The sequence below is a fragment of the Medicago sativa genome, chromosome 1, assembly GCF_051527215.1.
Source record: "Medicago sativa cultivar Bolivia chromosome 1, Bolivia_mono, whole genome shotgun sequence".
Classification (NCBI taxonomy): domain Eukaryota; kingdom Viridiplantae; phylum Streptophyta; class Magnoliopsida; order Fabales; family Fabaceae; genus Medicago; species Medicago sativa.
In genome coordinates, this window is record NC_140749.1 from 71,691,573 (window position 1) to 71,749,367 (window position 57,795).

Below are 57,795 nucleotides of genomic sequence, written 5' to 3' on the forward strand. Positions count from 1 at the left end.
TGAGAGGTGATAGGTTTGAGTCTCTATAAATTGAGTCTTAAAAGTTCAGCTTAAATAAAAAATAAAGTGTTAGGTTTGTTTCTGTCTTGTTGTTTTCCCACTCTCATTTATTGCTAAGGTTGATCCCGTACTGAATTGGTAGCTTCCACCATAGTCAATAATGGATGCAACTTTTTTAATTGTGAGGAATAAAAATTTCAAAAATGTAAGGAGAAAAATGGGAATGGTACATTATTGAATATTTTGCTTGGTTTTGGTGATTGAAAGTGGAAACTAAATAAACCAATCTTTCTTTCAAATTTCCTTTACTTTATTAATAACTTCAAATTTTCGATCTCTTTTTATGATGTGTGTGGTATTACCATTAGCAGATTCTTTTTGGTCTTTGAAGGGATGGAGGAATAAACCATTTAAAGAGATATAAATTTTTACCGCATAGTCAAAGCAAATCAGTTTGCATCTTTTATTATGATGAAAAATTGTTGTTGTTGTTGTTGTCTTATGATGTAGGGAGGTCAATGACTGAGATTGTATAAAAGCTCAATATAAAATGCAAGTCACCCTTAAATGGAAGTAAAAAAATAAAAGTCTGATATTTGCCTCCATGTGCGTATGAAATTCAGGTATTTTGTCATCTTTGTGGAGCAAAAATCTGATATGTTACATTGGATAATATTGTTGATTATCATATACAACTTAGAAATTGCACTGAAGTCCCACACCTTAAAACATTGATTTTCTTTGTATATATGTATTTTGTGATTTTGGGTCTCTATAAATGGCTGCATGCATTGTTTGCATCCTCTGTGTTGTTTGACTCCATTCTAGAATTGATTTTTTGCACTGCAGTAAGTTCAATCATGTATAACATATATATATATATATATATATATATGTTTTTACATTGATGGTCCTTACAATAATTGTTAGTTGCAAATATATATGTGCAAATTGTATTGAAAAATTGCTCTTTACAATGGCACTGTGTTGTCTCTAGTCAAAATTTGTTTTTCTACTATTCAGTTCTCAAAATCCACATTGGTTCCTGGGTGAAATTTATCTTGTGTCATGATGTCACACGCTCTGAATCAAATCACTTCTTATAATCTAAGTTGACGGTTGAGTAAATCTTATTCCTTGTGAATGCAGTAATTTCTACCCCCATTTCACCGCCCAAGCTCATGTTCAATTGAGTTTTTTTTTTTTTGGTGCTATAAATATGTTGTTCCATGTCTTGTTGCTTTTTGAATTTGACCATGAAGTATTGCAACAAATTATTTGACACTATCTAACTTAATTGATCTTTATTTTGATGCAAGAAAATGATAAAAAATATACAATCTATCAATTACGCAAGCTTTAGTAATAATCGGGTAATGGATTTAATGTAATGACATGCTGCTTTGTTAAAATATTTTTCTTTAATAAAATGTTTTCTTTATTTATTGAACAGATTGCATAAAGATTGTTTTGAAGGAGGAGAAAAGAGAAGGATCAAGAAGAGATGAAATAATTCATACCTCAAAATAATTGCAGGATCTCGTTATAAATTAAATTGTACATGTATACAAAAAGTGAAAGCTAAAGGAAAGGGATGTCAATATGAACTTGCAATTATGCTTACCTTTTGATCAGTGATGAATCTTACCAGAAGGAAAAAAAAAACATTGGATGAGAAGACAGAAAAATACTGTTATAAATGGAGAATAGGATTGAGAAAAAACGACTGGTTTTTGGAATGGAATTGAGAATCCACACCACAAATGCAGATGAAAAGTCAGTGTTCAATGCAATGCTTTTATCCGGTATTTATAGCCAATTTTGCAGTGATGAAAAAAGGATAGATCCCACAAAATCTGGAAAAAAAGCAAAAAGTTGAATAGTGTTATGGTTTTTTGTCCTTCATAATTCAATGGCAGTCGTAAAGGAATTCAAAGCCATTAAATGAAATTTAACTTTCTCAGCACAAACACTATTAGCACATGTGATATTATTTCCAAATTCCTAATAAATCGGCTTTTCTTTTAGCTTAATAATATAATATTCTTTTCTTTCCTCATCATACGTTACACCCACGTGAGTTGAAAAATCCGTTAAAAATAAATCAAAAAATCAAAACATAAAAAAGTTGAGTTTCTACAGTGGTCGATTTTTCACCTCTTGATAAGATTATGGATTAGTAATATCGTCACTTTCTTACAATCTTTATTTTTGTTATGTGCTAAATTAAATTAAATAATTATTTAAAATAAAGTATAAATCTACATACATGAAAAAAGTCATACAAATTAATCACACGAAAAAAAAGTGATAACAACCCAAAAAATATTTATGTAAAAAATATTAGAATAATAAATTGAAAACCACTTAAAACTAATAGTGAAATTGATGCAACATACTTTAAGTTAAATTTAAGATGAAGTAATCAATTATATGTTAGATAACCTCCCTGCTACAAAAGAACATATGACCTGGTAGAGGAGGAACTAACATTGACATATTTGTTGGAATAGGAGGAAATCGTTCTCTGTCTTGCGCCAACAAAATCAAAATCTTAAAATTATCATATGCAACTCGTATTAGATGCAACTTGTATTAGTTTCTAATTTTTAGGAGACAACGGTTAACTTGTAGCATAAGTTAACCCAAGTTAACAGTAACACTAGTCAGTTCAAAGTTGATTATGCTTCCTATTGTATAAACACATTATGTGTTAGTTGCCTATATCACGAGAATAATATTAAATCAATAAAGTTTTCAGTGTTCTCTCATTCTCTCTAATTCTCTCAAATACTTCTCAGCATTCCTAAATTTTTTAGTTTGTTATATCAGCTTGCTAGGTAGATAACCCATATTGATCAGTAGCAAAGTCCTTTTTTCAAACTAGATTTTTGCCCCCACAAAAGATGTCACTTCAGTGCTGACTCGAAGAGAGTCTCATAACAGATGCTGGTTACGAGTTTTGGTCGGATTCAGCTTCTTAACTATCTCTTTAGACTTCAGACCAAATTTTTCAGTTATGCCTTGAAGTAGATTCAACAATTCTCTCTGAAATTTGTGTATGTCTTGACGACAGATCATCTTGTTGGTCAATATGGCAAGGTAATACGCACTAGAGAGGGTGAATAGCGTTTAAAAAATTATCGCGTTTATAGCGAAAACGTTTTGAAGAAAAGCGATTTACGACTTGTTGGATTTATGCAAGGTTCAATGGTTATTACAAACTTATTAAAACTATGCACAAATGATAAGATTCACTTTGAATTGAGAGATTCTAAGTAATCTTAACAAAGCCTAATATTAATGAAATTCACACAAGTTACAAAACAAGTACAATCTCAAGTATATTAATGAACACAATTGTGTAAGTGTTTGATAAATTGACGATGGATTCAAACTAAGTGCGATCTAGAGTAAAGTAAGATGAACCAGATTCAAAGAACGAAATCAAGTTTAATGATTTAAACCTATATCACACTCAATCTCTACACTAGCAATTTATCAAGCTGCAAATACGTAATTAATCAAAATTAAAGAGGATAGAGAAGAGAGAAGACACCAAGATTTATATTAGTTTGTCCTTTCTTCCTCGCTTCGTGCTACATCTACTCTTCTCGATGGAAAACATCTCCACCGAGGACTTCCAATAGAATGATAATGTTTGATTACAATGTGATTAAAAGAATTCCTTGAAACTACCCTAGTTCTTCAATTCATATGCAATCACTCCCCCAATCTTCAAATAACCTTTGAAATTGGTGCTTCTTGATGTCTTTGAATCTTCAATCACGCGTACAACCCTTGAAGTTCTTCACTCGAACTCCTCGATGCTCCGTCCGGCAATTAGATCCTCTTGAACACGAGAAATTTAGAAAGAACCCCAAGACCTTTGAAGGTGGAATGAGATTATTAACTTCGCTTTAGAACCTTGATTTATCCAATCAATTTCCTTGAATGAACCAACTTACAATCCCTATAACACTCTAGCAATCTTATGACTCAAAGATCAAAATGATTATAAGAAAAAGTGCTTAATCTTGAAGAATGTATGAAGATTGAGGTTTGGAGACTCTAGAGAGAATATATGCAAATGATTCAATCTTTTGGGTGTTATGAGGAAGTGACTATATATAGAAAAGGGTGGCAAGTGCAAATTTTCGGCCAAAAACAGCATAGTGAATCGATTCACTAAATGTGTGAATCAATTCAGACAGCTGAATAACAAGCCAGATGAACTATGAAGATGCTATGAAGGTTGATACATATCACACCAATTTTGAATCGATTCAGAAAGCCCAGGATGAAGAATGAAACGATTCAAACTATTTTGAATCGATTCAACACAAGTCGGAAAGATTCCATGCTACGATTCAAACGATTTTGAATCGATTCATGAGTGATAAGATTCAAAATTTCATGAAACGATTCACCCAAAGCTATAGACTTTTGGTGATACGATTCAAGCAAAACTGAATCGATTCAAATGTGCAGAAAATTAGTTTTGGACAACAGAGATGAAGTATCTTGTGACACAATGTATGTATGACACAAAAGAACCATAAAGCATGATGAGGCATGGTTTTGCCAGGTGCTTTAACATAGTCTATGCTAAACTACCAAAATAAAATCAACATCTAAAAATTCCTAATAACATCAAAACATAACCTAAAACTATGCAAACTTCAAATCTTACTTTATTCTTAACATGTTTTTCAATCATTTTTATTTAGTTTTCATCCAAGATAGAGGAGTTTTAGAGCAATTGTCTATGGTTTTTGGGACATTTTGTAATGTCTTCATTTTGAGTCATGTAATTATAGTTTTCTCGAAACATAACAATTTCATGGTGTTTTTTATGTAATTCAAAAAGAAATCATGCAAATCGGCAAAACAAATCATCTTGTGAATAATTGGGAAGACAATGAATGTAGATTTAAGTGGCCTCTGAAGGCATTACAATAAGGAGAAACTATATTTCAAGCCCCAAGACAAGTTATATGGAAGAAAACACCAAAATGACGAAGAAACAGATGATTACACACAAAATAGCATTCATGCGCCCCCGAGTGTCTGCCATGCACTTCGAGTGCACAAAATAACACTCGTGCGCCCCCTGGATGTGTTCAGCATGCGCCCGGGTGTGTTGTTTTGAGAAATAAAAGTTTTTTTTTCTTCTACTTTTTGGTGGAAAAAAAACCCAATTTTAAGGCCCACACCTAGGTGGAAACTTTGCTTGCAAATATAACTCCTCACATTCACATTATTCATTCAGAACGAAGCGGTTAAAGAGGAAGACAAACACTTTAAGGAAGGAATCTTTCTCCTCACTCTAATTATTTCTTTTGTAATTTGTCTTTAGTTACGACGAGTAATTAAACCCTATTAGGGTAGGGTTCTAAGATAAACCTATATTTTATTTGTTGGATCTATTTCATTTAAGTTCTTTATTCAGTTATTTTAGAAATCTTGTTAAATATTATTATGCAAATTCTTAATTTCACCTAAATCGAAACAACCCTGAGATAACAGTAATTAGGGAAGTAACATACCTAATGTTCGGTGAAAACTTCTAAATAAGGAAGTAACTAAGATAATGGTGTAACCACCCAAGTTAGGGAAACGAGTGTAACAACGGTAACTGAACCTAGGAACTAGCACAATAATTTTACTCTTATTTCATCCTTGGTAGGGTAAACGAGACAAAGCTGACTGTTTGTAAAACTACCAAGAGAAAGAGTATGATGATTTACTTCTAAGATTCATAGATTAAGGAGAGCCTTTAGATGACAATTTAGGAATTTTTCTTCTTATTCTTTGTTTCAATTACCTCTAAGAGAGTAAGACCCCACACTAATAATCCTCGCGAAGGTGTACGAGCCCTATAGAATTGATGTCCATGTACCGTAGCGCGTGTATAACCTTAGTGTGATCAGTAGGTGCAACTTGACAGCTGGAGCGACATAAACAATCCATGAATAATGCTTGACCATTATTTAACTCCAACAAATGATTAGAGGGGATTCTAATAATCTCAACCGCCGCTAACATTCTGCAATCAAAACAAGTTACTGATAGGGCCAAACCGCAAGTGCACGGCCTATCGAAGTAATAGTAGTAAGTAGAGTTATCGTTCCGCTAGGGAGTTGGTCAATCCAATTAGCTTTTAGAAATTGATTAGAAGAGAAAGAAATAAGGAGTGGGAGAGTGCAGTTTTTGAAGGTAAATAACAATAATATTAAAAAGCCTTGGGATCATTGGTTCATCGTAATAACGAATCTTTTCACAAGCAAGCCTTAAACTTATAATTAAACGTTAATCCTAATTACTAAGGACAAGTTTCTCTTTAGCATATCACAGCTCTTCTCGAAGTCAGTGAGTACGTGTATCCCTCCAACAACCACACCTATTCTCATGGGTGATTGCCTTTGGGACCCTTGAAGATCGAAACTTTATGTGTCCCAAGGTTTGCTAGACTATTCTCATGTTTCGCAAACCTTGTCTAAATTCACTTGTTCGGATATCAAAGCTCCGCGTTCGCTTTATGAATTGATATCTGTGATGATGAATTAACCATTATCAAACCTTCCGCGTTCGCTTCCACAGTTTGATAATAATTAATTCATGTTAAAACGGTGAATTTAGATTAGGAATTAGGGTAACAATTAATTAGGGTTTAAGACTTGGCTTGATCCGGATTACGTCATTAGACTTATCCAACGATCCCAAGACAAAGAAGTCTACTCACTCATGTTCATTGTAGACATGGGGGAAGAAGAGAGAATGCGATAAAAGTAAATTGCAAAGAAGAAAGTAAAACGAAATAAAGACTTTATTGAAATAGCAATTGAAATAAACAAAAGTAAAGATGATTGTTTATGGTGGAGAGCTACTCTATTTATAGCTTTACAATCGACTTAGAAACTAAGCAACTAAAAAGGTAAAACAGTAAAGCTACAACAGGGTAACTTGGGCCCGAAGAAAAAGCAGCAAAAGGGGCTTCTGGAGGTGGCACGGCCGTGCCACATGTTGGCACTGGCCGTGCCACATGTTGGCACTGGCCGTGCCAAGCTTCTGACTTGGTGGGAACATATTTTTGTTCCGTATCTTCGTATTTTCGTACTGTATTTGCTCCAGTCCTCTTTCTTTTGCTCCAAGACACCTTCCACCATATATTTATTCCTAAAATAAAATAAAACATAATTTGAAGTAAAATATTCTAATATAAAATAAAATGCAATAAAACTAAATCAAATCTAAAATAAAACTAAACTAAATAAGGCAATAAATTATACTATCTATGACTCATCAAACTCCCCCACACTTGAATCTTTGCTTGTCCTCAAGCAAAAGGCAGCAAACATAGCAGCAACAAAGATTGATTTATGGCAATATTAAGAACATAAGTCTCAAAGAAAGGTTTTGTTCCAAGTACACTAATTACAATTTCAAATACTTCTCATGAACCTATTCTACCCAACATCAAGTCTCAAGTGAGTGTGTGTGTGTGCAGTCCAACCCTTTTCTTGCTCCTGTATAAGACAGATATTATGAGGAATAGGTTCTATCCTTAGTGCTAAAGTAACCGAGAAAAGTCCTTTCTTCATTTCATATAAGAGTGATGGGAATTTAAGTTAAAATTAGATTAGATTAACAATTAAGCACAAGGGGCTGCAGATGCTTAGGGGCTATCTATCCTCGTAGGAAGTCTTCTCGGATGTAATTGTCCTTTCCCCCTAGATTCAAAATCACCCTAAGCAGTGCTGCAAAATTATTATTTGTTTCATCTCCGCGTAGGAAGTCTTTTTGGATGTAATTGTCCTTTCCCCCTAGCATTGATGAATTTGTTTCACATTAAGTTCAAATTAGGGAGTCACCACCACAATTAGGAAGTTAGGGATTGTCCTTTCCCCCACATGTTGGTGCCATTCTCCCGCCCCATTTAACATTAACAAATTAAGAAGAATATAACAATTAAGAATCAATTTGATTAATTTTCCCACACAAACTTATACTACTTTTACTCTTAAGACTTTAAAGGGTCTAAGTTAACACTAAAGATAGAACGTGTTCCTTAAAATACCTATTCATACATTTACTCAAGGATTGCAACCGGGTGCTTTTCTCATTGGAGAATTTTCACATTAAAACAAGTTATGGGTATAGCAAGAACACAAGAAGCACTAGAAACTACTTTCATGTACAAGAAGCAACCTAAGGAAAAGACAAAACAAAAATTTTCATGCCATATTTACATTAAAAACAAGCTACTTTAGTTATGCCTCTTGCTATAAAAACAAAACAAAAAAATAAAGTTCAAGGGAGTTTGGGAACACTACGACTCTAGACACTTTATTAGCCCCCCCCCCCCCCCCCCCCACACTTAGGGGAAGCATTGTCCTCAATGATTCAAAAGAAAAAGAAATTAAAAGAGAAGAGGTAGAAGAAAGAAGGAGTAGAAGAAGAGTGGGAGAAAGAGATGAGTAGAAGAAGAATGAGAGAGATAGGAAGAAGAAGAAGGGAAGAGAGGAAGAGGAAAGCTCACATTTGTTTATTGAGGTCCGTAAGGGGGACCTTGAAGTTGTAGGTGTTGCATCATCCGACGGAGCATCTCATTATTTTCATTATTGACACGGTTGCCCCTTTGAACTTCATTGCGAAGGCCGGAGATCTCAACACCTTGCCTTTGTTGCTCGGTGCTCATCCTCTCGATTTCATTATGAATCCATGTCCATCTTTGATTTTCATTAAGCTCACCGGCTTCATGGCCATGGTGCCCCTCTTGGTGCAAGTTAGCACCTTCTTCCACATCATGATGCAAGCTAGCACCCTCTCCTTCATCATCTTGTTGTTCTAGAACCTGTCCCGTTGCTTGTTGTTCTTGAAGCTTATTCCATGATTCTTTACTTGTGCTTGCTTCTTTGGGGGAGGTCCTCCTTGAGAGCTTGCTGGTTCTTTACCACTTCTTCTTAAGCCATTGACCCTTGTTGGAATTGGTTTGGAAGGTTTAGGGTTTGGGAGGATTTGTGGTGGAAAGGATTGGTTTAGGGTTGGGGTTGATGTTTAAGGAAGGTTTGTTGGTTTGGATGTGGAGATTGGTTAAGGTTTTGTGGTGTTTGGGTTAGGTTTTGAAAGATTAGGGTTTTGGTGAATTATGGGTTTGAATGGATGAAGGATGCTTTTGATTGGTGGTCTTTGTTTTGGGTGAAGTTTGTGGTTGATTGGTGAAAGAATGGAGTGATTTGGTTAAGAATTGAGGGAGATATGAGAGTTTGAAGGTTTGAAGGTTATGGAGGTTTAGAGAGAAGTTTGAAAGTAGAGAGAGGTTTGTGGTTTGAGAATGAGGAAGAAGAAGAGAAAAATTTATGTATATAGGCACAAGAGGTCGGGCACGGCCGTGCCACCTATTGGCACGGGCCGTGCCATCTTTCTGACTTCAACATCATTTTTTTTCTTAAAAACTTGGCACGGCCGTGCCACCTCTCTGCTCCTGGGGGCTTCAGAATTCTTCAATTTCTTGATTTTTTTTTTCGAACTACACTTGGACAATTACCTACAAAAATGCTTAAAACAAAGAAAAACAAAACAAAAGCAATTAAATGCGTGGGTTGCCTCCCACGAAGCGCTCTTTTAATGTCATTAGCTTGACGGTTAGAAAGAGTCCTTAGAATGGATCAAAGATATCATATTGTGTAGATGACGCTATAAAACGTTCTTTCACAACATGATCGTTAATCATGCAACAAGAGTAAAGCGCGGGACCTTTCATAACATTTTCCAACTCAAATCCTACCATCTTATCACTCACTTGAAAGACTATCCTACCAAGTTTAACATCAATGAGAGCTCCTGCAGTTGCAAGGAAAGGTCTACCTAGGATTATGGGGACGTCATCGTCCTCTTCAATGTCAACGACCACAAAATCAGTTGGGATGTATATCCCTTCTATCTTAACAGGTATGTCCTCGACAAATCCTACAAGTTTCATGGTAGAACGATCAGCAATTTTCAATTCCATCTTGGTAGGTTTCAATTCTCCTATCCCTATCCTTTTAAGAAGAGACAAAGGCAGCAAACTAACACTAGCTCCTAAGTCACATAAAGCTTTGTTTATGGTTTCATTCCCAATTTCACATGGTATGGCAAAGCTACCTGGATCTCTAAGCTTAGGGGGTGCTTCTTGGATGATTGCACTAGTTTCCTTAGCCAAGGCTATTGTCTCATTATGCTCTATAGCCCTTTTCTTTGAAAAAAATTTCCTTTAAAAACTTGGCATATAGAGGCATCCTAGACAAAGCTTCAGCAAAGGGAAGTTTAATGCAAATCTTCCTAAGTATGTTAACAAATTTTTCAAACTTACCCTCTAGTTTAAGCTTATCAGGATTTAAGGGGGATGGAGTTTTGTTTTCTTCAAGTGGTTTTGCTTCTTCTATCACAACTTTATCACCTAAGGGCTTGACATTTTCTTTCCCAATGTTTTTAACCTTAGCAAAAGTTTCGCCTAACTTACTACCCCCAAAAGATATGACATTAACTTGGCCTTTGGGATTGGCTTCGGTTTGACCAGGAAAGACTCCCGGTGTTTGGGAAGAGGTAGCCACTTGTTGGGCTATTTGAGCGATTTGTGTTTCAAGCATTTTAGAGTGAGTAGCAATAGAATCAACCTTGGTATTGAGCTTGGAAAGAGAATCATTCAGAAACCCAGTTTGGTTTTTAAGTTCTTGAAGTTGTTTGTTTTGGTTGGCAATAGAATTTTCCAACAAAATTTCCAAATTGGATTTCTGAGTGAATCTTTGGTTGTTTGCATAACCGGGTGGTGCTACTTGTCCATAGGGATTTTGGTTTTTATAAAAATTTTGATTTTGTCTCATCCCTTGGTTGTATTGAGCATAATTCATTTGCTCAACACCGTTAATAGCACTACCTAGTTGGCAATCAACACCAGCATGACCAGTTATACCACATATTTCACAAGAAAGAGTAGAAGCAGAATTGATAGCACTAACGTTGAGTTTTTCGAGTTTTTCAGTTAGTGTATCAATTTTAGAAGCAAGGTGGTCATAGTTAGAGACTTCGTGTATACCTGCCTCCTTTTTGGAGGGTGAAGAACTAGTGATGGCTCTCTCGTCGGTCCACTTGTAGTGATTTTGATCCATGTCTTCGATCAAGGCATACGCCTCCGTGTAATTCTTGTTCATAAGTGCTCCACCTGCAGCTGCATCAACAGACATCTTAGTGGTATAAGACAAGCCATTATAAAAAGTGTGGACTATAAGCCACTTCTCTAGGCCATGGTGGGGACAAAGTCTTAGCATTTCTTTGAAACGCTCCCACGCCTCATAGAGAGATTCCCCATCTTTTTGGTTGAACCTCGTGATTTGGTCTCTAAGTTTAGCGGTTTTAGATGGTGGAAAGAAACGGGCAAGGAATGCTTGCCTCATCTGATCCCATGAAGTAATGGAACCGACTTCGAGGGAATGGAACCAAGCGCTAGCTCTATCCCTTAAGGAAAAGGGAAAGAGATGAAGTCTTACGACCTCTTGGTTCTCCTTCATGGTTCCACTAATTCGTAGGAAAACAGAGATGTGAAGATTGGGATCCTCAGTGGGGGATCCCAAGAATTGGTTTTGCTGCACCAAGTTAAGTAGGGCAGGCTTAATTTCAAAATTGTCATCCTCAACCGTTGGGTACACAATAACAGCTTGTGGCTCAGCCGTAGACGGCGTTGCATACTCTTTGAGAGTGCGATTGGCCATGGCAGTGTTATTTCGTGCGTCTCTCTTTCGTCTATGCAAATACCTTTCGATCTCATTGATTATTACAACTCGATTTCTGGTTTTTCGCATAAAAAAAATTGAGAACCCAAGAAGTTAACAATGACAGAAAAATAAAAAGTTAAAAATAAAAAGAAAAGAGAAAGAAGAGAGAATTCTAATCACTAAGGAAAAGCTAATTAAATTAGTTAACTCCCCGGCAACGGCGCCAAAAACTTGATAGGGCCAAACCGCAAGTGCACGGCCTATCGAAGTAATAGTAGTAAGTAGAGTTATCGTTCCGCTAGGGAGTTGGTCAATCCAATTAGCTTTTAGAAATTGATTAGAAGAGAAAGAAATAAGGAGTGGGAGAGTGCAGTTTTTGAAGGTAAATAACAATAATATTAAAAAGCCTTGGGATCATTGGTTCATCGTAATAACGAATCTTTTCACAAGCAAGCCTTAAACTTATAATTAAACGTTAATCCTAATTACTAAGGACAAGTTTCTCTTTAGCATATCACAGCTCCTCTCGAAGTCAGTGAGTGTATCCCTCCAACAACCACACCTATTCTCATGGGTGATTGCCTTTGGGACCCTTGAAGATCGAAACTTTATGTGTCCCAAGGTTTGCTAGACTATTCTCATGTTTCGCAAACCTTGTCTAAATTCACTTGTTCGGATATCAAAGCTCCGCGTTCGCTTTATGAATTGATATCTGTGATGATGAATTAACCATTATCAAACCCTCCGCGTTCGCTTCCACAGTTTGATAATAATTAATTCATGTTAAAACGGTGAATTTAGATTAGGAATTAGGGTAACAATTAATTAGGGTTTAAGACTTGGCTTGATCCGGATTACGTCATTAGACTTATCCAACGATCCCAAGACAAAGAAGTCTACTCACTCATGTTCATTGTAGACATGGGGGAAGAAGAGAGAATGCGATAAAAGTAAATTGCAAAGAAGAAAGTAAAACGAAATAAAGACTTTATTGAAATAGCAATTGAAATAAACAAAAGTAAAGATGATTGTTTATGGTGGAGAGCTACTCTATTTATAGCTTTACAATCGACTTAGAAACTAAGCAACTAAAAGGGTAAAACAGTAAAGCTACAACAGGGTAACTTGGGCCCGAAGAAAAAGCAGCAAAAGGGGCTTCTGGAGGTGGCACGGCCGTGCCACATGTTGGCACTGGCCGTGCCAAGCTTCTGACTTGGTGGGAACATATTTTTGTTCCGTATCTTCGTATTTTCGCACTGTATTTGCTCCAGTCCTCTTTCTTTTGCTCCAAGACACCTTCCACCATATATTTATTCCTAAAATAAAATAAAACATAATTTGAAGTAAAATATTCTAATATAAAATAAAATGCAATAAAACTAAATCAAATCTAAAATAAAACTAAACTAAATAAGGCAATAAATTATACTATCTATGACTCATCAGTTACTTCTAAACTCTTACTCTGAGCGAACAGATCAAATTGCACAATCTTCCCCTTTATCCTTTGTTTTATTGTTTTCTGTCCCTAAATCTTTGTGAATACGATACTCTACTTACACTTTATAACTTGTTACTTGGTAAATAATTTTATACCTCCCTAAATCCAAGCATCTTAGTTTTTATTTCTGATTTTTTTGTTGTAATTTATTATTCCAAAATACCAAAAATATTTCTCTTATCTTTTAGTTATTATTAGGAAGTTTCATTTGCCACGTCAACATTATTTTATCACATACACAATTTTTGTAACAGATGACGACGATAAACGAAAACTAAAATATTTATAACTTTTTTTTTGGAGAGATAACTTTTATTTGTAATTTAGAGGGTTTGTTTTAAGTTGGAATTTAGTCTGGGAAAGGCTAGTTGTTTCCCATCATGGGAAAGCTGTTTTTTAACCCTCAGATCATATCATGAGTATAACTCTATGATAGACCACCCACACTATATTTTTTCTGCAATCATTCATCCTGTTTACGGTTCCACACACCCCATGTTCCAGTAACCATGCTTTGCCATTTTCATGGGGCTTCTTGTTTCTTCAATTAGAAAACCCACCAAAAACTTGTTTTAATTCCTTGTTCCATTCATTAATTCATAATTCTGCTGGGTTATTTTATTTCCTGGATGAATATAAAGAAAAAATCATGACAATAATAACTTGCTCTCTAAATCTCAGAAATAATTGACACTCATGTTTACAATTTGCTTCCTAGAAATTTAAAGAGTTTTCTCCAATTGCAATTTCCATCGTAGCAAATGATGGGTATGAAGTGAGGTAGATGATGAAGAATCATTTGAAGAATTGTTGGAACATGTGTGGAAATTGAGTAAAAAGACTAAACACAAATTCCCATGTTGGGTAAAACTAATGTTGTGTGAATTGAAAAAAGTGGAAGTCCCACATCGGATGGAACACACATTAGTAGTGTTTATATAGTGGGGGTGTACCTCTAATTAATGGGGGTACATAAGCACTAGAGAAAAATATATATTGATATATATTTTATTATTTGGAAATGATAAATTAAATAATTAATATAATCATTATTAGAAAGTGCTTTCTTAGTCCCCAAGTTTTGCTAAAATATTTTGTAACGCAATCTAGAATATTTTGGTGCTTGATCTAATATGTGAATTACTTAATGACAAAGTAATGTATTACTTGTTCCCAAAGTTTCTCACTTATTAGTTGTGAATTTTTTTCTATAAATAGAGAGCTCACACAGTGCATTCCATACACCAAAGAGTTTCATTGAATTGTCGGGAACTCTTTCTCTCTTATCCTTTTCTTGACTTGTGTTGACGAGTCTTTCCTCTCTTCTCCCTCCTTCGACTTGTTTGACAAGTCCTTCTCCTTTTTCTACTCCTTTCTGTCCCTTCGGAATTAAGATTGTTATTAAGACCATAGTCCCTTTTTCGGTTTAATGTCCTTTCGGAATTAAGAATGGTCTTAAAAACATAGTCCCTTCGGTAATATATGTCCCTTTGGAATAAAGAGTACTTTTAAGATCATAGTCCCTATTTGGAATAATAATGTCCCGTCGGAATCAAGAATGATCTTGACGGTATATAAATATTATAACAATATTTTTCTATTTGACGAGAAATGATGGTAACACCATATTTGAGTGGTCATAGTACCATATTGATAGTTTGGAGAACTTAAAAGTTAGAATGGTGGAAACACCATATTTGAGTGGTCTTAGCACCATAATAGAATGGTAATAATACCATATTAAAGTGGTTTGAGTATTAAAGAGTGGTCTTAGTACCATATTTGAAGGTGTAATTCTCGAACGATTTTCTACAGTGCAGTAGTTAATCGAACAGTTGTAGCTGGGCTTGTGGCGGCGTGGTTGATAGTCTACCTTGCACAATTTTGGGTAGTGCCACGAAACGTCTTAAAGAGAGCGACCTGGTCGTGACTCAACCTAGTAACAACTTCGGTATATAATAGAATTTGGAAATCCAAAAACAACAAGAACACATGAAGATGAATAATTAATTTTTAATTAAAAATGTTATATTATGTTGTTTTTTGGAACATGAAGATGATGGCGATTCTTTTGAAGCACACGTGAAGTTTCCTTTGTCAATTTAATATCTTAATAACCTGGGTTTTCTTTTGGCTTAAACACACTTTTTACCCTCTAACTTTGCAAAAGTTGCAATTTTGACCCCCTATTAAAAAAAATGACAAAAGTGACCCCCTATATTTAGCCCCTTTTGCAAAAGATCAATTTTGACCTGGTCAATCCTAGGTGTCACGCCACATAACTTAAAAAGTTGCCAGCTGTGTATTTTTTAAATTATAAAAAAAACGAAAATCCATTCGTGTAATTAGAGAATAAAAAAATGAAAAATGGAAGGAAAATATGGTGAGGCACGTGAGGCATCTTCTTCTCCCTTCATTCTTCATCAATCTCCTTCTTCATCCTCTTAACCCAGCAATTTCCAATTCTCTTTTTAGAAATTAACTAGACTCTAACCCATGCGATGCACGGGTTTAGTATATAAATATTATATTGATTGTACGTACATTCAATACTATCCTATGAAAAGACTGCAAAAAACAACAAAAAATGCAAAAATTACACTAATTTAAATTATTAAATTTATTTTCTTACGTACCAAATAATATTACCAGGTTGTGTTCTTGAATTTCTTTTTTCTCAATCTTCATATTCGATTACATTCATGTTAAAAGAGCAACTAAAATAAACAAATTGAAAATAGTAAACATTTTTGAAAAGTCAGAGGGAGAAATCAAAGTAATGTTATAATCTAGTGTAGTGATTTTTGCAAATAAAAAGTCAGAATAAATAACTTCAAGTAATAATATATGAGAAACAAAGAGGCTGACAAAATTATCATCGGAATCAGTCAAATTATCAACAATTTTAAAAATACAACTTTAATATCGTAACACGTAGTAAGCATACACCAAGAAACTGATCCTAACCGCAAGGGCCGTTAATTCTATAAAAATGAAAAGGAAAATGAACTTTTATGTGGTAACTGAAATAAGAAGAAATATGAAAAGGAACTTTTATGTGGTAAACGACAGAAAATAATAACAACAACAAAAATAATAATAATAATAATAATAATAATAATAATAATAATAAATACTGTCATCAATAAAGGAACCATTAAAAATGGAAAGAAATTGTTATCAGAAAAGGAACCGCTAGGGCGTTTGCATCTTTAAAAAAATGTTTTAGTACTCTGGTATATCAATTTTGGAAGCAACAATATTTCAATCAAAAAGGAAGTGACTTAGTGGGGAGAGTTGTAAAGTGTAGCCAAGAGGTACCCGGTTCAAATCCTTGAAAAACACCTTTTTTTTCATAAAAAATATTCAGACCCGCCAAAAAGGGCGGTATTAGGGTTAGGTCAGACTCTCTAACATTTATATATACTATACCATTGACCCGTGCTAACGCACGGGTCATACGAAAGAAAAAATATAGCGCAAATGTGAAAGTAAACATTTTACTTGAATCGAAAAAATAGTATAATTCAATTCATAAAATTAATTGACAGAAACCTTTGTAATGCACCATATTAAACAATTTCCACGACATCGACCCTGTTACGGTGACATAACATATAAATTTAATTACATAGTTTATTGAAGAAAAGAAAATCCAACGTCCGTCGACATAAAAATAGTACCAAAATGCAATAACAACAATACTACAAAAGCAAAATAGTAGACAAAAGTAAAATGATAACGTACATTCATATGAATACATCAAAAGTTACTACTGTTGCCTCCATGCTTGAAATTGTGGAGATTTTGTGGTATCCTATGCGACAATTGTCCCTTTTTAAATTAAGGACTCATGCACAACTATACATATACCAAATGAATACATCAGAAGTTACTAATCTTGCCTCCATGCTTGAAGTTGTGGAGATTTTGTGGTATCCTATGCGACAGAGAAGAAAAATCTATCCTAACGCAATGATACATGTTGGGAAAAAAATACCATGGTTACTTAGTTTAGCATGTTATTCATATGTCTGCGTGATAAACAATGTTAGGAAGTTCCAATAGTTTGCTTGCACACCAATGTGGTTGATAGCACATTATAATAAACTTCTTCCATGCAAGCTCACGTCTCTGTTAATCAAAGAGGTCAATGATCCTATAAAATTCATACAAAAGTGAACATGAATAATTTGTAAAAGTACTCTACTGATGATTTATTTTGAAAAAAATAACTTCAGATTTTAAATTAAAAAATCTTTTAGATTCTAAAGGTTCTTATTTTGAGAAAATATTAATTTATAGGCACAATTTACTTTTCAGAATTAAAAACAGTCCACGTAAGGAGACATACATAGAGCTTAAAAATTACATTTTGGGAGGTTCATTTGGTTCAATTAGAGCTGCATTTGGATCAATTAGGTTCATCCGATGGCAATTCAGAAGATTCATAACCATCTGTGGAATATAGGTTGACATTAATATCAATGCATTCTTCAAATTTAAGTTGATAACAAATCTCTTTTAAATCCGTTTATACCATATAATCACATTAACAGGTCATGCCTAATTAAATAAAAATGAAAGACATGTGGCAAGGCATACCATAATCGTTATCGGGAACATCTGACTATTCACCATTCTCATTGCACTCTATTTGTGTACTAAGACATTCTTCACCAAAAAAATGGAATAGATATGGTTTCATCAACTTTATTTAGTATATTAGACTATTTTCCCCTGTCAACAAATGTGGTGTAGTCCATGTAAGCTACAGTCAACATGCACCAAAATACTATTTTAAACAATTAGGGTAGAATTCATGCACCAAAGCAACCAACCACTTGAAAATTCAAAATCTGCAAAATTGATATATATGAAATTCAACCAAAGTATGCAAAATTGGTATAGACAGCAAAGAACAAACTTGCACAACAACTATCTGTTTATAATTTTAGAAACAACATTATAAATATTATACATTACAATGAAAAGGAAAGTATACTCACAGTTTCGAAGTAGTGCTCGACGATGTATACTTCACTTGTAGGTTGTTGATTGCCTTGTCATATTCTGAAACTGGTTTTTTGAGTAGAGGACCTATCAAAGAACGAAAGTGAAATTTTTGTTATGTATAAACGGCAACAAAAAAATAATTACATTAAAGGAATATGTGTTCATATGTTTACCAGTTAGGCAGTGATACGACAGAAGAGTTTCAATGTTTCTCATGTTGTTGTCAACAATCAATGATCATGGAATGGACATAAGTTTAAATGTCTCAAAGTTTCCAACAGTCGAAACTTACTAATATTGATATTCAATAATTTCATTATTATTACATATTTTTCTCTATTAATATTAGATGATCTTCATATATTTGACAGCAATAAACAAATTTAATTTCACATTGTTGATAAAATTTCGACATGTATCAAAAGAAGAGTAATAATCTTTAAGTTTCTTTGATTGTACGCATTTCAAGTAGTTCATTGCATTCACAATATTTTATCTACTTACAATTCATACCTGAAAATCCTTATTTCATGTTGACCTTCAACATATCTACAAATGCCCATTCCAAAATTGTTGAAATGGTCCTCCAACTGTCATATCCCAAAATATAAACTTAAGTCTTCTTAATTCAAATACCGATATAACAATTTGAAAATGAGATAAATAACAACACCTGCCAAGACACATTCTCAGCATAAAAGATAATGCTAAATAACTTTTTAAGTTACAGGCTGCTTTAAGATTCAAATGTGACATACATTTTTTGTCAAGGCCTAAAGTTTATATGAAGAATGCTTTCAGAAAATATCAAACAAAGAAAAAAACAAATTATAGTAAAAGACATTGTCATACCACTGTGAGCTCTGCCCCACCATTGCGAGCAAGTTGTCAACGATTCGAAAAGGGATTCAAAATCTAAAAATCTAGAATACCTTGTTGCTTTAGAAGGGCTGAAACAATGAAAAGGAAAGATCAACAATCGCAGAAAAACCATGAGAATAAAAAGAAGTAACGTTAAAAGGAGGAGAGAAAGAAAGATGAGCAAAAATAAGATAGTGAGAAGAATATGAGAATACATGGTGGAATCAGTGTCATCTAGCTATCTCTCAGTTCTTGATGGCTAGTGCTGCTGCAAGTTGTTCTCTCACCCATTGTTTGCAGTTAAACTTTGGGGTACTGAGAGAAGGAGGGATCTATTATAATTGCCGTTGATAATTATCTACCAAATTCAATTAGTGAAATTCTTATTGTGCATAGGAGTAAACATGATGTTTTGGAATCATCAAAACAAATTGCAGATTTAACTATAAAAAATATAAGGAAATAATTAATCATAGAATATGTTAAAGTAATCTAACATAACAATAAACGCAGTGGCATCAAGTAAGACGTCTTCGATTACAAAGACATCTTCATGTCAAACAACACTTGATTCTAAAACTCTTGCTTCATCATATGGTAGTGGTTTTAAATTTTTTTAACATAGAACACCAAACTCTAGGAAAATTCAAAAAGCAAGTGAGTTGTATTGCTCTCATAGCCTCTTTCTATTAGAATTTCAAGCTCACTTTGAAACACTGAACTCAAATTATTTGCCATGATTAGAACAAAAACCTTAATTAACAACCACCATAAGTAACAAAAAAAAAGAAGGGAAATACAGAGTTAAACATATGAACAAACACACCCAAAAAATACATTATCTCATGCTAGAAATTATGATGTTAGAAATTATACATCATCTCGGCTATTAAATCAATCTGCATAATTATTAGTAATCTGAAATATTAATTACTTGTCTCTATTCAAAGCTTAAGATGCCCATATTACTTGTTATCATTTTTAGCATATGAAACTATATATAGTTGTTGGTTGGACATGAAATCCCTAGACACGTAAATGTATATATGAGTCTGTACTACAACAAAACTTAAAAATGAATTCCACATTAGTTTCAAGAAACTAAAGGATAGACAAATAAAAAACTTACTTGATAATAGATAAGGAAAGACCCCAAATAAGGAGTGAAAGAACACAACCATTCAAGCATCAACAGAGGACTCGCCCATTGAAGAACAACCAAAAGCAAAACCAACATATTATTAAAATAAAAATAATTGATATTTGAAACGTAAAACTAAAACTAAAACGATTCCCCTTTGATCAGCAACAACAAAAACTGCTACATTATTTAAAGAACAGAAACTAAAACTGCTTGTTATAACACAATTTAATCCCAAACACAATTTAATCCCAACAACGTAAAACTATTCCCCTTTGATCCAGAACAGAAACTAAAACTGATTGTTATAACACAATTTAAAGAAGGAAAAGGACCAAAAAAAACCATCAACATATGGCTACAGGACTTGCAGCGCAACTGAAAGATCTTGGCCATCTTTAGGTCCTTAATTAAGAATTCTTATTTGACATCATGCTTTTCCAGAGCTGCAACCAAATGAATGTATGATGATTACAAACCCAATGATACCAGAAAATTGACACACACACATGCAAAGAAAATATAGGGATTGGAAATTACGATTGTAATTCAGTAGCTTATCAATAAGTTCAACATGGGTCATAAGCATGCGCCTGCAGCAATATCGAACCAGCCCTAGAGAATCCAGTGAATCTCTGCAATCCATCCACCTCATTAGGTTAGTACTACAGTGCTTAAACTAACATTTGCCATGAAATTAACACTAAATTATGACCTAAAACAGGAATTCAAGATTCAATTGAGAGAAAGAGAACATGTTTAAAAAAGATAACGTGGTAGAAGAAATTTGCAAACGTACTAAATTGAGTGAAAGAAAGATAGAGCTCTAATTCTCACACTCAAATAATTCCAATTTCGCCGAATTCCAATTTCCCCCAAAAATCCTTCGACGACCGTTTCACTAAGAATTCTAGCTTCTTCAAGCTCCTTTCCTATCAAATCGAAAAAATCAATCAAAACAACAGCGGCGATACAAAAACCACTGCTACTACCTGTGACATTCGTCCCGGAATCATTACCACAAAACACACTACTATTAGAACTGACAGGACTGTTTGACGGCGACTCCAAATCACTGTCTTGATGAATCAACACATCAACCTCTCCACCTCTACGCCTCATCTCCACTTTCTCCAATTCATGTTTGCTCTGTTTCCCCACCGGTGACGACAACACGTGGACACCATCGTCCAATCCATCCTTGCAACCCTTCTTCTTCACCGCACCTAAAAAACCACAAAGATAACAAAATTAAGAAACCAATAGATCAAAAGAAAAATCGATGTTCACATCACACATACCTTGAGATAGCCATTGTTCACGACGCGCATCAATCTTATACTGCTTTAATTTCGCGGACCTACTGATCTGAAAATAGAATTCGATAATGCGTGAGTTCGAATTAGAACGGTTAACAAAAAAAATTATATAATCGGAATCGAAATGAAAATCGTTACCCTCTTCTTTTTGCCAGGGTTCTTGGTGTTAGCGGCGGAAGGAATCGGAAAGGCGGCGATTGAATCGGAAACCATGGCTGAACAGTTGGGATTTGATTTTTGGAAGAGATTCGCAAAAACCCTAATTTGTGAAGACGATAGAAAATTCTAGAGAGATAGAAAAGTTAGAATTTGAAGAAAGCAAGAAGCTTTGATCATTAGTTAAACGCGTGTTTGTTTTGGGAAAGAGAAAGGATTTTTGGGTTGGAAACAAAATAGGAAGCAACTATTTTGTTTGATTTGCGGCTTTATTTGTTATAGAAGGAGATAGTTTAGTCTGGAAACAAAATAGGAAACAACTCTCAGCGGAAACAACTATTTTGTTGTTTGCGTTTTTTCTTGTTGTGATGTTTATCCGTTCAATTGTTAGTATGTTTATCCGTCCAATTTGTTTCCGTGATTTCCTTTTATTACGTTTTTATGTTTATCCTGTGAGGCTCTTTTTCTTTTTGTTTTCATAATTAACGATTTAGTTAGGGTAAAACAGGAATTTTAGTCATTAGGGTTTAGGAAAAATTAGGGCTTCAAAATTGGAATGGGTTAACTTTTATATATAGATTAAGATTAAGATTAAGATTAAGATTAAAACAAAGAAAAAATTAAAATTAAAAATATTATGAATATTGCAACTGTACAACACCAACATCACCATTACCAACTTCGAATTCGCTTCCAGATCTCAATGATTCCAATTCAGATTCACAAGTTTCAATCATTGTTCTGGTTGTTCCTTGCGTTTCGGTATTTTTTTTTTCCTTTTAAAATCTTCATAAACTTAGACCAACCCAGATCCACAAATTTGGGGTGGGATTTCTGCAAAATTTTACCAAAATCAAACTTTAATATGTTCAGAACTGTCGCTGCCTTATCATTCACCTTAACCCTAATTATTCACCTTTACCTTCTCTCTGCGATCTTTCACTCATTTCAGCTATAGATGTTATAAACAGTAACCCTTTTCTTTATCAAAATCCTCAAAACCTTCGTGAATTGAATCATGTATACAACGATGGTGGTAGTAGGGGTAGTAGCAGAAGCAACAATGAAGTTATGTTGTTAAAATCTGAACCTTTATCTTTCTCTTTATCAGCAAACAAAAACAACCAGAATCAGATGAGTGTTCATCACCCTTAGAAGGTGCTAATCAGATGAGTGTTCATCACCCTTAGAAGGTGTTAGATATATGATTTATGAGTTTTGCTTGAATTGATGAATTTATGAAGATGATTCTATAAGTTTGAAGAAGAATAAGGATGAAGATGAGAAAGACACTCAAGAGTGAGAGAGATGAAGGTGAGGGAGAGAGAGATGGGTAGTGGGTGTGTTCATATTTTCATTTTTTTTTCTTCTCACGTGCAACTTCCTTTCTTTCTTTTCCTTTTTCGTTTTTTTAATTCAATTGATAAATATGTGGATTTTTTTATTTTTTTAATTCAAAATATACACAGCTGGCGTGACACATATGATTGACCAAGTCAAAATTGATGTTTTGCAAAAAGGGGTAGACATGGGGGGTTATTTTTGTCATTTTTTTTAACAGGGGGCCAAAATTGCAACTTTTGCAAAGTTAGAGGGTAAAAAGTGTGTTTAAGCCTTTTCTTTTTGGGACAAATCATAATGGTTTCAATTTATGAGTTTAAATTGAAAAGGGCAGAGCTTCTTTATGTAAAAGATTTGAGATGAAAAAAAAAATCTCAAATCTCTGTTGCTGCCGTGCCGGTGGTGGTGGGTTGGTTGGTATGAAGGAGAGAGATGGTGATAGAAGATAATGATAAAAAAATTTAGTGTTGAGAATGTATAATAAGATTGTGTTCTCTACCTGATCTAATGGCTAACATTTACTTTTCCATGGTGGGAAAAAACATCACTGTCCCAGGCTAAATTCCACCTTGTTGTAAAACAAAAACGAAAGAAAAAAAACACACTATAAACGATTTACTTATTTGAACGATTTACTTATTCCTGGGTCAGGTATCATGCCCCCAGTCTTTGTATCTTTTTCTTTCTTTTTATTATATTGTCCTTTGCTTAAAAAAATTTTTTTTACTTATTTGAACAAAAAAAAATCTTGTATTTCCTGAAGATAAACAAAAAAAAAAATGGAAGTGAAATATTGAGACGTGCGTTCCTTCCTTCCGTGACCTAATCAAATCAAATCAAATCAAATCAAATCCCCCTTTCATTCCACTGAAACGAAATCCCTTTCCCTTCATCAACAAAAACAAATGAAACCCAAAACAAACTACGAATGCCGAAAATTCTGACTCCGTAAACCTCTAAACGACACCGTTCCTCTCTCAAAACGACGGTGTTTTCCTCCTCCTCGTCTTCATCGTCACAATCATCGTCGTTTTCATTTCGCATGTAATTCTTCACCCACTTCTTCCACTCTTCTTCGATTTTATACCCTTAATTTCAATTATTATCATAATCGTGATTTTCACATCGAAAAACAACAACGTTGACTTTTGTTTGTGTTTTGCAGAGATGGAACAAGCAGTTTTGGATGACATAATCAATCGACTCCTTGAAGTTCGTAGCCGTCCAGGGAAGCAGGTTCAGCTGTCGGAGACGGAGATCCGTCAGCTATGTTCTACTGCTAGAGAGATTTTCTTGCAGCAACCTAATTTATTGGAGCTTGAAGCACCTATTAAGATTTGTGGTAATTTTTTCAACTCAGTATTCTTGTTTTGTTGCTCTGTTTCATGGTTTCGTGTTTCAGCATGGGTTACCATGTTCTGTGTTATAATATGACACATTTTGCTTGGTGTTAATCTTGTATTATTTTGGTATTCTGTGCGTGTTTGGTGTTCATGTTAGAGTCCATGATTTATGGGTTGTGTATGCTTATTAGCGAGTGTCTTAGTGAAGTTTGTTGGAGATGAATTTGAATTGAGTTTGTTTGTTTGTTTGTTGTCTTTCCTTTTCCCTGTATCAGGAGAATAACAGTTGTTAATACTTAATAGTAGTTACTTTGTTAAGTTGCTAGGTTGTTGTTAATTTAGTGTTATATAAACCTCTGTTGTCAATAGCGGCTGTGAGCAGTGGTAGTCCGTCCCCAGACGCGTTGGAGTGTACCGGATGGGTGTAGCGTCTGTAGCGGTTGCCATCACTGGGAGAAACATGTTGGGTTTCGTGGTGGAGGCGGAGCAAAGCGGACGCAAACCCTAAAGCAGAGCTGATACACGAGTTTTTTTTTTCTTTCTTCCAGAGATAACCAAAAGAGTTATCACATTTCTATCAGCACAAATTAGCATCAGATTGTTCTCACATTTTTCAATGAGTTTTGATTGTGGTATTAAGATATCTGTCTCTCTCTCTGTCTGTCTCACAAACACACACACAAACACTTTCTTCCAACCATACTCTTGGGGTATCAAAGCTCCACCCATGGGGCTCACAAATTTCACGCAGCACTGTGCCTTTATCAGTGAGTTTCCTTACGACAACACAAGTGTTTATCGATGGCCCGGACAATAGCTTCCCGCCTAAACCGATTTTTCATGGTTGGAAAGCCTATTTCTTACTTCCTATGTCAAGTGGGTGGCTTCTACAATGAACAAGCTGGGACAAGCCGAATGAATCCACTCTGACATCAGAACCGCTACTGCTGGCTATTTCACTTCAGCAGTACCTTTGCCTCCGTCCCCCTCACTAATCCCCGTCTCTAGAGCTTCCTCCTTTCCAAGAATATCGAGATGAGAGAAATGGAGGAAGGATCAAATTCTGTAAGGTTGAAAAGAGTTATCCGTTTGGAATAACTCTCCTATGTTATTTGACTTGTTCATCACTCATCATCTTCCATGACCTTCCCTCATTTTAACTGCCCCTCAGCACTCAAGACTGCAGAGCCAAGCCATGGAGGTTGTCACCGCCAACACAGATTTTAGCTTTGCAGTGATTAAGCCCATGTTGCTGTTGCTGACTTAGAGTCTTCATTCCAAACCACAAGCTCATGTTGATGTTCCTCTCTGTGCCTCAAATCGGTGGTAAAGAGAGGCTTCATTGTCAATTCGGTTTTGTTGCTGCCTAAGACTACTCTCTGTCCTCTACTTATCCATCTCAGCAACTGCGACGCCGTTTTCTGTCTCAATTGGGGGCTGTGCATTATCATCAAGTTCAAGTATTGTGCTAACACTGTGTTTCGTGGGAGGGAGTATGATGAAGTTCCAGATTTCAAAGGATCTGGAATCAGTTGTATAAAAAGGAAAAGAAGTAAGTAAAATAGTTCAGGGCGAATTTTGTATCATATAATCCAAACTCAGGCCAAAGGATTCCTTTATCTTGAGTTTGTGCGAGCTGTAGGGTTGCGGGCTATTATTAGAAGAATAAAAGGTATTAACGATATTTACTTGGTTACAAGTTAGTTAGAGAAGTGGCTAGGTTGTTGTTAGTTGTAGTGCTATATAAGCACAAGTTGCAATTGCATCAGATTATTTTCACAGTTCTCATGAATTGTATTTGTGTGATTTGAGATTTCTCACTTTCTTCCAACCACAAATACTTTCACCTTGATGTGACCTTTTATTTATGTAAATTAAGAGGTAAACTAAAAATCCTTTAATTAAAACTATGGCTTTTTAGCTGATTTATGTGATGAAAAAGATATGGATGAAAAATGATGTGAGATTATCTAAATGGACGAGGCAAAGCTTGTTGCCAACTAATGACCCAAGGTGAAATCAATCGACCAGCAACTCTTGTGGCAGCACTTCTCATCTCCATTGAAAGCTGAAACCTTGCTAGCCTTTCGCCCTCTTCATGCCTTCTCTACCTTTAGTCAAAATTATCAAATATTTCAGTCCTTTTTCTTTTTATGCTTTTCCATTGAATTGAGGCTAATTAGACCATGTTTTGCGTATGTCTTCACAGTGTTATTTTTTAGCTACAGAGGGATAAGGGTTGGCTTATGATGCTAGAGAGGCTTATTAAATAGAAATAGAAGGCCAAACCTTAAATTCAGTATTCCTAAAATCAAACACTTCGATCTATCTGTTTTATTTTATGAAATAATTATAGAATGGGTCGTATCAATTGTGCTTAAGACTCAGAATTCTCACCTATGTGATTATTTTACACTAAAATGTAATGCAGGAGAAGAACAATGTTATCACTTTAAAGGAAAAAATAGCATTAGATGCAAATTGAAATCTTTGAGATAAAGTTGAGGTCATTGAAGTTGTCCAGCATTGCAAACCTTTACTTATTATATGTCTAACAGTACAGGAAAAATCTGTTTTATTAACTAGGAAATTGAAATTCGTATGCTATGATGTGGACGTAAAACGCATTTCTAAACGGGATAACATAATTTGTTCTCTGCTGTTATGCAACTCCTTTATCTTTTAAGTTCCGGTTTTCTCCCTCACAGGCCCAAATGTGATAGTAAATTGGTACAGGCCCTGTATGGACATGGAGGTTCTGTTTCTGAATATTGGGCTTAGTGTAGACTGTTTGTTTCTAGGAGTTTTATTGTTCAAGCGAACTTAAGCAGAGTTTTCGAGAGAAGTTGTGTGAAATTGGTACATAGTGAATTTTTCCTTGAAATGGAATGCTTGAAATTTTATAGTACTTTCTCTGTGTAGTGTTTTGTTGAGATTGAAGGTTGTGCATAACAGCTGTTTCAAGTGTCCTTGAAATGGGTCATATTTGTTAAACTGGAATGAGTCAAAATATGCATTATCATGTTCTTATGTGAAACTTGACTATAATTGTCAGTTGTCACACAACGATGTTGTATCTGAGATTATAGAACTGTCAGATATCCTTAAGCAAAATTGTTTTGACACGTGATTTTATTTCTTCTATAATATAGATTTGATCTGAGGTTGTCTGCCCAATACTTCTTTAATATCGTCTTATGCTTTAGCCAGTTAAGCCAGGGTTGGCATTGAACAACTGGGAAAAATGATGGTATTGTTACTCTTGGATTCCAAGGTTTAAACTTCAAACATGAAATGCAATCTTCTGCATCTATGGTCAACTAGGTTTTTGGACTGTATGTTTTTTGTAGAGGACAGAAAGAAGCAAGAAAATCTGTTTGAAGTTGTTAAAACCCTCACATTGGATGAGATAACTCAAATTCTAAGAGAAACCTTCAATGCCCTCTCCCGACATATTTTACTAGCAAATTAGCAATGACCAAATAGGCGTATAGTCAAACTTAAAAATCATGTCTCCAAAGTTGAATCAGTCTAGATGGTAAAGACATCTGTTAAGAACGAAAATCAATTATAGGGTATTGGCATTGCTTTCCTTATCTTTTTTTAAAATTATTCTTTTTTGATTTACTATTCTTTTTGCAATTATTGCCTTATCTTTTTTTAAAATTATTCTTTTTTGATTTACTATTCTTTTTGCAATTATTGTTCTTTTTGAAATATCTTTTTTGGTTGCACAAAGTTGGGTGATGACTTGGTGATTGAAAATTTTATATTCATGAACTCAATACTTCTGTAAGCAGCTATTATTTGAAATGATAAAACTTTAACGAGTGAAGCTCCCTTTTGGCCCTAAAATTGTAAGGTGTTGTCATGTTAGTCTTTGGAATTATGAAATTGACAAAAATATCTCTGAAATTGTAAATTGTCCGTCATTTTAATTACATGGCACCCTTTGGATATCATTTTGAGTTTAAACTAACAAATAGGAGGGCTAATTCGACATTCATAAGTAACTTTTCAAGGACTAATTTGATTATAAAAATTTAGTTTCGGGAATGGTTTGAAGTATTGCTAATAGAAGGTTACATTGTGGAGTGCTACTAACCTTGTATCCGAGTGTTACTAACCTGAGTCAACCTGGGTAACCTATTTAAAGGGACAGCTCTCTCCTATTGCCTATTTTTTACTATTGACAACTATGATCAAGACCAACGGGGTTTGGTGAAGAGTATGTACTAATGAACTCAGATAGTAATTTTGCTAGAAGTTCTTATTTATAAAGAAGAGATAAAATAAGTGTAAAATAGGACCCATCAATATGAAAGGTTGCTTGAATCTGATATATCCTTGTGCACAGCATTGTTTTGGCACATGAAATACAAAGAACTCCATTTATCCATTTATATGAACGTAATCCATCTATTGAAGTCCTTGTTATTATCATTACCACATCATATTTGGATTTAAGAATAGAAAAGCATCTTATTTTAGAATATTTTCTGAATATCCTTTTGTTGATTTTTCAGGCGACATACATGGTCAATATTCTGATCTTCTAAGGCTTTTTGAGTATGGTGGATTACCTCCTCAGGCCAACTACTTGTTTTTGGGTGATTATGTGGATCGAGGGAAGCAAAGTTTAGAAACAATATGCCTTCTCTTAGCATATAAAATAAAGTATCCTGAGAATTTTTTTCTTTTGCGGGGAAACCATGAATGTGCTTCTATTAACCGTATATATGGATTTTATGATGAGTGTAAAAGAAGGTTCAATGTAAGGATATGGAAGGTGTTTACTGATTGCTTCAATTGCCTACCTGTGGCAGCCCTCATTGATGAAAAGATTTTGTGCATGCATGGCGGACTTTCTCCCGACTTACATAATTTGGATCAGATTAGAAACCTACAGCGGCCGACTGATGTGCCTGATACAGGTTTGCTTTGCGATCTCCTCTGGTCAGACCCTAGCAAAGAAGTTCAAGGTTGGGGAATGAATGACAGGGGAGTGTCATATACATTTGGTGCTGATAAGGTCTCAGAGTTTCTTCAGAAGCATGATTTGGATCTTATTTGCCGTGCTCATCAGGTTAAACTTTTGCCTTTGGTTTTCAATATGTTGCTGGGTATTCAAAGTTGAGTTTGTATCCCCATTTCTGTGATATGAAAATGAAATATGTTTCAAGCAATCCTAATCTTTCTCTCAGGGTCATTATAGTTTTATTAATGCAAACTTAGAATCACTGTTTGACACACATTTATGCACTGAGGATTAACTTCTCCTTTCAAGTCCATTTATCAGCTGTTTATGATGCTTCATTCTGTACATTCCTATATTGTGATCGAAGAATTGTACATTTTAGTCAGCTGTGCTATTAAATTTAAATTGCATTATTATCTTTTGACCAGGTGGTGGAGGATGGATATGAGTTCTTTGCTAACCGGCAGCTTGTAACAATATTTTCGGCGCCTAATTACTGTGGGGAGTTTGACAACGCTGGTGCTATGATGAGTGTTGATGAGACACTAATGTGCTCTTTCCAAATATTAAAGCCAGCTGATAAAAAAACAAAGCTCAATTTTGGAAGTACGGCCACTACTAAACCAGGAAACTCTCCAGCAGGTGTAAAGGTAGGAAGATAGTTTAATATTTGCTGATGCAATACATGCACAAAATCAACCGTGAGTTGGCAATGCCATCTTGATTCTTTTTTCTCTCTTTCTGGCTTGGACTTGATTTGTCTGCGTATTATGGAGAATATATTTAACTTGACAAGTGTATGATCATGCTTCTAGAATTTGGTTTATTTTAGAAAGTAATTATTGAAATAGGGGCTTATCACAACAACGCAGAATTTGGAGATAGGGCAACTAATTTGTTGAAGCATACCTTTACTGTTCTGTGATTTATTTCATGATAAATATTTTCTTGCGTAGTTTTATGTGATTTCCATATCAACCATTTCTGACATAACTTCGGATTATTGGAATGATCTGAGATTTTATGTGTTAGTCGTGCAAGAAAGCATTTGGGGCATTGAATTTAGCAATGGAACAAGCTACATACATGGAGATTTTCTTCTGAGAACTCTGAAGCAGCCAAAGCCATTGGATGAATCAATTGTTTCAAATGCTCACAACATATATACAGATACTGTTGCATTCATTTTTTTCTTTCAGTATGAAGAGTTTGTGCTAAACAGCAGATCTCTTAAGCAATTTCATTACCAATCACTTAATCTAGGTTATTTATATACACGTTTGCATCACTACTGTCCATGTTTAATATTTTTACTTGTTCACATTGATGCATTTGCAAAATATACTTCTAAGTTTCCGCCTTTTCTGCTTCCTTGCAGTCCTTCCTTGGTACGAAAGTATGAAGTTGATTTTGGCGAAAATGGTTGCTGTCACAACTGATCATCGAAGGAAAGTCGAGTTCCATATGTTATTTTGGAATTGTAAAAACAAAGGGAAACACCATCATGAACTATGTAGACCATTGTTTTTCACTGTTACAAATTTGTATTTTGAGATTAGACATCCCATAATCTCTTCCTTGCTTTCTTTGTACACTAATACCTGGTCAAGCATTCGTAGGCATATATGCATCTGTTGCTGAAACTAAATGAAAATGCTCATACAATTGGTATATGGGTGGAAGTTGAGAATAAAGGATGAGATTAATTGTTATACATTGATATTGCAATTTTTTGCACACATGCATTCAATTAAATCCATCATTATGACATTTTTGTTGTTTTAGTTTTTAAAAAAACTTCATAAATATTAATATGGTGTGATATAATTTGGATGCATGTGTAAAATATATATATACCGAAGGTGCGTATGATTTATATTGAGAAAGGATATGATTGAAACTGCGTATTGCTTTTATTTTGTATTTTTATTTTATTTCTGTTGTTAATGCAGATTTCAACATCGTAAATACTTATCGTAAATACTTCTAAGAAACTTGATTCAAGACATTAGATCGTACTGAATGAGACCAATGTCCTCACATTTTTGTTGACTGATTTTGCTTGGTCATGTGCGTGTTTGGTTCATGTTTTCAATACGTGTCGCTTAAAGAACTACACTCTTGTACTCTAGAAAATCTGTGTCCACACACTCGTCTTGCTTGGTGTTGTTGGGTCTTGCTTGGTGTTGTTGGAGCTTCAAATTGAACAGTGACAATAAGGCTTTGTTTGCGAGTTTGGAGGGGAAGGGAGGGGAAGGCTTGTGAAAAAAGGAATGAGCAAGTGGAAGAAATAGATGAAAATGGGAAGGGAGGGCTTTGGGGGGTTAACTTTTCTTCATAATACTAAACCCTCCTCATTTGGGGGAACTAAAAAATTGTATTGGAGGAGGGTTTTGGAGGGTTTATATGAGTTCTTCAAATTTAATCTATGTAGTTATATTATTTTTTAACATTAAAAATATAGTAATCATATGCATTAATTTATCATTCTCCAAAAAACTACTCTTTTAAAAAATTTGAAAGATTTTTCAATTTTCCCTTATATTTCTCTCCCCCCAAAGCCTTTCCTTCCCTTCCCCTCCAAACTCGCAAACAAAGCCTAAGAGTAAGAGAAATGCTAGCTTTTGAGCACTCTCTCTAGCACTCACTCTTTTATTGGGTGAAATCAACGTGTGACCTACACTTTGGAAATGGAACCCACATAAAGTGGTGGGATATACATTGATTTTACCCAATAAAAGAGTGAGTGCTAGAGAGAGTGCTTAAAAGAGAGTGTTGTTAGCATTTCTCATAAGAGTAATTGTCAACAAAGTTGGTTAAATGGCGTGGTAAGGAAGGAATAATGATTTGTTCTTCAAGGAACAAATTTGGTTAGTAGCGTTGTGGTTAAGTAAGCAATTTAAGATATATTTTTTCAGAAACAATTTAAGACACATGAAATAGCTTATTTGAACTTTTTATATAAATACTTGTGTAATTGTTTAGAACTTATAAATAACTTCAAGCCAAAGGAAAACTTGTATACTAACTAACGATATGCTTACAAATGTTTCCAAAATATTTTTATAAGTTAATAGTAGCTTAAGGAAATAACTTATAGAGGTTATGCAGAATTTTCCTTTATTCATTCATTGATTATAATTTTTTTATACACAACCACTTATTCGATAACAATTAATTAAATTGTTTTCTGTGGTGACTATATCTATTGTACATGTATTTTTAACATTGATATAGTCACCAGCTGTCGGAATCCTAGGATTATGATAGATATTCACTGTGGATGAAAATGAAAATAAAAAAGAAACAAGAGATAAACTATTTTCTGTTAAAAAAAAGAGAAATGATATTTGAACAACCACTTTGAAACAACTTTCTCTCTCATACTCACATTATACTTTTATTCTCTCTCTTCATTTTTCTCTCTCTATTGTTATTGTCCAATAAGAAGAGAAAAAAAAAAGTTGTCATTAAAGTTGTTTGATTTTGGTTGTCAAAATATCACTCCTCTAAAAAAAAGATAAACTGTTTATATAATGACAGCTTTATAAAATAAGTAAAAAATTAGTTTGAGAATATCAGCAATTTTAGAAGTTTTTCTATGTACACACCTACAAGTGCTTATGTCACAAAATATATTCAAATAAAATGAAGTTTTCACTCATATTACTACAATAAATTTCTCTAATAATTTGAAACCAGAAAAATCTCTAAATAATTTTGTTGAAAGAGTAATTAGATGTCAAATCCTCTCCCAGTCCAATTGACAAACCTATTAGAAGAGAATAATTTAGGGATCATACGATGTTTTAGATGTAACATAATTTTGACTCTACGAATAATTTAATAGCTTTCAAACAAATATTCTTATTTACTATTAAACAAAAACATATTAAATCCATTTAATATTTCTAACATGTCAAATACTCGTAATACATTCTTCATCGTGTATATCAAGGGTTAAAATATACCGATACTCTTGTTATATAATTTTTTGAAAGTGATATATTTCATAAAAGAAAGAAATTATTGGATGCCAACGTCAGTACTTCATTTTAAATTGGAAAACTTCATGGTTCAGCCCATGGTTTTAGTTATAAGTTATAACTGATTTTGATTATATTGTTTGTTTGTGTATTTGATGCATGACACGGAAATGAAAAATGCGGAGAATGAGCTGTGTCATTTGTTGTGTCGTGCTGATGTGTTTTTTGGGACTAATAAGAAATGGACTGGTGATGTTGTTTCATTCTAGGATAGGCTGAGTATTTTCGAAGACTGAAAGGTCAAGGGAACTAAATATAAAATATTAAATAACTTAATTGTTTTATTAGGGTATTTTTGAAAAAATATAATATGGTGAAAGCATGATGCTAGAATACAAAGTATGGAAAATCTTAAGCTTAAAAACCATTCAAAGAGCTATGTGTATGTGCAAATGGTCTAGTGGTCAGAATTACACATTTTGATTGTGAAGAAGTGAAATATTCTATAAAATGTGTTTTACATTTTTAAACATGTTGGACGGAATCACATACAGCTTCTACAAAGAACTTTTTTAATGGATTTAATTCTTATGCTTTGTTAATGTAAAAATATTTTAGGTCTTTTAAAGAAAATATAAAAATATTTCACACCGTCAATCAATCATACCATAAAAATGTTGAAAATGATTTATTTCTATTAATTCATAACTATGTTTTATTGATTGTGATTTAAAGACGATATATACCAATTAAATTATTTTCTTACTTGAATCTTCAATTAATATAATGAACACTGCATAACTATATCTAATATACATATTTTGGAGGATGATTAACATTTGATGATATTGTTCTAATATTGTAAAAACTTTTAATGATATTGTAAAAATAAAAATTTATGATAACTAAAAATAATTTTATAAAATTATTTGTCAAAAACTTTAAAATTGATTGATACTTCCTCTAAATCTTGTGCAAACTTTTCTTTTTGATAAAGTTTGCACAAGATTTAGAGGAAGTATCAATCAATTCTTTTAGCTTTATAATTTTATAAATGTAATACGTTTAATACACAAGTAACTCAACTGATTTGAATTAAATGATAAAGAATTAACAATCTTAGATTCATATTTATTAATATCTATCATTCAAAAAAACAAAATTCATCGACTAAAACATTACGTTGAGGTCAACTACGTGTCCATGATCTAGGGCCTCCAAATTTGTCATGTTTTAATAGTGTCTAAATAGAACATCATTCCTACACATTTGTTACGGTTCAATAGAGGTAAATTATTGAGGTTTCTTTTTATTAGAGTTCAACCTTTAAGATTATAAATAAACTAGTATGGATACCCGTGCCAAGCACGGGCTAGAATTCAACCATAGTTAAGTGAAAAAAATGTTGTATGTATCAATTGTAAGTTACATTTCAACATTGAATAAAAGAGTGGAGGTTGGACAACATATAAGTCGGAAGACTGGTATACTTAATGCCTTAAATATTCGGTGAAAATGTAATATCGTTCTCACTTGGATGATTGCTCTAGGTCCAATGGGTCAATCCACACCAACGTGAGTTCCCCCATAAATTCAAACGGTCGTAACAAAACCCGGTTTGACTTTGTAGCAGAAGCGCGAGTGGGAGAGTTGTTATTGTGTCAAATGTGAGTAAAAGTTCAACATTGAATGCAAGAGTAGCTGTTGAGAAACATAATATACCTAATGTCTTAAGATTTAGGGTGAAGATGTGGTGTCAATATCACTTATGTAGTTTCTTTTAGTCTAAAATGATGATTCAACTAAATGTATAATCCCCGGTAGTAAGAAAATTATGACGAACTATTTTATTTTTTTAGTTTTTAGATGTCATCTGCTTAATTGTTTGATCTTTAAATTTAGTTTTTTATTGTTATTATGTTTTTTGAGAATTTTTTCATTCAACCTCTATTATTTTAAATTCCTTCACTTTTTGTCTTTGATGGCAATATACAATTAAAAATTGTATATGTGTTATGTTGAATTGACAAAATACATGTTTATTAGACATTTTAAAGTATGACATTTTTTTAATTTACTCTAATTTTTGGGAAAATGGTTATCCAAAAATCTCCAACTACTTCAAAAAAACCATAAAATTACCAACAACTTAAACTACTCCCTATATTCTCACGGATAAAACACATAATACTTATTGTTTTCCTTTATCTTCTCTCATGTTCAAATTCATTTTTCACATGCTTTATTTTTTCTTCTAATTTTCTTTCTCTCGTAAAATAAATGAACATAAATCTCCCTCCATGAAACCACCACGAACCAACCTTTTATAACATGTTGTGCCTCCACTTTATGTTATTTAACGATGTCACAGAATTGCAGACGCGGAGATGCAAACACTTGATTAAGATATGTCAATGTGTTAACTGTTATTTAAAGTTCTATAGTTGATGGAAGAGTAGATTTTAAACAAAATTTAAGTGACATGATCCATATATCTAATGTCTTAAGATTTTGGGTGAAGATTGGATGTCAACCTCACTTGTCTGATTCTCTTAGTCAAATTTGATTATCAAACTTAGTGTATGAAAATGATAAAAGGAAGCATGAGAGAGTGGCTTTTGCTCATAGTTCTATTATTGTTCGTAAAATAAAGGAGCAATAATAGACTCGTGTCATCTTATTTAAACGTTTTTTGGGTTAATGATGATTTATTTTATATATATCATAAAATATATAAAATTTACTACCTTTTTTACTTCTTTATTACAAATTTTGTACTATTGTATATTTACATATCAAAATTTAACTTATTAAATGTAAATTATGAATTTATTTCTAATATAAATTAGCTTTAATTTAATTAGTATATTAATTCGATTCATTATTTCAAACATTAATTTTAAATGAAACATGAGTTAAATTTGTATGAATAAAAGCTCTCGCCAATTTGAGATTTTGAATGAGTCGCTTATACACATTACTCATTTATTTTTTAATAATAATACTTAATAAGAATGTAATTTCTTCAACAAATGAGTTCCACAAATAACTATATTGTTATATTCCAAAACACTCATTTATTTTATAATAATTTATTTAATTAGATCTGTATAAAAGTGAAGAGAGTCGTTTCATAAACATTATTCTCTATTAGGCCCACCACTGTTTATTATGGTGTTTACCCTATGGTTTTAAAGGTAAAGGGGTCCTAGTAATCTTAATTTAAGTCGGGAGGTTAGTAAAGTTTGACCAAATAACTGTTCCACCTAGAATCAAACTCATGTTCTCCATAATAATTCATTGTTGATGGAGTTAATTAACCACTTGAACAAAATTTATTGTTTTATTTATTTATTTTTTAAATTAACATCGTCGTAATTTTGTTTGAATCTACAGCAATTACTAATCAACATTCATTTATCCTCTAAAAAAATTAACATTTATTTATTCAATATTGTTATTAGCATTTTCTTTCCATTTTCATGAACTCATAAAACATACAACACTCATGACATTCATATTTAAAAATGGTTTTTATAATATATCCTTTCCATTTATATAAATTAGAGGAATTAGAGAAATATAATCATGAGATATTTTGTATTTTTTCTCTCAAGTACTCTTGCGGTTAAATTCACACAATGAGGGGTATAAATTTGAACATTGACACCTGCATATCAATGTCAATGGAGCTTCCAACCGGGTTGCAATGACAGGACTGTAAAATTCATTTGAGCATTAATATAATTTATGAAATTAGAATTATTTGAAATATTTTTACTAAAAAGCATTGATTATAATGTGATTGAACTCAAGTGGTTAGTGAGTTCCAAATTAATCAAGAAATTCAAGTTTGATTTTTTGGTAGAACAATCTTTCGATCAAACTCTGGTAGACAAAGAGTCCTTTACAACAAAAATATTTTTTTTTTCTACAAAGAAAAAAATTTCTTATTTTGAGAGGTAAAAAATTAATTACTTCACAAATATTTATAATTTAAATTAATTTCAATTGAATACCGGTAATCAAATGGATTAACAATATATTATGTCGTTAAAGGTCACTGTATGAAATATATTAACAATATAAATATAAATTCCATATTAATAAAAATGGGAATACACTCTAAGGTTAATTTCAAAGTAACTTTTTAAAAATTAGTAAGAAATTTGCTTAAATTTTTTTTTACACCCATTCTCATGGCCCAAGACAAAAAATTGTAAATTATAATTAGTGACGATGGTGCTATGAATAAGAAACTTCTATAATAAGCTGGAAAAATTTAATGTATATAGTATAGTATTTAAGTCCTTGGTAAAATAATTAAGGCATTTTTTTTTACAGATGTTTAAGGCATTGTTGTATACTTAGAAATATTTTATCGCAAATTAATTTTAGCATATTTGTTCATATCAATGAACAAAGTTCATTTGATTAAATGCCATAATATTTTCAAATGAAATTCAAGATGATAAAAACAACGATTGGGACAAAGACTATCACTGAAATGAATAGAAAAGGCCGTGTTGGCTCTTTTTCTGGATTCGATTTATGTCCCCAATTTTTTATCGGGTTAGATTTACATCCCCTGCTTCTTTTTTTCCATAAATGTTTATCTTAAAATTTTTTGTTAGCGTAGATCCATAAAATGTCGATTATTTTCTATTTTTAATTTGCAAAATGTCTTTTTTTGACGGAATTTGCAAAATGTTTTGAATAATATTTAAAATGAAAGACATAAGGTTTTATTGATTATCATAGTTTAAAAGTTATATATTTAATTAAGAAAAAAATATCCTATAAAACAAAGGTTTTTTTTAATGTCAAGTGTTAGTAATTAGTTGTTAGATTATTTTTTTTCTTTCCCGAAACAAAATCAACTGTTTTCTTCTTCATCCAATCTTGTACCAAGAACCTATAACATCATGGAAAAAACGCAATCAAAGGAAACCAATAAATACATTTAATTAGACAATTGATATATCATTAAATGGTTACATGATTTTGCATCTTTTGTAGAAAAATAAAAGAAAAAAATGTCTTGTCAACATGCTATGTTATGGTTGAAAATTGAGCGGAAAAACATACATTTTGCTTGTTATAGGAATTATATTTGTTGAACAAAAAAATTATATTTACCTTATTGTTAAGAAATACGTGTATGATTGAAACCTTTGATGATTTAGTTAAATCTAATTGGTCAAAAATTAAGACAAAGGGTGCATGAATCCATTTGATTGGTTGAGAAATCAAACAATGATAATAATTTGATGGTTGTCATTGAAACATTTTTTTTTTGAGGGGGCAAAGTGCCATTGAAACATGATTAATAAGTATTCGAAAATTCATTTAATTTTGTTATTATAAGACTTTTACAACTTTACATTTATAAATAAGGTAATTAATAAAAATATTAATGCAGTTTTAAAGCATATGTGATTATTAATTTTAATAATAGAATGGATGATGGATACAAAAACATGACGTTGATTAAAACATTAATATTTGTTCACTTAAAAAACATAATAATTTAATAATCTTTAATTAGGATATTAATTTTAATAATAGTATAAACTCATTTAAATATTTAATTAGGATGAAGGAAATAAAATATAAATGACTGTAAGGTTTATTATTTTTTTGAAACTGCACTTAAAATTTTAGGGTAGCACCTTGCTCCCTTTTAGTTAAAGAAAAAGGAACTTTTTGACTCAAAAAACAAAAACCAAAGGTGCCATAAAATCGATTTTCTATTACGTATTTCTTATCTTTTTCACTCCAAAGTTATCGATTCAATCAATTTTGTGAAAATGGGATGTTGTTCTTCTTGTCTATCGACTGGTTTCCATCTCAAGCATAAAGTAGCAAAAAACAAAAAAAAAATCAAAAACCAAAATAAAATATAAAAGAGCAAGATATTAAAATTAAAATAACAACATAAGAAACTTAAGAAAAATTAAACAAAAAAGAATAGATAGATAGAAAAAGTTGTGAGTATTGAGGGATTAAAATAAAACAAAAGGGGGATGAAAGTGATTATATTTGAACGTGGTAATAGAAATCCTTCATATATATTCTAATTTATATGTGATGCATTTCTTCTTTTCTCTTGATTGACTTCCATGTCCAAAATAAAGATCCGAACAAAAACAAAGAACATATAAACACCAAAAGAAAATTGAAAAGAGAATATGAATAAGAAACATAAACCTAAGAAATCACATAAAAAGGAACATAACAATAAGAAATGTTAAATAAACAACAAAACAATAAAAAATAAACAAAAAAAAGAAAAGAGAATGAGGTTGAAAGCAGTGATTTTTTATGGGATGAAGAGATAGATGAAAATAATAAAAAATCAAATTGTCTATATATAGGGAAAAAATCATATCAACATCAATTTTGATTGGTTGGTGAAAAATAAGCGAGTCATGATCAATTTTGATTTGCTAATAGAAAATGAATGAGTCAAGATACATTTTAATTTGTTGATGAAAAAACATTAAATGAAATGAGGAGTATGAAGATGCCATGTGTACTATTGCTTTTAGATGTATGCTTTTGTATTATATAAAGATAACTCTCCAAAGGTTTAAGACGATTCTAATTATATTTAATTATTAAATTTGCTAGGTTTGTAAATAAATTGTATAAAAATATGACGTGTCCTTCACTCTTGTTGTCCAGTCCAGCTGTCCAGGTTTACTTGATCATCACTCATGAGAAAGAAGACTTGTAGTAGTCACTCAGTCATATACTAACTAACTTCCGTTCCTCAGCAGCACACCTCACACCATAACCACCGCCCATATACTAATTCATTATTTATTTATGGATTTATCCCATTGTTCTTTCTCCATTATGATTCATTTTTTTATACAACTTCTTTCTCTATTATTAGATTCTGATGTGGCCCCGGCTGCTTAAATATTCAAGACTAATGTCTAACTAATGTGAATGTGATGCCCCTCTTATAATTAAATAACAATAATCCCATTCTATCCACTTTATTTGTTTGATATTGAAATATCACTTATTAGACGCCATTTTTATAACTATAGATAAATAAACTATGGTTCTTTCAAAAAAAAATAAATAAACTATGGTCACATGGGTAGGACCTTGCTTATCAAGTAGGACATGTGGAGATGTAGTGGGTTTACATTTGGTACCTTGCTATAATTATTGCTCAACTAGCCACTTTTTTAACACAAAAAATTAATCACTCATGTTGGAATCTTTCTCAGCATTTCAACCTAATTTACCTAAACATAAACCACTAAAAAAACAGTTGAATCTTTTTGGGCCAACCCCTATACTACTACATGCGCCAGCATGTAGTATGAAATATTAAAAACAGTTGAATCTCTATTAGATGCCATTGTTTTCTTCCATAATCCGCACGTAAAATATTTTAAAAGCTAATGATGTACTATGAAATATTTTGAATTTAAAAATATACTTTTTATTAAATTGATTCTATTTTATTTAACTTAATAAAATTATATCAAAAAGAATAAAAAACAAATATAATTAATACCTTATTATTTTATAAAGGGTTAATTATGTTTTTGGTCCCTACAAAATTGCAACCTTGTAAGTTTAGTCCTTACTTAATTTTAATAGCATTTTTAATCCCTACAAAAAAAAATTTACTTATAATTTTAGTCCCTGCTAAAATAAATTTTGTTTAATTATCCTTAAACTCTTAAATTTTTTAACGATTCTTTTTATACAAGTTTAGAACACTATGAACGGTTCATTTACTAAAATCTATAATTTTTTAACATGAAATAAATCAAATATGAATTTTTTAAAACGACAAAAGTTTAAGATATAAGTAACAAAAATATGGACGTAGAAATCAAATTTTTGCGATATTTTTTTCGGATGACCTTTTAATAACGTTCTTAACACGCCTGTAAAAAAATTGTTGAAAAACTTAAGAGTTTAAGCATAAATTAAACAAATTTGGATTGAGTAAGGACTAATATTGAGTGCAGAAATTTTTTGTAGGGATTAAAAATGCTATTAAAATTAAGTAAGGACTAAACTTACAAGGTCGCCATTTTGTAAGGACCAAAAACATAATTAACCCTTTTATAAATTAATCTTAAAATGAATTAAAAAATATTAAGGTGATACTACATGAATCATGCTAGTATTAAAACAGAAATGTTTTTTTAATGAAAAAATAGAAAATTGCGTTGCTTAGCTTCACAGTCATGCTGCTCAGTATGTTTTATATTATTAAGGTGAAAATGTCCACATAAGGTGAAAGCCAAATTTTAAGCCTGAAAATGTCCTTGTCAAAAACAAAGCAAGAAAAATGTCCCATGATCTTCACGAAACATTTTCTCAAATGACCTAACTAAAATCCCAAAGTATAAAATAAAAATTAATTGATTTAATATTTTAAAAACTACCAAATAAGAAACTATAGTGTCATCTTATTGAAACTCATTACAAAGATAAAAAAAAAATAAAATCATTTAGCAATAAAAAATTCAAAATCATGCAGGTTGTCGTATGTTCAATTCAACCTGTGAATTGTGATGTAACTAACAAGGAATCTTGACTCATTCATTCATTCAGTATGTATCATCTGTATGCACATCACATGTGCTTAATGCTTATGGGCTTAATTTACCAACCAAAATTATTCTCCGCAGGTATTAACTATCAACTACCGATTGAATGAAGACAAATGGCAACTACAAAAGAAAATAAAATTGTGTGGGCATAAATTTTTCTTATGATCTTGATTTTATGTGAGAATATATAAGAAATTATAATGAAGTCAAAATATCCATAATTGAGATTAGACCCTACTACTTGTTAGAAAGAAGAAGAAAAAAATTAGACCCTACAAAGTTTAGTTAACAGTTACAAGTACTATCATGAAATCCTAACAAGTTGCTTGTGGGAGACAGTTCGGTCTCCCTTGTCTTTCCATATATTGTAGTTGTGGGGTCCTAGTATACTAGCACTACAATTTACAAGCCCTCCAATGCTTTTAAACACTCAAAAAGTTAAAAATACAATTATAGTTGTTGAAATATACATTGTTTTTTTTAATCATATATGTGTGTGTCTATATATATATATATATATATATATATATATATATATATATATATATATATATATATATATTGTATTTAATTGGAATCATATATTTTTTTAAAAGAATTGGAATGGTATTGAATATTGCTAAAATAAAATTTGCATTTGTTAAATTAATTAGGAGAATGTTAAACAGTGTTCCTGGGGCATTGGTTAAGCACCAAAAGAAGTAAGTTTTTTATTAAAAACAATGTAATTATTACTTGATGAAAAGAGACAGTTTGTAGTTTCAAGAGAGAAATTCTATTTATAGATTCCTTAACCAGCACCCCGCGGGCACCGGTTAACAAGACCCGGTATGGTTGCATTCAAATTCAATTAGATGTAATTTTAGTGTTTATATTGTTGGGTAACGAGGGGGGTCCGAGGGACCACCCACATCAGACCAGAGCAACCACACAAGTGAGAAAGACATCATACTCTTACCCAAAATTTTAAGATGTTAGGTTTATGCGTCCTCTTACATATAATATGTTCAACCTTCGATTGTTTATTTGATGTAGGACATATAACTCACACTTACTGTAACACCCCGTTTTCCCAACATAAAAATTTCATATTAAATCAGAGTATTTAAATCATAAACGGAATGTCACATACTACTTTAAAGTCATAAAATAGATATTAATAAATATCCTTCCAGGTTCAACATCATAAAAGTCTGGGAATACGCAGCGGAAATAGTTCGACATGAATAAAGTCTTGGCACGCAGGCCTTATCAGAAAATCTCATAATTTGGTTCAATACTTATTCATAAAAAGTTCATAAAAGACACGTAAGGAATAGATATGAAAGTAAGTCTCATCCCGTTACGTATCAGAGCACCTAGACACAAGTGAGGAGTCCACTCACGAACACTTCTAGTCTTTAATACCTGCAAGTTACCCATACGAAGGGCAACATTTTCAAGCAGAAGGGGTGAGATTTCTCAAACAATAATATTAAACATATAAATCATATAAAGTACATTCAACAACTTAAACATCATTAACATATCTTATACTCCATTAACTAGCATCATTAATCTCCTACATTAGTTATACACTTCATCTTATATCATCTTAATTATAGACGTAAACATCATCATATAATATCAATTACTAATTCATAAACATCAGCATACATCATCAAATATTAATTACAAACATCAACACATATATTAATCACAAACATCAACACATATGATGATCATAAGCATCAACATCTAACACCAAATATAATCATAAGCATCATCATGTATTTCACATAAGTATCATTATCAAAGCATATCATTTATCGAAAACAACTTCATAATTAAGTTCGTAATCAACTTCTTAAACAAACATCATCATTAAATCATCATCAAATATAAGTTATGACGACTCTACAATGCAACAACATCTTCAACAACAACTTAGACAACTTCAACAACAACTTAGACAACTTCAACAACAACTTAGACAACTTCAATATGCATGTGGTACCACCAGGGCATTAAGCCCCCTTCGCTAATGTCATATTTGGACCTGTCGGGCATTAAGCCCCCATCGCTAAGGTCATAAAGAACCTGTCGGGCATTAAGCCCCCATCACTGACTATGCAACACACAATCTTCCTACAACTTGGACAACAACGTGAACATCTTATACAATTTCATTAAAATGGACAACTTCTTAAATCATGACAACTTAGACCGACTTATACATCTTCACTAAGATTCAGCAGCAACAAACAGCAACAATTGCAGCATATAACAGTGCTAGAATATCATATCATCAATAAGAAATGAATCATATCAACTTAACATCATAGAACATCATAATATTATGTATCATACAATACTCACATAATGTATTCCAACATATCAACAACAATAACCACATATACATTAATCAATTACATTCATATCAAAGTCCAAAACATTCTTCAAAAGCAAATCAAGTTTGATCAATGAGACATAAGCCAAATACTCATAAAATACCTCAACTAAATCCCTAATACTTAAGTTGAAGTTGGGAAACCAACCATAAGTTTTTGGACTAACTTGGGATTAGTTATGCTAAGTTTTCTTAAAGTTTTCTGAAGACCCACTTGGACTATTTTCATCAAAACTCAAAATCTACACATAATTTTCTAGTCACTTCAAAGCCATTAGAAAGCTAACTCAATTATCTATAACTTTTATGTTTACACCGAAAGCTAATTCAACACGGAAAGGGGTGAAAAAGACACAAGAACGCAACAATCGAAGTTCTGACAGCACGCAACGAAAACACAACAAGCAGTCACCCATGAGGGGCTGCCTTGCTGCGCCCAGGCGTGGAAAACTGCGCCCAGGCGTGGGAAGGCAGTAGCCCACCTGCGACGCAGCTCTGTGCAGTCCCATTTTTTCGGTTTCACCGTTTCGTCCGTGAAAACCTAACCGTTACTCCGAATCCGATTCCGTTTTCGCCTACGCGTTCTATTCGACAAATCCTATCATATTTTACTGAAAAATCATATTTTTAAATCTCCAAAACAGCTTATCCTAGAATCACTTATTTCTCAAAAACACTTAAAATCACTTTTTCTCAGAATCTCAACTTTTCATCCATTCTCATGTTTCTAACCATCAAACTACTTCTAATAACATTCCTATAGGATATCTAAGGTTTGTTCATGATTCTCTCATCAATTCTACGGTTCTTCATCATCTAATCATCAAAATCGCTCATAAACCCTAATTCTTAAACTCACCGACTTCTCATCTAATCATATGTCTTAAACCTCAAAACTATTCCAATAATCATTTTACGGATTGTCTAAAGAATGTTCACAGTTTCTACATCAATCTAACAATTTTCATCCATTAATCCTCAATTCTTCACTCAAACCCTAATCCTCTTAATCTCACAAACTCTCCCCAACTTTGTTAGATGTAATCTAATGATTTACAACTTAATATTAAAGCAAGATAGTCTCACCCTTTACCTTAATTTTGCAGAAATCGCAGCTCTCTCTTCTTCTCTTCTTCTCTTGGTTTTTCTCCTCTTTTCTCCAAAACTTGAACGTACGTTGTCAACTATTCTCTCAACCTAGCTTCCTCTATTTATAACCTATCTATTCTTTCTAAATCTATTTGGGCCCAACAATTTAATCTCCTTTCTATTCTAACCCCCAATTCTACTTACACTAATAATTCTCATATTCTGATAAATGATAGAAATATATGCCACGTAATAAAATACTAACACCTCTTATAAATAATTAAATCACATAAATAAATTCTAACTTAATAAAACTAATTAATTAAAAGGGAGGGCGTTACACTTACACAAAACATATATTTTATATAAACTGAGGGAATATCACTAAAAAACAGGGAATATCCATATACTCAGTTAAATATATTTGTGTTTAGTTGAATAAAATATGTTGTTTAACATGATTTCTAGAAATTAATGATATAATTTTTATATTAATGATATAATTTTTATATTGAACTTCTTTAAAATCTAATTGAATTTAAAAGACGATATTCAATTTTTTTTGAGTGAAAGATATTGAAAAATCTTAGTAAATTCAAATATAAAACATGATCATTTTTTCTTTTCAGCTCAGTATAAAACATCATGATAGATATAGAGTTTTTTGACAAATGATTATAGATATAGTTTGTTTTGGTAGACAAATTAAATAACAATAGTCGTTGAAAACTTACATACATGAGTGAAGAAATGGGGATCGAATCCTAATTACAACGTTCGACCTTACAATTTTAATATTTTTATCAGCTGAACTAAAACTTAAGGACGATGATATAGATATAGTCATTCAATAAGCATACGAGCAAGTTCAACATTATAATATTCAAACATGCACTCATAATTTTGGTAAAGAAAAAGAAACTATATGTTTTTTTGGTATAAAAAAAATATAATTTATCGATATATTAATCACTTTTCAAAAATATTTTTAAGGAAATGAACCTAATACCTATTAATAGGATACATTTAGGTCTACATGTAATTTTAGCCAATACTCCACCTAGTCTTTTTTAGAAGAAAAAAAATAATAATTTGTTTTTAGATTTATTTAATAATTGACGTTTTGATATATAATATAAATCAGTCATATGATTGTTTTTAAAAGTAAATTGTCTCATAAAAAAGACTGAAGAAATACTAATTTTATAAAATTAATTAACTAAAAATCAATTTTAGACAGCACAACACAGCCAAAACTTGTCGAAAAAAAACACAAAAAGCCAAAACATTTGGGTGAGAGTCACTTCCTGCCATCCACGTTGTGTTGCTCTTTGATTATTGATTTCCATGTCTCTAGTATTTTTTAAGTTGTTTATTCATTAAAAATTTATCTTATGGTGAATAAGTAAATGTCCAGAGTTTAAGTCTTAACCCTTACAAATACTATATTATATCTCTACAAACTACAGCGGCGAAGCTCGTACAATTTTTACGAGGGGACCAAATACAAAGAAGAAATAAAATATATCTTAAAAACTAATATATTAAACTTAATCAACAAGAAAAATAAATTTACAATAATTTTTACTTATATTTAATGAAACGACAACGAAGAAAATAAAAGTTAACAGTAGTTATTTATAAAAGTTGAGCTTTATGAAGTTGTATGAACTTAAATTGATCCATAATTGACACTAAACTAAATATATTATCAATATTGTGCAATATCATCTCCCTTTAAACCAACAAAATTGTTTGGAGTAGTCAAATAATATATTAATGGGTAGCTACATATAAACCTATGAAGTCAATCGCCCTTGATCAACTGAACTAAAATCACGGTATTATCTTTAATTATAACTACCTATTAAAAAGAAAATATTTTTCCGTTGAAAAAAATAAAAGATTTTTGCTAACTTCTTTGTTTGTTTTTGAGAGGGAGTTTTGCTAACTTTTGCCTAAAGAATCATAACATTAACTAGATATTTGACCCGTGCTCCGCACATGTTTATTGTAGAGGGATTGACATACGAATAAGGATATAGCCAACATGATAGGAAATAGGAATGAAATTGGTGCGATCCATTTTTTTAGTATTAAATAAGTGTACAAAAAAAAAAGGCAAGAGCATAGGAATGAAATTGGTGCGATGCATTTTTTTAGATGAAATTTTTTAGGTTAAATTACTGCTAACCTAATACATCAAATGAGCGGGAAAATATTAGGTTAAATTGCTGCACCTAACAAAATTAATAAATAACTAGATTGTTGACCTGTGCGCCGCACGGGTTGAATAGACTGTAATATATAAAAGTAAAGTATAAGAGATGAAATAATTGGTATCCCGTGATATAAATATTACTTTTGTTTTTTAAATTTGTTCCAATCAAAATAATTTTTCTTTCCCATAGCCTATTGTTATGTCAGTGAGGACTGAAAAGAACAGCAAAAATAACAAATGTAATAAACATTAACGTTTTGGATATATTCAATTTCTTCTATAGATTCTATCTGAATGCTATAAGATAATGTAAACAAAGAAGGAAGAGAAAAAGGTTTAATGGGAACGAACATCGAGAAAAATCATGGATAGGTAAAAAAAAGAGGAAAATAGTAGGTTTTTGTTGAGTTAGCATGGATAATCACAAACTAATGTTGCAAATTTAGAGCCAAAATTTTAGGGTTGAGGATTAGCATTTAATGATGCAAATTTAGAGCCAAAATTTTAGGATTGAGTTGTTGCAAACCTATTAAGGGATTAGTGGAGGAAAAAATTAGGTTAAGTTGCTCAGACTTAACAAAATTAATAAATAATGATGATGATATAGCCAACATGATTTTTTTTAGATGGAATTTGTTAGGTTAAATTACTGCTAACCTAATACAGCAAATGAACGGGAAAATATTAGGTTAAATTGCTGCAGACTTAACAAAATTAATAAATAACGATTATTTTATACGAAAAATATAAATTTTTAAGACAACTAGAGCCATTAAGTGATTCACGTGACATACCAGACAGTCAACACACCATGAGGTTAGTTAAAAATTGAAAGAAGATAAGCACATGGCCTGCGTGCACCCAACAGTCTCTGATCATGTGATAAGTACAATATTCTACATTATTTTTTGAAGGAAATATTCTACATTATAGATACCTTATCACTTCTTTCAAAAAAAAAGATACCTTATCACTTTAATCACTATAGCTTATACTATGCTCAATTGACATATTTTTCCAATTGGACGGCAATTTTCTTTTTTTAATTTTTTGGTTATAAGTTATAACTGAGTTAAATATAAAGTGGTTTTTATATATCTACATCTGTAAAAGTATGAGTAATTTTAATATAGTCATGTTGTTTTGATATTGTAGCTCCCTCAATGATTATATTTTGGTGGTTTGACATTAAGTTGCTTATTACGTACATTTTTCTATAAAATGTTTTGATATTTTAGCTTCCTCAATATTACTATTGATTATATTTTGGTGGTTTGACAGTAATTTATTTTAGCTTCCTCAATATTACTTTTGATTATATTTTGGTGGTTTGACAGTAATTTTGCTTTTGCTTATAACATTTTTGAAATAATGTGTTGAACCTGTGAAATAATGTGTTGAACGCATGTTAGAGCATGAATAATGTTAAATGGACTTGAATCTCAATCTCAAAAGTTAATTCAAATGATGATGGTACTTGAATATATTTATACATTTAACAGTTCGGGAATCTAAGTAATGTGGGATTAACAACAAACTATTAACAACTTCAAAACCAACTTCAACACCCACCCTCACGTCTAGTATGGGTTTGAGTCCAATTCCCACGTTGCAAAATCATTGGTCATAACATTATTTCAAGAGGATCAATAAAGATCAGGTGAATACTAATGATGTTGACGCTAAAATCAAAAGAAAATCGATAAGGTAGTTACATAGGAATTGAACTCAAAAGTTGCCAATATTGTTGCTAGAAATGGTAACAAAGAATCCATTATGGAGATAACTTTGAATGAAGTTGACAATTATGTTAATGCTAAAAACATCATTGAGTATGCTATATCGGTTACTCAAGCTGAAATTAATGGAAATTTGGCTCAGATTAGAAGTGTTTTAACTTAACCACAATAGGCATTTGCATTCAAGAAGATGAAGGTGCATTTGTTCTTACAAAAACATAATGTTTAACTCCAAAGTGTGGCGTGCATATTGACAAAGCACTAGGGTTGTTAAGAGCTCTTCAATGGATGCATAAGTCACTGTTAGGATCTACATGCTTCAAACTTGACTCCAAAAAAGTGGTTGATAGTTTTGTAGCTAATAGGTGTGACTCAACAGAATTGGAGCTATAACTAATGATTGTAAATTATGTTTGGTCAATTATATGAAAACTCGAGTGTTGATTTGTATAGAGACAAACAAACGAGGTTGTCTATGAATTAGCAAAAGCAGTCGGTCATATTTTCAGTTAGTTTTCATATTTTGGTTAGTCAATCAAATTGTATTGAACACATTTTGATTAACGAAATGTCATAAATTTTCTCCTAAAAAAAGAAATTAAATAAGTTTATTTGTAAATTATTTTAGACAATACTTTAAATTTGTTGCAATTGAGACCCGAATAAGTAGGCAATAGCATATCCACAAGCATAATTGCATATGCCATTGGCATAGTATTTTCTTTCTTTTGACAAAAATGCCATTGACATATATAAGCACTAAGCAGTCCTTATTTACCTTCTAGAAGCATGGTATAAACAGTGGAATTATGGATATCCGCCGTTGAACTTTGAATACAGCGTGTGTCTGCCTGCCCGTTTGCTTCTCATTTTCTTCCTTTTGACATTTGACACACACCCATTGGTCCCATCTGACGGTTTAATTTTAAGGTTGTTCGAGTCAACAAACGAAAGAAAAGAGAAGATTGTAGTATTATACTCCCTCTGGTCCTTAATATAAGAAGAAAAACCAAAAAACATCAAAACCAATGTCAGCATTAATTGTTGTAACTTTTTAAACATTTTTACAAATATACCCTTATAGAATATTGTGAAACATTAAATACATCAACTAATATTAAAAAGACAAACATTAAATGAGAGGTAAAAAAAGTCTTTTAAGCAATAACTATCCTTAAAAGTTGTGACATTTGCTTATAAATATGACCAAAACTTTTTTTGAAAATTTTCTTATATTAAGGACCGGAGGGAGTACTACGAAAGAAAAGAGAAGATTGTAGTATTATACTACTCCCTCCGGTCCTTATTATAAGAAAAAGTTGACTTTTTAGGTTCATAGAATAATTAATGCATCTTAGTGTAAATATAGACTAGATACATCATTTACACAATGAATCAAAAAAATCAATTGTTTCTTATAATAAGGACCGGAGGGAGTACTTACTTTCGTGAATTATTTCTGATAAAAATATCTAATTTATTTTCAATAGAATGTTTAACATAATACTCCCTCCGGTCCTATTAATTAGAGAAATTTTGATCAACAAAAGTTAATGTATATGGTTAAAAAATTGGACCAAATACATCCACTTTTGTTAATCCAAATTTCTCTTATAAATAGGACCGGAGGGAGTATTCATTTGTAAGGAGTTTTTTGTCAAAGTGTTTTCTATTATTATTATTTATTTATTTTTTGAACGGGTGTTTTCTATTTGAAGAGTAGTAGATTAGTAGTACTCCCTCCGGTCCTTATTATAAGAAAAAGTTGACTTTTTAGGTTCATAGAATAATTAATGTATCTTGTTGTAAATATAGACTAGATACATCACTTATACAATGAACGAAAAAAGTCAATTGTTTCTTATAATAAGGACCGGAGGGAGTACTATTTTTGTTGATTATTTTTACTTCTTCAATCTCAAAATTACTGTCTCTTTAATATTTCACTACTGATTTAAATAAATTGTCATTTTAAAATACTAATACAATATTTATCAAGTTTTTTTATTATTATAACATTATTTATTGAATTTCATTCAATTAACTATTCAACTAATTACAACCAATATATATATATTTCAGTAAATAATATTAATTTTGTCATAAAAAAAACACAATTAATCTTTTTTTTTAAATTATAAATAATTTTTAAACGACTATTGTTTTGAGACGGATGAAGTTACCCACCGTAACATGGGAGTACTAGTACTACCGTATTTATACTCTTATTTTGTTAAGATCGAGGGGGCTTGCATGTGAATAGCGGTCCCCAAAGAAATAAATTAATGGTCCTGCTACCTACTAGTAGAACGTACTTAGATGGGGCCCACGATAGGTTATTAGTAATAGTAGTATTTAATTTGATAAGGGCTTCCACAGATGGGTTGGATTCATGCCACGGCTTATCTTTTCTATGCTTCCCCGTCAAGTCTCTCCCGACATCACTGCTTACGCTTCCACCTTACATACACGGAACACTTTCATTTTTGAAACAAAACAAATAAACAATGGATCTATTTTAGTCTTTTTGGTGATGACTGAGTTTGAACTCAGACATTTGCATATATTATGCATTGTTCATACCAACTGAGTTAAGTTACGAGGACAGATCTATTTTAGTCTTTTACAATTTTATGCGTATTAATTTATTCTTTGATAAAGATAAAATTTAAAGTATATTTTATATTTAAATTTTACTAGCGAAAGTTCTAAGAATATCATTTGAGGAACCATCAAAATGAAATTTTGTATTAAAAATATAAATCAGATATTTGTAAAAGTCATAATTATACAATTTTCAATACAAAAGTTACTATTTTAAGATACTTAAACAATTTTTTAAAAGGACTTGTTAATATTTTCTTTTAAATTTTTTACATTGAAGATAAAACAGTTTTTGATTTAGTATAACAAAATGATTAATTTATCATTGATATGAAAATGTTAATGATTATTTTAAATTTTATTTTGTCAAGGATTGAATAGGTTCGTGGAAAAGTTATAAAAGGTAATAGATTTTAAATTATATCCTCACTCTTACTCAATTTATAATTTTTTAATAACTTGTTTATTATCATATTTATTCAATGAGGATTGCTATATCTCCCGAGAGATTTTTTTTCCCGAGAGTTTCACGAATGCATTATTTTGCTATCTTTCATTATTATTTTTCTCTTTCAGATAGGTTATGTATCTTTCTTTCTATCCTACACTACTGATAAATAGAAAAGGGAGAAAAAAGAGACTATGTGTGCCTCAAAAAATGACAAAGCCACCGCTAGTGTCACTTTCTACATAAAGTTACTAGTCACCTTATAAACCACCGTCATTAGCTCACTACATTGCAAGCATGTGATCATATATTATTAGTTTAATTCAATTAGATGTAGCTTCAAATGCATAATTGAAATTGTTACAATTATACTCTCATGAAAGATGAGTTCAGTATAATTCGTGAAATAGTCGTGATAAGCGTGTCGCGATATTTAGCATTTTTGTTTGAATATATATTCTTCGGTAATATAAATTTTACTATGAATTAAAGATGCCCTTTTATGTTATTTTACATTTATTAGTTAGTTGTTTCATCAACTATAAGTTATAAGCTAGCTTATAAGCTATCCGCTATTTTTATCAAACAAAGTTATCATTAAATCTATTAATTTATAAATAAAATTATATTTAGTCGGGAGGAAGTAACTGTGTCCCAAAAGAAAAAGTTAGGAGAGACCAATAAATTATAAACACCATTTATGTTGGCTTAAACTCTTTCAAAGTAAACTTTATTGTTTTTTCTTCTCCTTATCATCACGAATCACTATTGAATTATGAAATGCTTATAATATAGGAAGATTGACTGGAACTGCCTTATCAAATGGCCAATTTCATTTTTTCAACCTGTTAACTATCAACACATAGACTGTAAAAAAAGTATAAACACATGGGATCGGATCAGTCAAAGAAAATTATCAACACATAACGACAAATTTTCAAATCCTTTCTATTGGAGTCGTAAAAGTAAAACAAGACAAGACCTAAAATAAAATAAAAATAAGACGAATACACAAAAGTACAAGAGCCAATCTAAATCTATTACAATATTATTTTTATTTTTTTTCTTTCGCACCGGTTTTCGACCCACCAATGGTGGGCGACTAATCTGACTCATGTGTAGAGGCATGTACACTGGTCAAACATTATTTCTTCTGGGAATCGAACCCGGTATTCCGCGGGTACGTCTTTGGAAAGATCTCCTTGCCACTATAGCCTAAACAACTTGGTTAAATCTATTACAATATTAATTCTCATATTTTTAGATACACGCATTAATGGACTTAGATTGCCTCTTGTAAATGCTTCACACAATTACAGGCAGGAGGTGATTAAATGGTTCAAATTGGTTTGACCAATTTTTATACAGTTTGATCTCAGCCACCGATTAGAGATCGGACGATCGAGATCTGTTACAGCGGGATGTTGTAATAGCACCAGATCTCATTCCTGAATTAACAATAGCTATAAAAAGTTGACACACACAATTAAAGGAGTTAGAGTTCGTACTCGGATCTAAATGTACAGTATATTAATATCGATTTTGTCATTTTTGTAAATTGGGTTAGAACTTGTGAACCGTTCTAATATATTTTGGATACAAGTTAAATTACAATTCCACGAGTTCAATTTTCTTTTACTCTCATTGTTAAATCAAAGTTTGTATTTTAACAATTTTTTTTCATACCTATAATGATGGTTCCATGAATTGTTAAAATTCTATAAATAAGATGAGTAGTAATTGTTAAAAATTTCAAGTGCAAAGTAAAAGAAGAAATTTGAGAGAAAAATAAAATAAAAGTGAAAGTTAATTTTTTCAAAGCTTTTGACTAATGTTGGAATAATTGTTGTATTGACTTAAATGAATTAAAGGAAAAAAAATTTTATGCCCTAGTTGAAACCAAAAAATCAAAAACTGCCCTAGTTGAAACAAAAATACCAAAACTGCCCTACTTTTTCAGAGTTGACTGGTATGTCACAAGTTGGACCTGCAACCTACCTATGTCACAGTTCCAACTTGCGACATACCCCTCCTATGTCACAAGAGGCAATGGCGACATATGGGTCTCTCAAATTTTGAATTTTTTTGTCCTTATTGTATGTCACAAGTCCCACTTGTGACATATTTATTTATTTACTTTTTCGTTTTTTCTATTAATTTAATAGAATTTGTTTTAAAAATTTGAAAAAAAATAATTGAAATAAATATTTATGATTATTTTTTTAAGGAAAATATTTACTGTATTATTTATTAGGGTAGTGTTAACTTGTGCCCTTAGGGCACATGTTAAGAAATCCCAAAAAAGAAATATTCCTTTAAATTTTGTGCATTCAACTCTTTAAAACATTAAAGATTAAATTTAATGCACGCATTCCAATACAGTATTTCTACATTTGGCTTCTAAACTTGTGCCTTAAGGGCACAAGTTAACATTTCCCTATTTATTAATATGACACATTTAAAAGTACAATACATTTTTGACCAAAAAAAAAAATACAATACATTTAATTATTTCTTCTTCGGGCATTAGGTGGTCGTGGTCCCGTTCCACACCATGGTGCGCGAGCATTTCTTGCTGCATTATGTCGCGTTGGAGCGGGAGGAATAATTTGACGCTGAGATCTTTGACGATGAATTGGTTGATCGTCAGTTTCGTCGTTGTGCACTTGACTACTTTGACCAAGCGTCAACGAAACATCGTCTTCCCTGCTAGGCCATGTTGTATTGAGAAATTGATTATCTTCAATGGAATTCAATGATAAACGGCCCAATGACGATTGACCAAACTCGGCGTCATTTGCAGGAGAAATTGAAAAATTAAATTCGGCACCCGGTGTGAATTGGGGATATAGGTCAGTTGGTGTTGGTGGGTAGTTGTAGTGTGGGTTGCTGTACATTTGGTTGTTGTAGTTTTGGTTGTTGGCTTGGAGGTTATTTGTGTAGGATGTTCCAGGTTGGTTTAGATCATTGTAAGCATATGTTGACATGTAATCATTCATGTAAGATGACCCAATGCTTGGTGGATAATGATCTCTAGGTGTTGTGTATGGTGGTGGTGCGATAATTTCGTGCAGTGGGGTGTTGAGATCAAGAAAGGCGAAGTCGGAAGTCGGAAGTTTCCTTCTAAATCATATGTTTTTATTTAGCGTGGACATATCTAACTTTTATTTCAAACAATGCAGGATATGCCATGAATATCCCCACGTTCAATTACTACCGCAATGAAATTGCAAGAGCAGATCGACAGGCATTAGCTTGGGTCGACAGCATTCCCGTCGAAAAGTGGACTCAATCACATGATGATGGTCGACGATGGGGCCACATGACGAGCAACCTAGTAGAGTCGCAAAATAACGTGTATAAAGGTATTCGCGGACTCCCGATCACATTGTGAAAGCCTCCTACTACAGGTTGGGGGCCTTGTTTGCTAAAAGAGGACACGAGGCATCGGCAAGGGTAAATTCCGGGGAACCATTCTCAGAAAACATCATGAATTTTCTGAAGGAAGAGGTCATCAAATCCAACAGTCACAGTGTCACTCAGTTCGACCGAGATAGGTATACCTTCTCCGTCCGTGAAACTATCGACCATAGAGAAGGATTGCCGATGGGAGAATACAAGGTCGACCTGCGAAGTAAATGGTGCGACTGTGGAAAATTCAGGGCGTTACACCTACCATGCTCACATGTCATTGCCGCATGTTCTAGTTTTAGCTACGACTATAAAACATTTGTTGATCATAAATTTACGAATGAATGTGTATACTCTGTATACAATATCCATTTCGATGTGGTTCACCACCAACAGTATTGGCCAACTTATGTAGGCTCAAAGGTGGTTCCCGATTCAGCGATGCATAGAGCTAAGAAAGGTCGTCCCGCAATTACTCGCATTAGGACCGAGATGGACGTTGTGGAAAATGAGGGGAGAAAATGCGGCATTTGTAGGATGACCGGTCATTCCCAAAAAAATTGCATTAATACTGAACATCAGTAGCAATCTATGCATATTTTTTAATTGCATTTGGTTTGTATTTTATTAAATTAAATATTAAATATTTATTCTTCGTTTAAATGTATTGTACCTTTAAATGTGTCATCTTAAATCATAAATATTTATTTCAATTATTTTTTTTAAAATTTTTAAAACAAATTCGATTAAATTAATAGAAAAAACGAAAAAGTAAATAAATAAATATGTCACAAGTGGGACTTGTGACATACAATAAGGACAAAAAATTTCAAAATTTGAGAGACCCATATGTTGCCATTGCCTCTTGTGACATAGGTAGGTCGCAAGTCCAACTTGTGACATACCAGTCAACTCTAAAAAAGTAGGGCAGTTTTGGTATTTTTGTTTCAACTAGGGCATTTTTTGATTTTTTTGGTTTCAACTAGGGCATAAAAAAAAATTCGAATTAAAGAGATTTGCACGGTATTTAAAAAATTGACAATTATTTGATATGAAAGAGATTAAATAACATACTCCCTCTGTCCTTATATCTAAGCACCCATTTGACTTTATTTTTGTCCCTAAATGTAAACCCCTTTACAAATTACTAGATGCATTTATTATTTTTTCCTAAGGGTCTTGTTAAAGAGTGCCCCGGGGGGCACTCTTTAAGCATCCTAAATTTAGCAATTATTCTTTTAAAAAGTCTACTGTCACAATTTCCAATGCATTCAATACACATCTTTTCATATAAAACTTACTATTTAAAGTGCTTAAAGAGTGCCCATGGGGCACTTGTTAACATTTCCCTTTTCCTAAACATACCCCTAATTAATACTACTAACTTATCTTGAAATATGAAAAGTCAAATTTTAGACACATACAAACAAAGGACAATTTGGTAATATTAATACACAAAACAGACACATTAATTACACTGACAACTTTTCTTAAGAAATGTGAAGAAGACAATGGGTGCCTACATTAAGGGACAGAGGGAGTATTAAATTTATTGAAAAGAGAAAGTGTATGCAAAAAAATTTGAATATATTAGTCGAGTGAAATGCGGGTATAATAAAAAGAAAAAGTGCAAAAATACAATTCGTTGTTTTGATGTTAATATTGTAAAACGAAATTTAAAAAGGAATTTATAAATCATATGTTAAAACTATAAGCAAGCTTATCAGATTTCTGTTATTTTTTAACAAACATTTGACCATTCTCTCTATAAGCATTCAACTTTTCTCCACTACAATGGTGTTTGTGGATGCTTAAATTTCTCCACAACAATGGTGTTTGTGGATGCTTAAATCTTCAAAGAATTACTTAGGGTGTGTTTGTTTCAAGTTATATTTGTTGATT

General features: G+C 32.2%; 2 protein-coding genes, 1 long non-coding RNA gene and 1 other non-coding gene across 8 annotated transcripts in view; 3 read left to right on the forward strand and 1 right to left on the reverse strand.

Moving 5' to 3' along the window:
* LOC146957045 (uncharacterized) overlaps positions 1-1,672 on the forward strand; it is a 3,517-nt gene extending 1,845 nt beyond the window's left edge. The window contains exons 2-3 of one of the 2 annotated variants that reach the window (XR_015021859.1): positions 1-623; positions 1,454-1,672. The exon at positions 1-623 is cut by the window's left edge and continues 88 nt beyond it. This is a non-coding gene — a long non-coding RNA (uncharacterized LOC146957045). The remainder of the gene's footprint in view (positions 624-1,453) is intronic. The other variant, XR_015021863.1, reaches the window with a different exon arrangement.
* A 9,611-nt stretch (positions 1,673-11,283) lies between these two features.
* Positions 11,284-11,390, forward strand: LOC146957046 (small nucleolar RNA R71). Its single transcript, XR_015025123.1, has one exon. It is a non-coding gene; the product is annotated as a small nucleolar RNA R71 (small nucleolar RNA).
* A 5,532-nt stretch (positions 11,391-16,922) lies between these two features.
* Positions 16,923-22,024, reverse strand: LOC146957047 (uncharacterized). 3 transcript variants are annotated; one of them, XM_085733562.1, is made up of 12 exons: positions 21,733-22,024; positions 21,577-21,643; positions 21,295-21,501; positions 21,113-21,207; positions 20,816-20,910; positions 20,264-20,721; positions 19,350-19,492; positions 19,126-19,223; positions 18,787-18,863; positions 18,267-18,357; positions 17,863-17,997; positions 16,923-17,391 (listed from the first exon to the last, which is right to left on the reverse strand). In XM_085733562.1, the coding sequence occupies exons 1-5, from the start codon at positions 21,805-21,807 to the stop codon at positions 20,845-20,847; spliced, it is 510 nt and encodes a 169-aa protein (XP_085589688.1). In that variant the 5' UTR covers positions 21,808-22,024; the 3' UTR covers positions 16,923-17,391; positions 17,863-17,997; positions 18,267-18,357; positions 18,787-18,863; positions 19,126-19,223; positions 19,350-19,492; positions 20,264-20,721; positions 20,816-20,844. The 3 variants fall into 3 exon arrangements, with proteins under 3 accessions (XP_085589688.1, XP_085589683.1, XP_085589695.1); XM_085733557.1 differs by having other exon boundaries at positions 16,923-17,416; XM_085733569.1 differs by having other exon boundaries at positions 16,923-17,416; positions 21,075-21,207.
* Positions 22,025-23,925: 1,901 nt separating this feature from the next.
* Positions 23,926-31,126, forward strand: LOC146957048 (serine/threonine-protein phosphatase PP1-like). 2 transcript variants are annotated; one of them, XM_085733780.1, is made up of 6 exons: positions 23,926-24,135; positions 24,257-24,433; positions 28,961-29,520; positions 29,841-30,062; positions 30,445-30,675; positions 30,791-31,126. In XM_085733780.1, the coding sequence occupies exons 2-5, from the start codon at positions 24,259-24,261 to the stop codon at positions 30,514-30,516; spliced, it is 1,029 nt and encodes a 342-aa protein (XP_085589906.1). In that variant the 5' UTR covers positions 23,926-24,135; positions 24,257-24,258; the 3' UTR covers positions 30,517-30,675; positions 30,791-31,126. The 2 variants fall into 2 exon arrangements, with proteins under 2 accessions (XP_085589906.1, XP_085589912.1); XM_085733786.1 differs by lacking the exon at positions 30,445-30,675.
* Positions 31,127-57,795: the final 26,669 nt, after the last annotated feature.

Bases quoted from the DNA above. Each gene is read 5' to 3' on its own strand.
- LOC146957047 (XM_085733562.1), bottom strand. From the start codon at position 21,807: ATGGTTTCCGATTCAATCGCCGCCTTTCCGATTCCTTCCGCCGCTAAC. The intron at 21,208-21,294 runs GTAATGATTCCG...TCGATTTGATAG, and splicing joins TAATAGTAGTGTGTTTTGTG to GAAAGGAGCTTGAAGAAGCT. The intron at 20,911-21,112 runs GTGAGAATTAGA...GATGGATTGCAG, and splicing joins GAAATTGGAATTATTTGAGT to AGATTCACTGGATTCTCTAG.
- LOC146957048 (XM_085733780.1), top strand. From the start codon at position 24,259: ATGGAACAAGCAGTTTTGGATGACATAATCAATCGACTCCTTGAAGTT. The intron at 24,434-28,960 runs GTAATTTTTTCA...TTGATTTTTCAG, and splicing joins AGCACCTATTAAGATTTGTG to GCGACATACATGGTCAATAT. The intron at 30,063-30,444 runs GTAGGAAGATAG...TTTATGTGTTAG, and splicing joins ACTCTCCAGCAGGTGTAAAG to TCGTGCAAGAAAGCATTTGG.